The sequence below is a fragment of the Onychomys torridus genome, chromosome 1 (genome assembly GCF_903995425.1).
Source record: "Onychomys torridus chromosome 1, mOncTor1.1, whole genome shotgun sequence".
NCBI classification, from domain to species: domain Eukaryota; kingdom Metazoa; phylum Chordata; class Mammalia; order Rodentia; family Cricetidae; genus Onychomys; species Onychomys torridus.
The window spans coordinates 131,718,353-131,790,441 of NC_050443.1; the positions used below are offsets into that span (position 1 = coordinate 131,718,353).

A 72,089-nucleotide genomic window follows, 5' to 3' on the forward strand; every position below is an offset into this window, starting at 1 on the left:
AGTTCTTGTCTTCTTTTTTCTTTTTGAGATTATAATATAATTATATCATTTATCTACCCTATTTCCTCATTCCAAACTCTTCAGTATACCCCTCTCTATTTTCCTTCAAATTGGTAGCCCATCTTTTTACTAATGGTTATTACATGCATATGGGTATACATATTTGCATAGATTCCTAAATATACTGGTTCAGTCCATATAATGTTACTTTTGTGTGTGTTTTCTGGGCTTATGGCTTGGTACTGGATATCTAATTGATATGGTCTTTTTTTGGGAAATTGGCTTATGCTCCTAGCTTTTCTCAGTTACCTATAGTTCTTTGTGAAGGCTTGAGGTATTATGGGCTTTTTCCTGTCTGCTTTGGCATGTCCATTAGTGCCATCCTTTTTAGCTTATATTTGGCCAATCGTGTGAGTGATGCATCATGGATGTAGTTTTTCATGTTACTAGGAGACAGAATCTCATAGCAAACTCCCTCATTCTCTGACTCTTACCATCATTCTATATTCTCTTCAGCAATGTTTTACAAGACTTATGTGCACGAATGTTTTGTAGATGTATCTATTGGGAAAGGGCTTCACAACTATGCCTTTTGATTGGTTATATATTTTGGTTTTCATGGGAGGAGAGTGGAGGGGATTAGCAGAATGCAAGTGAAATCATATGGAAGATGGTAGTAAGTGGCTTTTTAGGGAGAAGATGAGAGATAAATACAGAAGAAACAGAATAAAGAGGGAAGTGTATAAAATAACAATTAGGAAGTCTGAAAAATTCAGAAAGAATCATACTACTATCTATTTACCTAAACAAACCTTATACTACACATAATTAAGTGTATAAATATACATATATAGTTTAAATTCTCTTGGACTTCTACTGATTTATGCAGTCAACAGATTTGGTAAGTCAATTAAGGTATTTTACAGGGTGAAATTAGATAAAAGAGAATTTTTCCCACATTAAAAAATGGGAAATATTTTTATAAGGAAAGGAATTTTGTCTCTGTTTGATAACACATTATGCAGTCTGAAAATGGAACAATTAAATGAGAGGATAATTTATGTTGATAATATGTATGTAATATCAAGTGTGAATGTTATTTGTTTAATCACTTTTATTTTAGTATTAATAAAGTTGATTAATTTAAGTGCCAAGATAAATGCTTTAGCAAAAACCTGTTAGAATAAATCATAGAGAAATTCAGAGCCAGACCTATGAATTTAAAAGTGAACTTAGCCCAGGATTGCCTTTGAAAACCCTGTAAAAGTGACTTATAGAGAAATTCAGACCTTAAACTATCTGGTAACATTACAGGAACAACCTGCTCAAGGGCATGCACAAGTTAATTAGACTCCAGTAGAACTGTTAGATTTAAGGAGATTTAAAGAATCTATAATCTCAAATATATGCATTCTCCATTTGTAAAGCAGATGTTAAACTTGTGGTCAACTTGTAATAGAATTGCCCATCAGGACTGGAAAGAATTAGTTACAGCTGTCTTAGAGGCCAGGGCACAATTACAATGTAGAAGGTGGTTCAAAGAGGATGCTAAAACAATAAAGCAACAATATAGGACTAGAGGTGTGGAAATTTTTCAGGACCAGTTTCTTGGGGAAGGTGAATATGCTGATATACAGACAATGTTTATATTATAAACAAACCTTAATTCTATGCCACATGGCAGCCATGAATGCATGGGACTGAATTGAGGAAGCAGGAAAGAAAATTGAATCATTTACAAAAGTTATACAGGGCTTCAGAGAATCTTTCATGGATTTCTTACAAAGGCTGTCTTTAGCAGTGAATGGAATGATTTCAAACTTAGAGATATTAATATTGAGACTGCAGAGTTTATTGCTGATGAGTCAGAATTAACTTTATTATTTATTCAATTACAAGACATAATCAGGAATAGGTTGCATCCTTTATATATAACTCACATCTGATCCCATATGTATCTGCCAGGACCTCTACCACAAGGTAATGAAGAGATTGATAAACTATTTACAGGAAATGTGCTGGAGGCCTCAGAATTTCATAAAAACATCATTTCAATAGTAAAGGTTTAAGAAAAGATTTTTCCATAACCTAGCAACAAGCCAAGGAAATTATATGGAAATGTCCTACTTGTTCTTTTTACAATCAGAATCTTGCTACCAGCATGATGGAACCCAATGGCTACTCAAAGGAATGAAATCTGGCAGATGGTTGTGTTTCACTTTGCAGAATTTGGAAAATTGACATATGTACACCATACTATTCATACTTATTCAGGATTTCAATGGGCAACTGCTTTGAGTTCTCAAAAAGCTGATTCTGTAATCATGCATTTGCTAGAAGTTATGGCCATCATGAGTATACCTGCACAAATTAAAACTGACAATGCTCCAGCATATGTCTCTGATAAAATGAAACAGTTTTTTGCCTATTACAATATAAAGCATATTACAGGTATATTACATAATCCTACAGGCCAAGCAGTCATAGGAAGATCAAACTGAACTCTAAAGGATATGCTAAATAAACAGAAAGGGGTAATACCCCTCCCTCAGAAATAGATTACATAATGCTCTATTAACTTTGAATTTTCTCAATCCTAATGAGAAAAGAAAAACAGCTGTGGACAGACATTGGATAATAGAAAAAAATACAGAATTAAATCAGCCTATATACTTTAAAGATGTGCTGACCTCAGAATGGAAACCAGGATATGTGTTATGTTGGGGACGAGCTTTAGCTTTTGTTTTTACAGGAGAAGATAAGCTATGGATACCATCAAAATTAATAAAGGTTTGATTTGAACAAGACAGATCTCTTATTTAAGAGGTGATAGTTCATCAACTAGCATGACCATCCAATTTAAACTAACTTATACCACTAACAAATGCTTTTCATTTAATCAGATATAACTTGCCAAAGGGAACCTCCCCAAAGTTAAGCTTGGAGAAGGGTTTTTGTTTTTGTCTTTCAGGAGAATGTAGGCTAAGGAATCTGAAGAACACTGAACAAGTGAGACATCTGAAGATAAAGGACAAATCATCTAGAAAAAAATGTCCCAAGAAAAAGAGTAAATTGGCCTATTGGTATATCATATATAAAATTTCATAAGCATGTTTATTTATGCTATTCTGTAAGACACTTAACACAAATGGTCGTTTTGTAGTCCCAGTTCAATTAAAAATTAAAGCTGGATTTGGAGTTGGAGAATGGCTCTCTCCTTCTCTAAACCCAAGCATATTGTTAAAAGGAAGAAGCAAAATATCTGTATCATGTCAGAAGAAAGAGCCATCTTCTGATATGGGACAGAAGAAAACCAAAAAATTAAGGGACTCTTCTATTGCTATTAATCTTAATTCTTTGTTTTTATTTGAGTCTTTATACGTTTCTTAAGGTATTAATTTCATATCAAAATTTATGAGATTAAAATAAATGTATATTTTAAATTTTTGTTATGATATTAACAAATAGAGTTAATAGAGATATAGAGTACTAACTAATTCTAGAAAAAAGGCTTCATTTAGCTGCCTATACATGTTTTTGTGTTGGAGTCTTTAACAGTTTTCTTTTTCTTTTTTGCAAGGAATCATGACCAGGCCTAACAGTGAATTTGGAGCTTCCAGAAAGATGATGAGGCTTCACAATGATGATTCTGAGTGAACAATAATAATAACACTAAGCTGACAAACATCTCCAAAAGATCAGCTTTGGACTACAAACTGCTCAGGACAATTTCAAGATGGCTAGCTGAGATGATCCAGCCTCACTGACTATTTGAGTGAGGACTTCAGATAAGTCCAGCAATTTTGCATTATGCAGAGCATGAATAACAAATGATACAGCTACCTCTCCTAGAACTTGACAATTAACCTAAAAATTTTCTTTTCAGGATCCCCTAAAGATCCCTTCACCCACAAACAGCAGGAAGTAATTTTAAGAACACGATGCCGATACTGTCAAAAGGTGGGGCGGGTGGTTTTTGGTCTTCCAATGGGTTTTGGGTTTGGGATAGTTCTCATTGTTTAGGAGGGTTGGTTCCAAGTTGTTGCTGTTAATAGTCAGGAAAAGGAGATTAGATTTAAAGATCTAGTTTGAAAGCAAAACAAAAGAGGATATAAATAAACAGTAGATTATTGAATCTACTCTGAAAAAAAGATATGTAGGAATGATAGAATAAGGGTATGTTTTTGAATCTACTCTGAAAAGAAAAAATAGAGGATATAGATAAAAAGGTAGATTATTGAATCTACTTTTAAAAGAGCTACTAGTTTCAAATACTTTACATTGGATTGAATTTTTAAATATTGTATACAAATTAAATATATTGAGATTGATATTGTTAGAAAATACTGTACATATATTTCTAATCTTGTTCAGGATATTGTACTTATACAGTTCATTTAACAATGCAATTTGCTAATCTTTGAATGTTATTATTACCAACTATTAGGATAAAGTTAGTAGTTAGACATTACCATCAAACTTGTAGTTATATTAGGTATATTTTCAAGGTCAAGCAGAGATATATTTTAGATAGACATGTCATCTTTAGACCCTTCATAGATCTACAGAATATGCCATTTAAAATGTTATAATAATTTAGAATTTTTCTTTTTTTTTTATGACTATGACACATGTTGAATCCTGGCAGCACCAATCTACTTCAGAGAAGATATGGGCATAGAAGAAACTGCACATGGAGTTAACTTTCATTGTGGCAAAAGTTAGCCACTGGGCAACAAAGTGCCCTCGCATTGACTGCTGACAGTATGCTATCCAAAATGGACAAACAGGACACAAAAACAAATGACTACTCTGTACTTGGAGACCTTCTCTCCAGCCCCTGCCAAGCCCTGTTAATCCAACAACCCACTTGTAAAATAAACACACAGACATTTATATTATTTAAATTGCTTGGTCATTAGCTCAGGCCTATCATTGTCTAGCTCTTACTCTTATATTGAGCCCATTTTTATTAATCTATACTTTGCCACGTGGTTTTTGGCTTACTGGTGTCTTTACATGTTGCTTGTCATGGCGGCGGCTGGCAGTATCTCCCCAAGCCTTCCACTTCCCACCATTCTCCTTCTTGGCACAAAATGGCCTACTGGGCAAAGAACTACCCTTGCTTCAACTGCTGACAGTACAAATGCTGTCCTTTCTGGACAAGCGGGACACAAGGAAAGTGACCACTATACTTTGCCAAGACAGGGTAAGATGGTCTTTCAGAATTCCTGCTTCTGAAAATGGTCTGTCAGATACTCTAGGCTTGTAGCCAATTTGAATGCACCAATGATGCTGAGAAACATTAGGTGACTGTCCAGGCTTCCAGCTGTTTCTGTCTACTCTTGCAAGACTCCCCAAAGTTGCTTGCATCCTTCTCCCATTTCTCAGGTATTATTATAGTCCTTCTCAGGTCTTTGATGAGGTTGAAGACTAGCAGTTATAGTTACAACTTTACATATAAATATGTAAATATATATATGTATTATCTTAGATAGAATATATTAAGTATTAGACTCAGGTTCTTTAGGATAGGACACCTTGGAATGATCTTTGTAACATGTCACCTACCCATGCTTTAGACTTCCCTGGATTTTACTATGTGTTTTTTGCTTGATATTGTTTGCATTTATTGTAATTCCAACTTATCTAGGTCATTATCCCTCATTACTCCTGGACAATATTTGATAACCATCTCTTTGTATATAGTCTTGTATTAGGTTAGAACCTTCTTATTTAGACAAAAGGGGGAGATGTAGTGGATAGCCATCCCAGCATTGGCTTGGAAGTTCCAACCCCCATTGAGGCTACAGAAATGGTAATGCCCACAAGGCAGGGCTGAGGGAGGACGCTGAAGACCCAGGATTGAGAGGAGAGGCCTCTCTTGGTTCCAGGACCCTGGAAGCTGGAGGTAGACTGAGCAGAGTTCTCCAGAGAACACTGCCAGACTGCGCCATAGTTTTCCCAGACCCTGCAACCTATGCCTTCATTTGTAAGTTACCCCACTAAATAAACCTCCATTTTAACTATGTGGAGTGGCCTTAATAATTTCACCAATATTACCGAGCCTTGCCAAGACAAGTGTCATTGTAGCTTTGGCAACAGGTGTCCTCTGATGCCAGGACAATACAGCATCATCACTGAAGTGGCTTTGCAATCCAGAAAAGGTACAGTGCCCCCTTTTTTGAAGGCAGCTGAATAGGTAGTGGCCCAATGGCTTCTTGTGTACAGTGGAACAGTAACCAAAAAATTATTCTTGAAGAAATAACTAGACTGATGCAGTCTAACCTTTCAATGGTAGACTGGCATTTAATAAAGAAGATAAAGCTACCCACAAGCTGAGAAGAATGGGAAGCTGAATTCCAAAAACACCAGTAATTTCCAGAATTTAAAACCCTGAAACATGACAGGATACTGGCACAATTCACGTTTATCTGGTACATGAAATACTCACACCAAATGTGAGATTGAACTGTAGGCCTTGTGTACATCCTACTTCACAAATTAGTATGTCAGATACACTAAGGCTGTAAGCCAAAGATGATGCCCAAATGTGCAGAGAAACCTTGGGTGACTGTCCAGGTTTCTGTCATAACACAATTTTTGGAAGTTACTTGTTTGTACTTCCTGTTTTACTAGGTAATATTATTTCCTTCTTGAGTCTCTGAGGGAGTTGAAGATTAGATAGTTGTAGTAACAATTTTCCTTGTTAAGAAATTCAGAAAAGAAACTTATTAAGAGGTGTAAAGTGTGTGAATTTAAAAGATATCATAAGATAATTTTCTCTTGGTAATAAAAGATAGGATAGAAAATGAATTAGGTACATTTTGAACTCACCAAAATAGGATAGATAATGGAATATTTTCTCTGAATTTGTCAAATGCAAATTGACTACACACTGTTGATATATTTATTGCTTGTATATATTGTATATAGTTATTATACTTATTGTATATAGTTTTCCTTATGTTATAACTTTTAAAAATTATTTTATAAGACAAAAGGTGAAATGTAGTGATATTTTATTTGTGCTGAAATGTGGTAATATTTCATTTGTGCTTTAAGAAATAAGGTTTTCCTGGAGATCAGAGGAAATTACAAACCATTTTAAGAAAACAAAGAAGTCAGGCAGCGGCAGTACATGCACTTAATCCCATCACTTAGCAGGCAGGATCTCTGTGTGTTCAAGGCCACACTAAGGAACAGAACCAAGCATGGTGACACATGCCTTTAATCCCAGTACCAACCATAGAGACCTGGAGGTCTATACAGAAAGACAGAAATTGACAGAGCTGTGTAGGAAGAGGAAGTAGCTGGGCTAATAGAGACAATGAGAGGGCAGAACAGCAAGGCAATAAAGGTAGGGTAGACAGGATCCAACTCCATTTGGAAGTTCCCAGGTTGGTGAGGTAAGGTTAACTGTGACTTTCCCTATTTGCCTGATATTTCTCTAAGGCTTTCACCCATATATTTGCTTCTATGTTTTTCATTTAATAAGACCATTTAGAAATTAATCTACATCTGAGGGAAGGAATTTGATGGATCATGTTTAGAGATATGTGTTCTAAGGTCTGTCTCTCTGCCTAATGTCTGGCTGTGGGGGTCTCTGTAATTATTTCCACTGTTGAAGGAAGAAGCTTCTATGATGTGGCTCAATAAGGCAGAATATCATTAGGAGTTATTTATCACTCACTACCTTTTGTTTGTTTGAAAGACCAGTAGTATTTGGCTTTACTCTAGATTTCTGGACTGTATAGTCTCTGGTTCTTGACAACCCAAGCAGTGTAATACACTGACTCCATCTTGTGAAGTGAACCTTAAGTCAAATAAGAGATTGGTTGCTTACTCCCATAAGCTTTGTTCCACCATTGTCCTAGAATATTTTGCAGGCAGGACTGCATAGTAGAATAAATGTTTCATGGCTGGGTTCATGATTACATTTCTCTTTTGGTAGCCTTCAGAGTACCTTCCTGTATCAAAGACGCTAGAACATGGAGGTGAAGGATTATATGTAGGCATCAGTTTGACCTCTCCATTTTCGGTGTGTTGTGTGAGTGTGGTCCTCAGCAATGGGGCCTTGCTGTCAGTTTGTGGAGAGCAATTTAGTGTCTTTGCAATGAGTTGGATTGTTTGGGAATTTCCGTGGTACCCCTTTAGCCAACAGCTCAACTGGATGTAACTTGTCCTGGTACTGTAAATTTCATTTGTTGAAAAGAGATGGCAAGCTGTGACTCTGTCTCTGCTCATTATTTGGGGAATCCATTAAGGTTACCTACATATATTTTAGGAGGCTTCTACTGCATTAGTTTTCCATACCACCCCTCAAATGTCTCTCAATTCTAGCTGTCCCTCCGTGCAATCTTTCCCTCAACCCCTACTCCCCTCACCATTCCCACCTGATCTTTGCTTTTGTTTCCTATTCCTCTACCATATGTACATTCATAAAATCTATCCAGTTTCTCTCTGTCAGGGAAACCCATGTGTTTTGCATTCCTAAACTCATTGAGTTATCATTCACAACTTGGGTATGATTTTTTAGTGGCTAATATCCACCTATGAATGACTACATACCATATACATTTTTTTTTGGTTCTTAGTTACCTCACTCTGGATATATTTTTTTTCTGGTTATATACATTTGCCAGAAAATTTTGTGATGTTGTTTTTTCAACAGCTGAGTAATACTCTATTTTATAAATGTATCACATTTTCTTTACCCATTCTTCTGTTGAGGGACATCCAGTTTCTGGCTATTATTAATAGAGCATCAATGAACATTGTTGAACACGTGTCCTTGTGGTAGGATGAAGCATGTTTTGGGTATATTGCCAAGATTGATACAGCTAGGTCTTGAGATAGATCAATTCCTATCTTTCTGAGGAACTGCCACACATAGTGGCTATACTTTGCACTCCTACCAGCAAGGGGTGAGTTTCCCCCTTATTCCACATTCTCAATGGCATGAGCTGTCATTTGTGATATTGGTCTTAGCCATTCTGTCAGTTGTAAGATGAAATCTTAGATTAGTTTTGATTTGCATTTCCCTGATGGCAAAGGATGCTAAATGTCTTTTTGTTTCTCAGGCATTTGGGTGTCCTCTATTGAGAATTCTTTGTTTAGGTCTGTACTCCATTTTTTAGTTTGGTTATTTGGTTTTTTTTTTTTTTGATATCTAGTTCTTGAGTTGTTTATATATTTTAGATATTAGTCCTCTAGCAGATGTGGGAATGGTAAAAATATTTTCCCATTCTGCAGACTCCTGCTTTGTCAGTAAGAAGTTAGCATTTGCCATGCAGAACCTTTTCAATTACATGAGGTCCCATTTATTAATTGCCAGTCTTAGTGCTTGCAATATTGGTATTCCTGTTCAGGAAGTCATTTTCTCTGCCGATGACCCCAGGTTCTTATCTTTCAAGTTCAATGTGTCTGTTTTTTATGTTAAGGTGTTTGATCCATTTGGAGTTGAGTTATATCAGAAGGTTCATAGATAGGACAGAAAAATGTGAGTTTATTACAATTATATTTTAATTAATTTCACTGTTTCTACTTTCAACATGCTTAAATTTTTTTATTTAAAAACTATAGATGGGGAAGAAATTCTGTCAAAAACATTCTACACAACTAGCTTTATCTTGATACCAAAGTCAGATAAGGAAATTTAATAGTTTTGTCAACAACAAAATCTAGAGTCATCTGGGAAGAAGGTCTCAGTGAAGGATTGTCTAGAATAGACTGACATGTGAATGTTTGTGGGGAATTTTCTTGATTTATTGGAAGTCCTGGACACTGTGGGCAGAGAATCCTGAATTTTGAAAGAGTGAAAGTGAGTTGATCATTAGCATGCATCATTAATTCATTGTTATCTGCTCTTGATTGTGATTAATGTGAGAACCTCTTTCAGGTTTCTGCAGCTTTGAATTCCCTGTAATGATGGACTGTAACCTGGAAATGTAACCCAAATTAATTACCTAACCTTTAAGTTGCTTTTATCAGATATTTTATTATAGCAATAGGAAATGAAGCTAAGACAGAGCACAATGAATGGAAGACAGGGTACAATGAGTGGAAGAGAGGGCACAGTGAGTGAAAGACAGGGCAGAATGAATGGAATACAGAGCAGAATGAATGGAATACAGGGCAAAATGAATGGAAGACAGGGCAGAATGAATGGACAATGGTACAATGAATGGAAGACAGGGCATAATGAATGGAGGGTGGCAGAATGAATGGAAGACATGGCACAATGAATGGAAGACAGGGCACAATGAGTGGAAGACAGGGCACAATGAGTGGAAGACAGGGCATAATGAATGGAAGACAGGGCACAATAAATGAGGAAGCAGAAGCTCACTATCTCTCATGAGTATAGCTGAAAATTCCTCAACATGGTACTTAGAAACTAAGACAAGAAGTGTATTAGAAAAAGTTTTTCTGTTATCAAATGGGACCTGTCCCAAAGATTAATAAAACATAGATTCTAGAATTAAAGCCTTATATCCATAGCCAAATGATGCTTGAAAATGTCACAAAAAAACATACTGAGACAAGGGTCTGTTTTCAATAAATGAGATCAGGGGACCAAGATATCCATATGAAAAAGAAAAATACATACACCTCAATTTGTCAGCTACAAGAATATCTTTAAAATAAGTGTCTTAAATGAAAGACACAAACTATGACAATAATAGAGGAAAATATAGGGGGGACACTTTAGGACATGCATTGCAATGTATTGAGTGTTTTCATTTTTTCTTGTTTTGTTTCACAGATGACCACATGGAAAACACAAACAAATAGAAACAAACAAAATATATGATTTTCTCAAGGAAGAAAGATTCTGTTTGGCAAAAAATTGTCTATAGAATAAAAAGAAAAATGTACAAAATAGGGAAAAAACAAGCTAAAATTGTGCATCTGTAAAGCTATTTCTGATTTCTAGAGTAGAAAAAATTGCAAAAACTCCACAGTGAATAATTATTGAATGGAGACTGGTGAGATGGCTCAGTTGGTAAAGGAGCTCGTTTCCAAGCCTGAGGGTCTTTGTTCAAATTCTGAGACCTACATGCAGGAAGGAGAGAACTGACTTCTACAAGCTATTCTCAGAAGTCTATACACAAACACCATAGATGAGTAAATAAAGACATAAATAAAAACAAAAATGTGTTAAAATTTAAGAATTAATTTGTGGTCAATAGAAATTAGCAGACATTTTTGTAAAAAGAAGCACAAAATATTCTTTAGAGTACTATAAGTGTTGTCACATAAAAGAATGATCAAGGATCATTACCTATTATGACAAGTTACACTTGGCTACGAACAAGAAGTTGAGATGTGCTATTGGTTACAAGGGTTTCTATTGATAAGAATAACATATTATGTTTTTGGAAAGACTAGAAGAATTGAAAATTCTATAAGGAAGGACTTTAAAAGTTTTTTCTACAGAGAAATAGTGCTTGAGAAGACAGGCACTCTTTACTTAACTTTATCTTTTACAGTAGACGTTATATATAGAAACATTCATGGTATCTCAGTAATACTCAGTAACGAGGTTTGTGTTTTCATTTATCCACTAAAATGGAAATTTGACTTCTAAGCTACAGAAACTAGTTTGTTCCCAAGGCTCATTAATTGCTTTTCTCTTAAGAAGACAGGATGAGGATCTTCAGATACACTCTTGGGGAACTCTCCAGAGCTCTCTGAGTGTCTATAATTCTCTCTGCATCTCTGTGCAGTAGTATCTCAAATCCCAATGTGGCACACCAGGAGGCACACTGCTTGCCATTACCCATTAGATGCTGTTTATTTTCTGAATGGCAGTCATTGCTAACACATGCAGGTCTTCTGCCTGACCTGAAAATCAGCTATGGGCATTCAACAAATTGAAGAAAAACACTCAAAGATAAAAGTCCCACTGATTGACTCTTATATCGCAAATTCTTTATGTGTTTCCTTCTTCTGTTTTTATATACAGACACAACCTGTAAACTGGGAGAGAGGAGTAATTTTATCTGGTTTGCCTATAGTATGTATTCCTAATAAAGAGGTAAGTGACCTTTAAAGAGAAGTAATGCATGGTGAACTCAGACCTTGGTCTAAGCAGAAGTTCTGTCTTCCTCTCTTCCTTTAGAAAAGATTAAACATTGATCACCTTCTATGACAAAGCTCCTGGAAGGGGATTTGTGAAGTATTGCATAATGGACTTTTAATATTTTAGAGTGACCATTCCATGTAAAACATTCCACTACTAAAAACTGGCTACCTACATTTCATTAACATCATAGTGAGAAGTATAATTCCTGAAAAAGAAATGGGCTATGAATAACTACTATGAATTACTTGAAAACAGTTGTTTAAAAATAGTTTTGAGGACTAAAATAGTTTAAAGGCTAAGGATATTCTTTTAAAACTAGTTTTGAAATGCTGAGTCTAGGAATAGTTGTCAAAATAGTACAGGAGATTTAATGATTCATATAATAAGTTATTCTCAGAAAAAATATAAAATGTAATTTGGTTGATGTAATTTTATTTTGTTCACTATTTGTTTGATTTACTTGGAGATTAAAAACAGTCATAAAAGACACAAATCCAGAAAATAAAATAATCTTTCTGTACACTGATGACAGGCTAGGAATAAATGCATATTCTTTCAACCATATTTCTGCCCTATACTATGAGGTCAAGCTCATTGTTGGATGGGACCTTAACTCGTATACCTTGAGAGTTTTTCACACTGCTTACAAAAATTTGCAGTTACCATGTAACTTCTTAGATATTAAGTTTTCCTATAAATACAGTAAGAAATAATACTTTCAATTCTGTTTTACACACACACACTCCAACACACACTCAATTTTTAGATAATATAGTAAATGTTAAAAGTTGTAATATGGCATATGATGGGCAAATAAATGTTTTCTAGATAGATGTACATAATTAAAGTGGCCAAAGGCTTAAGAAACTAATGATAGGAAATAACAGAGTGGATATACTTCCAAATAGTCCAAACCAAACAAGAAAGTTTAAGTATTATTAGACTATAAGAACACTATGTGTATGAGATAAACAAAGCCCATAAACTTGGATCTAGTGCTCCTGGGCTTCTGTTCTTACTGTGGTATGATATCCTGAGAAAAGTAAAACTAATAATTCAAAAAGAGGAACACATTATCTAAAATTATGTATTACAGGAATGGAACTTTTGAAAAGGGTGGTTCAGGTGAGATTGCATGTCAAACGTTGGTATTCTTAGTGTAAAAACAAACAGAATAATGAGAAGGCACAGGCCCAAATGCAGAATGGACAATTTTGAAAGAGCATTTTCAATACTTAAACTTACCCAGAACTAAAGCCGTGGATGCTATTATCACATAGTAATGACAACATGATTGTAGTACTTACTAAACCATGCTAAACAACCAGCATTTTCTTGCCTATGATATGCTACTTTATTTTCCCAATAATACCCCAAGTATGCCTCATTATAGTCTTCATTTTGTAGGTAGATATCATGTGTAGAGGAGTTAGTTGTTTTCTAGGTAGTCAGCAGGTGATCTGGTATGTATTTCTTCCAAGAACTTGAACTCTCTGTATTTTAGTTAATGATATATCTTCATTCCAAGCTGCTTCTGAGACTGAACACTCTCCCAACATACCTGTGAGCTCCACAAATCCAGTATGTACAGCATTTAGCAATATTGATTCAAAACAAAGCCTTCTTTGAGCTAATCATAATTTTATGCTTCTGGATATATCTGTATCAATGGATCTAGAAGTGATGTTTTAAAAGCAAGAGAATATGTGTGCTAAGAAGAGTTAAAATGCAATTCAAGCTCAATACTTCATTCAGAACTTTTAGTATTTAGAAGAAACATTTTAAAGTTGGGAGTATTCACTTGCTTGATCTTTAATGAGAGCAAATCTATAGTGACCAAGATGAAATTAACATATAGTGTGCCACTAAATTCACTGTTACTAAATAAAGGAAAACAATTATTCATTATAATTAAGTTAAATTATTTTATATCATTAGTTTGCAATGGGTGAAAAGTTTACCTGGACTTAAAGCAGAAGTTGGTAACTATATTATTTAAATATACAGACAATTTATATCTCTTGTGCTTCACAATTTAGATGGATATAACAATTTATCAAAGTCATTATGTTATTGACAGAGAACAGGATGTTTGTATAGTATCTCTTGCCAGGGAAGCACAGTAGTGTTAGTTCTACAGAGTCCAAGAAAAGTGAACAGGCATGCAGATACATTAATATAAACCATTTTCACACAGTTACTAAACTATCCGTCTGGTTAACAAATATATGTAATTTTTTTTTACTTCATTTTTTAAGGCCTTCTGTTGACTAAGTGATAACATTGATGGAGAATAGGACAGAAATGACATGGTTCATCCTGTTGGGACTGACCAATAACCCACGTCTGCAGATTCCCCTCTTCTTCACCTTCCTCCTCATCTACACCATCACCCTGGTGGGGAACCTGGGGATGTGTCTGTTGATTCTCTTGGACTCTCGGCTTCACACCCCCATGTACATTTTCCTCTGTAACTTGTCCCTAGTGGACTTTTGTTACTCGTCAACAGTCACTCCAAAAGTCATAGCTGGATTCCTTACAGGAGACAAGATCATGTCCTACAATGCATGTGCTGCTCAAATGTTCTTTTTTGCAACCTTTGCCAATGTGGAGAACTACCTTTTGGTCTCAATGGCTTATGATCGCTATGTAGCAGTGTGTAAGCCCCTACACTATGCCACCACCATGACAACCAGTGTGTGTGCATTTCTAGCCATTGGCTGTTATATATGTGGATTCCTGAATGCTTCCATCTATACTGTAAATGCATTAAGTCTCTCCTTCTGTGAGTTTAATGTGATCCATCATTTTTTCTGTGACATTCCAGCAGTCATGATTGTATCTTGCTCTGATAGACATGTCAATGAACTCATTCTTATTTATGTAGCCAGCTTCAATATCTTTTTTGCTCTTATACTTATCTTAATATCCTACATGTTCATTTTCATCAATATACTAAAGATGCATTCAGTGGGAGGATATCGCAAAGCTCTGTCCACTTGTGCCTCCCACTTCACAGCTGTCTCCATTTTCTATGGGACAGTCATATTCATGTACTTGCAGCCCAGCTCCAGTCACTCCATGGACACCGACAAAATCGCATCTGTCTTCTATACCATGGCCATCCCCATGTTGAACCCTCTGGTCTACAGCCTAAGGAATAAGGAGGTGAAGAATGCATTCACAAAGATTGTATTGAGGTCAAAATAATATTACAGCTTTCAATTTAACTTTTTGGAATGCACACTATCTGGAATCACTCCTCTTGTCTTAACCCTATACTGAGTCATATTTTCTGATGCAACACTGAATTCAAGAACTTGAGTTGATGTCTTTACCTGTGTAATAGTCCAAACATCAGTGTCTTATTTGGAAGTGTGAAACCTAAATCAAAGGTGTATGATATATATAAGGTAGCTGGTGAAAAACATAAATGACCAAATAATCATATTCAATCGTTTTTCATGTAATACTTTTTCCGTCATATAAATACAAATATCTGTGTACAGGCACATCTAGAAGCCAGTTAAAGGGAAGACACACACATATGTTTCTTGTGAAGACTTCTTCAAATGGATGCCAGAAAATTTCCAGAATAAAATTTAACATGGATTTCTGTCATATGGCTACTTTTGTGTTCATTTAATTGTGCTTTTTGTTTTGTTTTGATTTTTCGAGACAGGATTTCTCTGTGTAGCTTTGCACCTTTCCTGGATCTCGCTCTGTAGACCAGGCTGCCCTCAAACTCACAAAGATCCACCTGGCTCTGCCTCCCAAGTGCTGGGATTAAAGGCGTACGCCACCACCGCCCGGCTTTAATTGTGCTCATTTCATAGGGATATCCAAATGTTTGTTTAATTACTAGAATATGAGGTTGTATTTAAAAAGTGATACTGGTAATCAGCAGACTTATTTAAATAATGTCAGTCATCCTCCCCATCTAACCCGTGGATGGCTCCTCTGGATAAAGTTGAAAGTGAATATCATCCCGAGTGAGGTAACCCAGACTCAGAAAGACGAACATTGTATATACTCACTCATAAGTAGATACTAGATGTAAAGCAAAGGATAATGAGACTGCAACCCACAGCTCCATAGAAGCTAGGAAACAAGGAGGACCCTAAGAGGGATGTAAGGATCACTTCTGGAAAAAGAAACAGATGAAATCCTGATGAGTAAACTGGTGATGAGAGGGAGAAATAGAGGGTGGAGGATGGGGGATGCGAACATGAGGGAACTGCATGGTTGAGCTTGGGGAGGGATAGAGTGGGAGAGCAATAAATGAGATATCTTGATAGAGAGAGACATTATGGGGTAAGGGAGAAACCTGGTGCTAGGGGAATTCCCAGGAATCCACAAGGATAACCCCAGATTAGACTATTAGCAACAGTGGTGAGGGTGCCTGAACTGGCTTACCCTGGTAATCAAATTGGTGCATACCCTAACTGTCATCATAGAGCCTTCATCCAGTAACTGATGGTAGCAGATGTAAAGATCCACAACCATGCACCAGGTGGACCTCCGGGAATCCAATGGAAAGTGGGAAGAGGGATTACATGAACAAGGTGGGGTGTCAAGATCATGATGGGAAAATCTACAAACAACTGAACCAAACTCAAAGGAACTCACAAATTTTAGATTGACAGCTGTGGAATGTGCATGGGACCATACTAGACCATCTGGATAGGGGGAGACAATTTTATAGCTGGGTCTGTTTGAAAGGCCCCTGTCAGTGTGGTCAGGATATATCTCTGGTGCATGAGCAGGCTTTCTGGATCCCATTACCTATGGTCAGACACCTAATTCACCCCTGATAAAGTGGATTGATTTAATATATAAGAACAGTTAGCAAGAAGCCTGCCACAGCCATACAGTCTGTAAGCAATAAACGTCTCTGTATGTTTACTTGGTTGAGTCTGAGTAGCTGCGGGACTGGTGGGTGAGAGAGATTTGTCCTGAATGTGGGCCAGGCAGGACTGGAGAAAACTTCAGCTACAAATCTGGTGTCAGGTATTGGAGTGAATGCTGAAGATCAGAGAGACAGAACAAACCACAGCCAACCTCACCTTGACAACTCCTCAGCCAATTCTGTTTCCATGAATCCTTAGACTCAAAGCCTCTGGGTCCTTACCACAATGGATCTCAGCTGAACTGCTCAATAGCTTCTAGTTCCTGGTCCTCACACCTTATATACCTTTCTGCTTCCTGCCATCACTTCCTGGGATTAAAAGCATGTGTCCTTCCCAAGCAAAGGCATGAGATCTCAAGTGCTGGAATTAAAGGAGTGTGGCATCATGCCTGGCTCTGTTCCTAGTGTGGCCTTGAACTCACAGAGATACAGACAATCTCTGCCTCCCAAGTGATAGGAGTAAAGGTGTGTGTGCTACCACTGTCTGGCTTCTATGTCTAATCTAGTGGCTGTTCTGTTCTCTGACTCCCAGTTAAGTTTATTAGGGCACACAGTATATCAACTGTTTTGCTATGAATGGTGGAGAATAAGGAGATGCTTGGCTGCTCAAGTTGCTAAGAACAAATGATGTTGGGTTTTCAGCTCTCAAGAGGGAATTTATGTCACTCACTCAAAGGCACAGAGAACATCACAGAGGAGGAGGCAGGAAGTATGTGAGTGCCATAAAATATAGAGAAGAGCTACAAAATGTCTTCAGTGTGTGACAGAACAATTACAATTATGATCTTACAGCAGCTGCCACTTCCTGAACTTTCTTGCACTGAACTGGGCCTATCAAAGCCAATATGGATAGAGGAGGGGCTCATAGAACTGTACACTTCCCTAACTATTGGCTGGATTCTAGAGGAGAGGTAATCTTGTTATTCAGTTGTGAACCTACTGGTGTCCACCAGGCACTAATGGATAGTTCCAATTCTAAGGCTACTTACATAGTTCTTGTTAAACTCAATGAGTCTCCAAAGCCATGAGTGTGAGAAAGGGACTTTTTGGGGGGCAGAAGGTACAGGAAGACAAGCTAGGATGGGGTGAGAGTAATAAGAATGTATAATATATGTTTTTAGAACAAATTTAATAAAACATATAAAAAAGAGAAAAGAAAATTAGTGACTCCTCACTAATTTACATATTTCATTTAACAATTAAAAACGTTAATTTTAAAAATATAACACCCCTTTAGGTCCCCGCAGGCAGGTTAATTGTCTCTTCTCTAGGAAAACTAGATGAAAATTCTTCAAGTATTCTCACAGGGGAACTCTCCAGAGCTCACCCAACCTGTACCATTCTCTCAAGTTCCCCATACATTGGCCTCTAAATCCCAACCTGACTCCAAATCACATTTTTTAGAAAGGACATCCTGCAGGGCATGATTCATTGGACATCATTAATCATCTGAATGATATTCATTGTGAATACAAAAATGCCTTCTACTTACCTGAAGACTTGCTGTGAACTTTTAGTCAGTATCAAAGAGATTTCCAAATATAAAGAATACATTGATGGACTTTTCTACTATCAGTGTATATTGATTGTGCAAAATAATGAGCATTAAAACATTTTCTATATGTATGTAATGTATGTTGCTCATATACACTGCTAGGTAATTTATTTTTGAATTATACCTTCTTTTAAAGATAGCTATCTGCTCTTTATTATTTACAGAAATGCTGAGTTGTATAAGAAAAGGAATTGTATCATATCCATTTTACCAGAAAGGAGGAGGTAAGTAATTTTTCTCAGGGCAACAAAGTCTAAGGAATTCTTGTCAATTAGAAACTTGATCCATGCTTGTGGTTTTTTTTTTCTGCCAGTTTTCATCATATTAAAGAAGTTGGGGCTCCTATGACAGAATTTTGGCAATATTCTATAGGAGATTTTATGACTTCAATATTATTCTGTATTGAATGTTCTTTTGAGTCTCTCAGAATATTTTGCTTCTACATCATGTTTGCACTTATGAGAAGTAAAATTCATAAATCAACCATAGGTTGTCTGTATCTGATATGATTTATTTGAAAACAAAATGAGATTTTCAAAATTATTTTTTTAAATGAGGTGAGAGTAGGCCATAAGTGCCATAATGTATATAATGGCGACTTTATTAGTTTGTTTTATAAATCATGCTTCTTATGTTCACTAAATACAGACAAATACAGGCAGTCTGATTAATGATTTTATGTTACATATAGCCTTCCACCTCACTGGGAGTTATAACAGATAAAAATGAGAAAGGTGGAATGGGACTTTGCTAAGCTGAAAAAGGTCATAATGAATTATAAATTAATAAATTCCTAATTTCACATTAAAGCTATTTTAATCTCATGTTTACTCATGGGCAATTGTTAAGTTTTTATATCTGGATCCTATCTTATAGTTCCTGTGTAACTTCTCAAAATTCTCAGTTTCCTTACCAATGTTTAACAGCACTATCTAACACACACACACACACACACACATGCACACACACAATTATAAATTCCTTCATTATTGTTTGTAGCAAATGCTGAAAGTGATCATGTGTGTTGAAATTGGGAACCATGACATCTTTGAGGGCAGGCTTGAGCTGAACTTGGCAAAGACTGGAGAGTAAGTTGGCAGACAGTAGTAATTTTAGGTGGATACCCTTCCCAAGTTTTCAGAGCTGAAAGAATATTTGAAATAATATTGTTACTGTACAAGAACAGATTCAAATAACTTTTTTAAAAAATATGAAGCTTTGGAATAAACAGATCTGATATAAATATGATAAGATAAAAGGGTAGATTATTGAACCTGCTTTTAAAGAGCAACTTGTTTAAAAATGTATTACATTGCTATGGATTTCAGTTTATTGATACAAATTTAAAGTTAATTTTGTTCTACTATATACATATATTTCTGTTCTTGTTTAAGGTATTATGTTTATGTAAGTCATTTAGATTGTAATAGATAATTAAAAAATACAGATTAATAAATAGTCATCTATGAAAATCATACTTGTAGTCATGTTAGTTAAGTACTCTAGGTATACATAGATATATTTGAGATAGATAATCTTCAAACACTTCAAATACCTACAGAATATGGCATTTAAAATGTTCTAAAAATTTTGACTTTCTGGACAGTGAGATATGTCTGCTCCTAACAGCACTAATTTACTTCAGAGAGGAGGATGGGCATCAAAGACACTCTATATGAAGTTTATCTTCACCTTGGCAAAAATAGCCATTTGGGCAAAAAACTGTTTTTGCCTGGACTGCTTGATCGACTGAACGTGCAGGACCCATAGGATGTTGACCACTGGACTTTGCTAGGCAAAATGGTCCTTCAGGTTCCTGCTTCACAGAGGAAACTGCCAGACATTCTACAGGACACACACACACACAGAGTCACTGAGAGACTCCAGATCTGTGGGCTAAAGACAGATGCCCCAACTTTACAAAGGAACTTTGGATAACTATCCAGGCTGCCAGCTGTCTCTGTCTACTCTTGCAAGACTCCTGAGAGTTGCTTGCATCCATCTCCCATTTCTCAGGTAATATTATATCTTTCTGAGGTCTTTGATGTAGTTAAAGACTAGATAGTTATAATTTTCCTTAATTATGATAAGAGATAAATTAGATATAAAACCTTCAACTCACAAATATAAGATAGATAGGATATCTTCTTTAATTTTGCCAAATACAAATAGACTAGATATTGTAACTGTAATTCTTGCTAAATAACTGTTTTTGTTATATGTAATTTTACTATGTAAAAGTTAAACCCTTCCTTTTTTTTAAAAGGAAAAGTGCTGTGGATATCGCTCTGTATAAATAAAATGCTGATTGGCCAGTAGCCAGGCAGAAAGAATAGGTGAGACAAAAAAAAATTCTGGGAGGTAAAAGGCTAAGACAGAGAGATGCTGCCAGCCACCATGATGAAAAACAGATGTTAAGACACTGGTAAGCCATGAGCTACATGGCAACTTATAGACTAATAAAAATGGGTTAAGATATAAGAACAGTTAGTAAGAAGCCTGTCACAGCCATACAGTTTGTAAGCAATATAAGTCTCTGTATGTTTACTTGGATGGGTCTGAGCAGCTGCAGGACTGGTGGGTGAGAGAGATTTGTCCTGAATGTGGGCCAGGCAGGACTGGAGAAAACTCCAGCTACACAGATCTGTGGTAAAGACAATCAACCACTGACCTGTGATTAGCCTGTTTTACAACACTAACAAGACAAAGAGTGGATTTTTAGAAGTCATGGCTTTTACTAAACAGAAATACAGACTTCAAGGAAAAAATTAACAGTAGTCTATATGAAAATGTAGAAAGACAATGTTATTTGTTGAGTAAAGACAGAGAAACCCTAGTCAGCATAGAAATGATTGCTGTCTGGAAATGGGGGAAAAATGGAGAGAAAAGCTTCAAGGCTTACTGAATTCAACTTGGGTTTTGTGACTGTCCTTATTCTGTGGATGGAAAAAATGACTCTTACCTGGTCAGCAATTGCTTCAGTATTGGCTCTTTCCAGTAGTGTAAATCCGGTCTCTGCCAAATCACTGTACTCACTCATTCACTCACTCACTCACTCATTCACTCACTCACTCACTTAGAAGATTGTATTTTCATGTTGAATTCATTCCTATAACTTCACTATCCCTCCAAAACTACTGTGCTCAAGAGTTAAACACCTCAATCAATTCAGAGGTTTATGATTTAACTATGAATTTTCAACATGTATGGATGTTGGTGACGGTGAAAATCTGTCTGAGATGGTGAAGATGAGACATCATCATGAAATTAAGAACTTCTTTTTTTTGAATTTTGTTATGAAACTATTTTATGTATCCCAGGCTTGTGTAATTAACTAATGGAAACACATGAACTATGAACCAAAAGTTGTGGAGCTCCCAACTGGATCAGGCCCTCTGGATAAGTGAGACAGTTGATTAGCTTGAACTGTTCGGGAGGCACCCAGGCAGTGGGACTGAGACCTGTCCTTAGTGCATGAGCTGACTGTTTGGAACCTGGGGCCTATGCAGGGACACTTTGCTCAGCCTGGAAGGAGGGGACTGGACCTGCCTGTACTGAATCCACCAGGTTGAGATGAATCCCCAGGGGGGGTCTTTGCCCTGGAGGAGATGGAAATGCAGAGGTGGGCTGGGGGAAGGCAGGGGGGGGGGCAGGAGGGAGGAGGAAAGGGGAATCCATGGCTGATATGTAAAATTATATTAAATTATAAAATAAAAAAATAAGAAAGCAAAAAAGAGAAAATTTAAATTCATTAAGGACAATTTTGCTTTTAAGAGAAGAATCATTTTCATCTGGATTTTTGTTTTTTGTATTTATAATGAAAAGAAACAGTGTTGTGAAAAATATGAAATTAGTGTTTGACCAGTTACATTATTTATTCTCTGTGAAAATGTAAATACTGAGTTACACGAAAGGTGACAAAATTACAATTATAAATTCAGGTGATTAGATTTGATATAAATTCACTTAAAACTGAGAATTAACAGACACTTAGAAACATTTAAATGTTGGCATGAGTCCAAAGCAGATAGTGTCCATTAATAGTTTAGAAACAAGAATAAACTACTTAATCTCTTGTTCTTTATAATTTACATAAAAGTGGCAACATATCAAATGATATGTTCCTAAGATGAGGCAGTAAACACACTTCAAAAATGCCCATAAACATTGCTTAGGCAGGTGAGCAATATGGAAGAATCAACCGTTCTGAGTTCGGGAGAGATTATATGGGAAAAGATTCAGCCAAACAAGCAATTTCTATTAAATTATCAAATTGTTAACATCTCTGTTTATAAAGAAAGTTTTAAAATTGTGTACATTATCTATTAGGACTCTCACTCCATAGAATAGATAACACTATGTAATTAATGAACTTAACTTGATTCTGAAGCCCAGGCTTTCTTTGAAGAAGCTCAAGGCATAAGTCATACCTCAGTGGTTTCTATGCACAATTTACATGTTTTATAACATTCTCTTTTGTTGTCTTTTCCCTCTTGTTCTTATGGCCACAGGGTGTCCACTGATCTCAAATTACCTGAATGGAGAACAGGACAGAAGTGTCATACTTCCTCTTGCTGGGACTCACCAATGACCCAGATCTGCAGCTTCCTCTATTCATCACCTTCCTTCTCATCTACACCATCACCCTGGTGGGTAACCTGGGCATGATTCTGCTGATTTTCCTGGACTCTCGGCTTCATACTCCCATGTACTTTTTTCTAGGTAACCTATCTCTGGTGGATTTTTGTTATTCTTCTGCTGTTACTCCAACAGTGATGGCTGGACTTCTTATAGGAAACAAGGTCATATCTTACAATGACTGTGCTACACAGATGTTCTGTTTCACTGCCTTTGCCAGTGTGGAAAACTACCTGTTAGCCTCAATGGCATATGATCGCTATGCAGCAGTGTGTAAGCCTCTACACTATGCCACCACCATGACTACAAGTGTGTGTGCATGGCTGGTCATAGGCTGCTATGTCCTAGGTTTCCTAAATGCTTCCATCTATACTGGAGATGCATTCAGTCTCTCCTTCTGTGAGTCCAATGTGGTCCATCATTTTTTTTGTGATATTCCTGCACTCATGGTTCTTTCTTGCTCTGATAGGCATATTAATGAGCTGCTTCTTGTTTATGTAGTGAGCTTCAATATCTTTTTTTCTATAATAGTCATCTGGATATCTTACATATTCATTTTTATTACCATTCTAAAAATGCGCACGGCTTCAGGACATCGCAAGGCTGTATCCACCTGTGCCTCCCATTTCACTGCAGTCTCTATTTTCTATGGGACTGTCATCTTCATGTATTTACAGCCCAGCTCCAGTCACTCCATGGATACAGACAAAATTTCATCTGTGTTCTACACCATGATTATTCCCATGCTGAACCCTGTGGTCTACAGTCTAAGGAACAAGGAGGTCAAGTGTGCATTACTAAAGATAAAGAGTACATTCACTTTCTGGAGAGAAAGCAATCTTTAGGAATTTTTCATTTCTACACTACTTGGGGTGCCCAATCATGGATTTATTCCTTGCAGATCTTCTCTATGTATTGGATTTCATTTGTGGTTCACACCAAAGTTCTCAAGGTGATTTGTTTATATATGCAATGGCTGATGTCTGCTAAAACAGGACATAATATACCTAGAAATATATAGCTAAATTAGAATAGCTACTGTGGGATAATGCTGTTGTATACTGGTTTAATAAGACACTGATTGGCCAGTAGCCAGTCAGGAAGTATAGGTAGGGTGAGCAGACTAAAGGAATGCTGGGAAGAGGAAGAGGCTGAGTCAGGAGATGCTAGCCCACCTTCCAGAGAGCAGCATATAATGGCACACAGGTAAAGCTATGGAACATGTGGCAACATCTAGATTAACAGAAATGGGCTGAGTTTAAGTGTAAGAGCTAGTAAGTAGTAGTACTGAGCTAAGGGCTGAGCAGTTTTAATTAATATAAGCTTCTGAGTGATTATTTTATAAGTGGCTATGGGACCATGGGCTGGGCAGGACTGGAGAGAAACTTTCTGGCTACAAATAGCTAACATTTTTGGAGGTCAAGATCCCAAAACAATTATTCAACATTGATAGATTCATTCATTTTGCTGGTATATTTGTCACATGTCAATGAAAATGAGTGTAAAACAAATAGTTGAAGAAGTCCATGAAATGAACAAATTTACACAGTTCTCCCATCATGACAGTAACACAGGGATGTGCTAAATTTGTTGTAGTTAAATATAATGTGACTACTGTAGAGGTTATTTCATGTGTTGATTTGACTGTAGTACTGGATGCCCAGATAGACAGCATGATACTTTTCTGTGACAGTAACCCCTCAGAAGTCTAATATTGATAAAGAAAATTGTGAAAAAAAAATTCAGATGAGTGGCCATAACCCAATCCACTGAGGTCTCAATTGAATAGAAAAATTATAGAAAGGAAAAAAAATCTCCCTTCATCACTTACCTAGATTCCTTCCTTCCTTCTTTTCCCTTCCTTCTTTCCCCTTCCTTCCTTCCTTCCTTCCTTCCTTCCTTCCTTCCTTCCTTCCTTCCTTCCTTCTTTCCTTCCTCCCTTTCTTCTGCCCCCTTTTCTCCTTTCTCTGTGTATTCCCCTCATTTAACTGGGACAGCATCTTCTCCTATTCTTGACTTAGGCAAATTAGATAACAAGGGACTTTCATCCTCCATAATTACATGAGACCATACCCATAACCAAACTCCTCTTATGTATCTATATGTAGGAAATCTCAATTTTTGTTTCATTAGAGGACCTCAACTAATAAAATAAGAGTTGGTAATACTAACAATACTTGAATTAGGGTTTTGAGGAAAAAAAACATTGTCTGTTTAAAAAAAACTTATCATTACTTGAATATTACTAATTAAGTAAATATGATATACTATTAAGTGAAAGTGCTCTTTTTGGAATTATTTTGATAAGATACACAAGTCTAGTATATCATATAAATTGCTAATTTCTGTTTGGCTGAGACATTTCATTCAATAAATGCATTTATATTTTATTTTTGGAAGGATAATTTATAAAAACATGTTAAAGAATAAAAACTAATTTAAACCTATGAGAATATTACTATAAATATTCAAGCTTAGATCAACAATGATCACCTGAAATTCTTGACACTGCCAGCCTTATGAGTTTCATAATAGCCTCTTTGTAAATAAGTGTTAAATGGTTGAGAAAAACAAGCAAACAATGAAATAAATTGTGCAAATATGCTGAAGGTTTGCATCACTATCTATGAGAGTTAATTGTGCATAATATGACCTTCTAGGTCAATATAGCATGCATTAAGAGGACACACACACACACACACACACACACACACACAGAGTGTGTGTGTGTGTGTGTGTGTGTGTGTGTGTGTGTGTGTGTGTGTGTCTTCTACTTTGCTAAGCATTTTTATTCAATATACTTATTTAGTTCCCATTCTTTGCTTTTAGACAAAGTGATTTCCTGGAATTCTCTTAATATAGTAGATCATTTCAAACCCTATAATTTTTCTAGTAATGTGTCATAAGTGGCAATGCATACCTTGACCAAAAACCACTTCCAAAGCATAAAAACATTAGATATGACCATATAAAAGATTTATATTTGGTTATATCTTACCAAGTATTTTTACATATAAACCATAAAATTAATGATGATTATTCACTGTATACAGAATGCATATACTACCATATTTGTCAAAGGAAACAGAGTACTTTCAATATATTAGTATTAAGATAATGGTCAGGGTTGTAAAGGTGGCTCATTAGTTAAAGAGTGTGCACTATTTTTGCAGAGGACTTGAGTTTGACTCCTGGAACCGCTACTGGGTAGTTCACAGTCTCCTGTAACTTCACCTCTAAAGATCTGTTACTCTCTTCTGGTCTCATAGGTATGTGCATGCACACATGTGCATAGGCTTTCACACAGATAATACACATACATATATAATTAAAAATATAATGCTCATAATTTTATTTTTAGTAGCATATAAAATCTAACCAAAAGATTTTGTCTCCATGTGTGATTTGTTAGTCTGTCCATGAAATAATAGTTCTTAACATTCCAGGATGTTATGGAGGTACCAGTTAGTGCTGGGTACCCCACTAACTAACTAATTGTAAAGTGTGAATCTGTGTAGTAGCTTCCATTTTCTACAAAAATAAGCATCTTTGATGAGGGATACAGTTATCTTTGGTTATAAGGATACATATTTAGAATAGAGTTGGAAGCTACATTGACGTAGAAAAATAGAAGTAATAAGTTTGTCTTTGGTCTATAATCTTTCCAACCACAAATTCTTGACTGACCTTATATTATCATTTATAAATTCCCTCCTATTGAGTAAGTCTTAAGTCTATTTAGACATTGTTGGTTGCTCCCAAGATATGAGTGCCACTATAACAACACTATAGATATCTTCCAGATTTGTCTTCCTTGGTAGCTTACATAGTATTTTCCAATACTGTGAAGGCTTGTCCTTATGGAGGAGACTTCCAGGTCACTACCATATTGATTTCTTCAAGTTCTGAGTCTGAAGTATATGGTGTCTTCATCAATATAGGAAACAATAATAGGTTATTGTGTTTGGGTGAATCTCATGGAATCCCTAATGGATTCCCATGCCCAGCCCTGGTGTTTTGTTAAATCATCCAATCTGGATAGAGCATTTTCACCCATGTGGGGTAACTCCATTTAAACTGCCCCCCCCGACAGAGCCAGAGCCATGCGACTTCTTCTGGGAATAATGTTTAAGAATAGCACTAATGGCTCTCCTTGTGGCAAGACCCCTGGAGACCATGACTCACTTGGCAAGAACCTGTGAACAGTTCACTACATAATTATGGGCATGACCCTGGGAACATGTGTGCTATGTGTTCCTGTTGCTTTCATGATTCTAGTCATACTGCTGGCCTGAACTAGTCATAGGAGGTTATGAAGTTTAATATTATATATTTGCATAACTTTCCTGGAAAGAATGATTTTAACCATAAGAGCTTTAGAGAAATGCTTTTAGATTGATGGTATGAAGAGTTAATGGGAACATTCAAGGATCTGGAAATGAAGTAGAATCATAGAAACCCACTGTCCTCATTTTTAATAGCTGTGCCAATATCCCAAGAAGTTAAGGGAGATAGACATAAGGAGAAATGACAAGCAATGCCAACTATTAGGACAAATGGAAAAACTTGGGATGTCCACAGAAAGGATAGAGCAGTACAAAACATAGAATTCATCAGTCCATCACTGGCTGGTGAGTCTATTGGGAGAATCCAGACCCTACCAGACAGAAATATTAACCAAAAGACACAAAATTATCTCCCAATTTGCATGATGCTGTAACTACATATGCTGCCAAATGGGCACACTGTTCTACCTGTAGGTGTACCTAGTTAGAAAAGTTCCTTTGTAGCTCGAAAAACTGTTTATGCTTCTTACAATAGAGATATAGATTAAAAAAGGCAATGACTACCCATGAGAGAGTTGGGAGACAGAAAAGAGGTTGATTATTATAACCATTTTTAGAATCTTAAGAAGTAAAAACTGTAAAACTGTTCATGTATAAATAAAGAAAGTTCAAGTTTTGGGGGCCACTTATTTGAATGATAACAGGTGGTCACACTCTCTTCTTGGTGCCAACTCAACACATCCATCCTAGGGTCTTGAACCTGTCTGGACCAAGGCCTCCAACACACACACACACACACACACACACACACACACACACACACACACACACACACACACTTGTTTGTAAGTTAACTTACAAAATAACATTCTCTAAATCCTTTTCAAACATCCTTAGTGCTATTTCTCTTTTCTCTTCATCTTCATCTCTGTTAACCTCCTCTCCCTCTCTAGTTAAGTTCCTACTGTGATTTCCTCATTTACCCATTCATAGCACCTATTTTCTATTATCCACCTCTCAAGAACACCTCCCAGTAGGCCCTTTTCTACTTTCTTGGATTCTTAAGTTATTCTAGATCATATGCCCAAATCTAAAGATTCAGAGTTGGGGTCAACAAATAAGAGAAAACATATAATGTTGGCCTTTCTGGACCTGAGTTACCTCACTCAGTATATTTTCCAGTTCAATCCATTTATCTTTAAATTTCATAATCTCAGTTTTATTTGGCACTGAATAGAATCTCACTGTGTATGTGTACCACATTTTCATTACTAACTCATCAGTTGATGAACATCTGAGCTGCTTCCATTTTCTAGTTTATTGTGGATAGAGCTGCAAAGAACATAGCCTAAGCAAATATCTCTGTCCTGGGATTTCAAAACCTTTGGCCTCTTACTTTCAAGCAGTTGGAGGTTGAATATTTTAAATGGCATGCCACATTACCTTTTCTTCAAGTCATCATTTATTTCATTTCTTTCTTACTTATGCTGCTAGATATGTGATAACATAGTTGTGCAAGCAATTTGATTAAGATTTTTCTGTATCTTGTCATAATAAGACATAAGCTGTGGAGTTATCACTATCTTTGACTGCATTTTCTAGGCCATTAAATTCTGTAGCAGGAGAGAAGACAACTGAAGCATGGAATGTATGTTCTAACAAATAGAACAATATTGTAGCTGGAGAGTTTCTCTCCAGGTGCCACCAAGCCCCCTCAGTCCCACAACCCACGTATAAAATAATCACTCAGACGCTTATATTACTTATCAATTGTATGGCCGTGGCAGGCTTCTTGTTATCTACTTCTTCTATCTTAAATTAATCCATTGCTATTAATCTATAACTTGCCACTTGGCTCGTGGCTTACCTGTACCTTACATCTCCCTTGTCACCGGCGGTGGCTGGCAGCTCTCTCTGCCTCCACCTTCCACTTTTCAGAATTATCTTCTCTGCTTGTTCCACCTATACTTCCTGTCTGGCTACTGGCCAATCAGTGTTTTATTTTAACCAATCAGACCAACACATTTGACATACTTGAACATTCCACAGTGCAATATAACAATAATAGTAAGAATGTTCCAGTGTCCCATTACATAGATCAGTTATACATCATTCATGTATAGTTGGACCATGTTAGGAGGCAGATATATCATTTAAGTACCAGTAGTTTTATGGTCCACATTGTATCAAATTTACAAATAAAGGCATTATTGAATTCATGGAAGCTGATATATTGTAGTGTAATGATGTATTTGACATAAATGCCATTTTACATATTTCTGAAACCCTTGAGAGAATGGTAACACATCTTCTTTCTCACTACTGTGAAGGTCCTTGAGAAGAACAAGTTCATTACTTAAATGTGAAGAGAAGGAAGCTATAATTTCAGAACAATGTTTCACCATGAAACATTGCCATACTGATAAAACTGAGGAGTCCCACTGGAAAGACATTTTGAGATTTCAGTGTGATAGTTCAAGTATGAATATCTTTTTTGCAAGAGAAATAATTCATAAGACTGGGAAGTATTGGGAACATAGGTGTTTTCTGAAGAAAAAAATAGCTTGCTAAGGATACTTTTAGACATTCCTTAGTGAAAGAATGACTAAGGGGAAAAAAGAAGCAAAATATAAATAAGGAACATAAAATGTTAAATACTGAGTAGGGATAAAATGTCAAATACTATTGTATGATATTTTGCTTGTGTTCTGACAAATAAAGCTTGCTTGGAGATTAGAGGGCAAAGCTAGCCACTAGTTAACCATAGAGGTCAGCACTGGTGGCACATGTCTTTAATCTCAGCACTTGGAAGGTTCATGCCTTTGGTCCCAGCAATTGGGAGGCTCACACCTTTAATCCCAGCACTATCAGGAGGTGGAGATAGGAATATAAGGCAGGTGGAGACAGTATTTCTGGCCCCCATTTGGTCTGAGGATTTGTAAAGGTATGAAGTCTAGTAGCTGCTCTGCTTTTCTAATCTTTCAGGTTATTACCTTGATATCTGACTCCTGGTTTTAATTGATAAGACTAATTAGGATCACACTTCAAAATACTTTAATTGATTACTGGTAATAGTTTAAAATGAAAGACATGTTTAAAAAGTGTTTGGCTATGGTACCCAGACCTAGAAAGACAAACATTACATGTTTTCTCATATGTGGATATTAACTGTTAAACTTTAGATACATGTGTTTCATTCAGAATAGCCACAGAGGCTAGAGAGTTTATAAGGGCACAGGGAAAAGGAACAGATTTCCAAGGAAAGGGAAATAGATTATAGTATCATAAAAGGGATAAAGAGGCAATTAGAATGGGAGTATTTAATGAGGAAGGGGGTGGGAGGGCAGCATAAAGCAGGGAATGTAAATAGTAATAACACTACTAAACTTTTGAAAAAGCCATATAAAACCTACTATTGTTGAAGCTTCCTATAATATAAACACATATAAATGAGTTAAGAAAAGGCTCCTACTAGCTATCATGTGCCACAAAATAGAACCCCCACTATCAGGGGTCCAATAGACCCCCCAAACATTACAGGCTACTTCTGGTGTTCTTGTTCCCCCACATAACCTGAGAGTAAGATACTATTGCTGAAGACATCACACACATGCCATAAAACATAAAGAATTCAAACTGTTGTTTAATAAGAAGTTTACCCCTACTAAGTAGCATCTATAATGTTGGAAAATACTGAACATGTTATCAGAGTACAAAAGTAATCATCAATCTCACCAACCTATGAATTCTGAGAGCACAAGAATAATCTGTCTAGAAGATATACCTACTATATAATAATGGTACAAAATTATGGAAATAACCAACCACTTTGTGGTTAGACTTAAGCTCACTGAAAGAGTTGGATAGAAACCACATATGACATTGTTGAGAAGAGCAAGACCATGACAGTAGATAGGTCATTGACTATAGGGAAAAAGTTACTACCATCATTCTGCTAAATGTAATAAAATACTTCATAATGAAATTCTGCTATAACCACAGATTAGTTTGTTGCCCAGCTCTCATCAGAAAAGATCCTTTTGCAGTAGAATTACTGGTAACTAACAAAGGCCCACAACTGGACAGTGTGCATAAAGTGAGAGACTTCAGCATGCTCAGTTCTAAATAGAATGTCTTTACTAAAGCCTTCCCTCAAGCCTCAGAGATCTGTTCAGCAGAGCAGGCAGAAAGAGGGCATGAGCCAGAGCTGATTGTCTACAACAAAACAACATTTTTGAGATGCAATAGGGCTAATAATATGTAAATTCACTGTGACAGCATGCATAAATCCATGCAAGTTCAAGCCAAAAAAGTCTTAGCACATAGAAAGGGAAATGGGTACAAAGATCCACCCCTAGTCAAGAAAATGTTTGCAATTTATAACTTTTGAGAGAGAGAAAATTCATTTTCAACAGTGGAATGACATTAGGTATATCAATAAGACTCCAGGGCAGGCTTCACGAAGAAGAATATGCACATGCCCTTTGTGTGTTATTTCGTTGTTATTTATAAAGAGACAGAAAGGACATGTTAGGTAGATATGTAGGAGAAGATCTGGGTGGAGTTGAAGGAGGGATAATAATATGATCCAAATATATTGTATACAAATTTAAAAAATTAAAATGTGCTTGGAAAATTTCTTTTCTTTTCTTTTCTTTTCTTTTCTTTTCTTTCTTTCTTTCTTTCTTTCTTTCTTTCTTTCTTTCTTTCTTTCTTTCTCTCTCTCTCTCTCTCTCTCTCTCTCTTTCTTTCTCTCTTTCTTTCTTCATTTTTTATTTGGTTTTTCAAGACAGGGTTTCTCTGTGTAGTTTTGGTGCCTGTCCTGGATCTCACTTTGTAGATCCAGCTGGCCTTGAACTCACAGATATCTGCCTGGCTCTGCCTCCCAAGTGCTGGGATTAAAGGCATGCAACACGAGTGCCTGGCTGGAAAATTTCTTATTCAAATAAATACAATTTAACAAATCAAACTGACACTAATGTACATGGATCACATAAAACAGTTAGGTGTTCTAAATGATTTCATTAAAATTTTATCCTGGCATGATCAGACACCTGATGGCCTGGGAATTGAACTCAAGTCCTCCAGAACATCAGTCAGTGATCTTAATCACTGAGCCCTGTCTCTTCCCTTTTAATAAATATTTTAATCAGACATGTCTACCACTATGAACCAAACACTAAAATCAGCATGAATATTTGGTATCCTGCAGAATAGAAAAGTATCTTGTAGTGTGTTTGTCATAGCATCCCAGTCCCCAGTAAAAAGACTCCATCTTGACAAGAGTGACTATGGGGATCGATTTCAATGGTTATGTGAGATTTTTCAGGCTCACAGGTCACATGATTCAGAAGTGTAATCAGAGATACTCTAGCAATGGAAAAGTTACTTGAACACAAACAATTTAACTGGTGATGTGACCTCTAGATGGTAGGAACAGTTATCACAGAGTTCAGAGGAACTGGCCTTGTTGGCTGCCTTAATGTATACAAGACATTTGATAAAATTCTAACAAATATACACCAAATTATATGGGTATAACTTCATGGAAACTGCACATTAATTAGACTGCTTAAATAACAAATAACAATATTAATAATACAATTGATATGTGGATATTAAAATAGCCAACTTGACCCCTATAGGTCACTTACATGTTTCTTACCCCAAAAATAAGCTTAGAAGTTATAAGTTGGCTCAGGAGGGAAATCTCCAGAGTGCTGTCCAGGTGTATAATCACTTATCTGTCTCCATACAAAGGCTCTGCATAAATATGATTACATTTGATATTATGTTAGAGGCTATGCAATTCAGTCTTTCCTTCTATAAGTGCAATGTTGTTCATAATTTTTTTCTGTGATATGCCAGCAATCATGACTCTTTATTTCTCTGATAGATATGTGTAGCTGGAGATATCTCCAGTCCTGTCCAGGCCCACAGCCACTCAGACCCAAATAAACACACAGATGCTTATAATACTTATAAACTGTATGGCCATGGCAGGCTTCTTGCTATCTAGTTCTTATATCTTAAATTAACCCATTTTTATTAATCTATAAGTTGCCACATGGCTTGTGGCTAATCGGTACTTTACATTTTAATTCTCATGGTGGCAGCTGGCAGCATCTCCTGACACAGTCTTCCACTTACCAGAATTCTCCTCTCTCCTTATCCTGCCTATACTATACTTTCTGCTTGGCCACTGGCCAATTAGCATTTTATTTATCAATCAATCAGAGCAACACATTCACAGCATATAGAACTTTTCACAGCAGATATGTGAACAAACTGTATGTGTAGCCAACGTAAATCCCTTTCCCCACCCTATAATTATCTTAATGTCCTACATTATCATTTTCATCACAATCCTAAAGATGCCTTTAGGTTCTGGATATTGGAGGCTGTATCCACCTGTGCCTACCACTAAACAGTTGTCTGCATTTCCGGTGGGACTATCATCCTGCATCCAGGTTTTTGATTTGGTTTCTTTCAGTGATGTATTGTGACACAGGAACCAAACAAAACCTTTCTGCTCCAAGTTGTTTTTGGCCAATGTTTTATTGTAACAACAGAGAAGAAAGCAGGAATCTGTATATACTCACTCACATGCAATTTGAACACATGTACACAGACAGTGCACACATATATACACATGATAGAAAAAAACAAAGATGTCCCTGTCACAAATGGCATTGCAGATGGCCCTCAATTACTAAATGAAGCACAAACTCAAAAGACATATACTTCAGGGTTATGGTTAGGGACATACAATATCAAAATGACATCAAAAGTGAAATCAGTTGGATAATTTAATTGAAAGGGGGATGTAGATGGAAGAAACAGTCATCAAGGAACATTTCAGATGGTTTGCCTTACTTGATAATGGTAGTGGATATAGGGCTAGATATTTGACAGCATTCTTAGGACTATATGCTAAAAGTTCTGCATCTCGCATTAATTAGACCATTTTGAAAAACAAGAAGTAACAAATGATGCAAACAGGTTGGTGTACACTGATGTAGCCAACTTGATCCCACAGGTTGTTTAATTGCTTCCTTTTCACTATGTATCACAGAGCCTCCTGGGAAGAAGTCTCCAGAGCTCCCCAAGTCTGTATGATTCATTCTAAGTCTCTGAGCATTAGTCTCTGAGTTCTAATATGACTCCATATCTCATCATTTTAGAGGAAGCAGTCTTCAGGTCCTACTTTTTTGGTATCTACTTTTCATTTCAGTGACAATGGATTTATGATAGAAGACCTTCTGACCTGAGAGATTGTTGTGATGCTCAACCATGGTGAGGGAAAATATTCAAAGATAAATATTAGACTTACCGATTTTTAAAATTGTTAATCTTAAATCATGACTTGCACAAATGTCTCTATTTATTGATTGTAATTACATGCCTGAGTATTTATGTCTCTGTGTGTTTATGCATGAGTACAGGTGCTCCAGGACTAGATGAAAGGGATCTCCCTGAAGCTGGAGTAGTGTGGGTGCTGGGACCAGAATTTAGATGTTCTGCAAGAGCACTGTGCTCTCTTAACGTCTCAGGCAGTCCTCTAGCACCTCATATCCAGGCTTCACAGCTAGAATTTGTAAAATTGGGGCAGAAATGATATTATTGTGTTTGTTATGCCGATAAGGATGAGTTAAGAAACCTTTCCATGAAGAAAATATCATGTATAAGCAACTTGAAAATTGGTTCATTCTAATATTAAGTCTTCTGTTTTTCTCAGCTCAGTGAAGTTGAGAACTTTTGAGTACAATCAGAGAGATTGTACCTATAATCATATGTAACATGAATCTTAAAGGGTCTTATTAATAAAAACAAACATGGATCTAGGTATTGGGGTGAATGCTGAAAGATCAGAGAAACAGAACAAGCCACAGCTAATCTCACCTTGCCAGTTCCTCAGCTGATCTTGTTTTCTCAAACTGGAAGCCTCTGTGTCCTCATCTGAATGGATCTCAGCTGAACTGCTGCTCAAAGGCCTAAAATCTTAACAAGCCTAGTTCCAGGTCTTCATACTTTATGCTTCTTGCCATCATTTCTGAGATTAAAGGTGTGTGTCACCATGCCTGGCAGTTTCCACTGTGGCCTTGAACTCACAGAGATCCGAATGGATCTCTGCCTCTCAAGTGATAGGATTAAAGGTGTGTGTGCCACCATTTTCTGGCCTCTATGTCTCTCTATTGGATGTTCTGTTCTCTGAACCCAGATAAGTTTTTTAGGGTGCACAATATCACCACAATCATACCTGGCTTCACCACACTTCATCCCTTACTTAATGGTTGCATACTGACTACTAATAGATTTTTATTCACAATAACTAACAAACTTGAATAAGTATTTTAGCTAGAAGAGTAGTCATATAAAGGCATGGGAAGTTATACTGACTATGCATTATTTAAAGGTTAAAATTGATTTCAACCTTTTCCTAACATCTGGTGTCTAATTGAGGTATAAACATAAAATTCTCCAATATAGGGAATTTTTTGATTGTCATACATAGTACACTTGTTTCTGCAGAATTTTACAAAGTAAAAATGATAAATGTTCTATCATCACTGTAGTTTTACCTATTAGAGGAGGATGTTTGGAAAGAAACAAGTATTAAACTGTACAAAAAAATGGATCCTAGGAAATGGTTCTTGTTTATGTGATAAAACTGTCCTAAAAGAGTTAATGGGTGAGCCTGTGCTTTACTCTAATGTCCAATCAAGCACTATAATTTGGATGTAAAGTGTCTGCTCATATCACAGCAGATGAAGATTGTGGAAGTGACAAACATTACTGAGCTTACAAGGAAACAGCAAGATAGATCAATTCACATAGTGTTTTGTCAAATCATTAAACTGTTTAAAACTCTGTTGATATATAGACAAAATTTTAAATTCTATGTATGATTCATCAGCATTTTTCCAGACTCAACAGCACATGACTGTATATATAATTAGCACAGTGAATTGGGACAAAATGCTCAGGCTTTTGTAGAGTATCTTTTGATCATACTGCTCTTACCATGAATGTCTATATCTTGTGTCAATAATTTTCAATTTCATAATTATTATGATCCTACTCCTATTCTTATTGCCACAGAACATCTAGTGCTGTTAGGTGACAATGATGGAGAACAGGACAGAAGAGACACAGTTCATCCTCACGGGACTCACCAATGTCCCAGGCCTGCAGCTTCCCCTCTTCATCATCTTCCTCCTCATCTACACCATCACCCTGGTGGGGAACCTAGGGATGCTGCTGCTGATTCTTTTGGACTCTCGACTCCACACTCCCATGTACTTTTTCCTGGGGAATCTTTCCTTTGTTGATCTTGGTTACTCTTCAGCTATCACTCCTAAAGTCATGGCTGGGCTTCTAGTAGGAGACAAAGTCATTTCCTACAACAACTGTGCTGTTCAGATGTTCTTCTTTGCAGGTCTTGCTACTGTGGAAAATTACTTGTTGGCCTCAATGGCCTATGATCGCTATGCTGCAGTGTGTAAGCCCCTACACTATGCCAGCACCATGACGACAAGTGTCTGTGTCTGTCTTATCACAAGCTGTTATGTCTTTGGTTTCTTAAATGCATTTGTCTTCATTGGGGATACATTCAGTCTCTCCTACTGTAAATATAATGTGATCCATCATTTTTTCTGTGATATGCCAGCCATCATGTCTCTCTCTTGCTCTGATAGACATGTGAATGAGCTGGTTTCTGTTTGTCTAGCCAGCTTCAATATCTTGTGTGCTCTCATAATCATCATAGTGTCCTACACAGTAATTTTCACCACCATCTTAAAGATGCACTCAGGTACTGGATACCAGAAGGCTATATCCACCTGCACCTCCCACTTCACTGCTGTCATTATTTTCTATGGGACTCTTATCTTCATGTACTTACAGCCAAGTTCTAGTCATGCAATGGACACTGACAAAATTGTGTCTGTATTTTATACTATGTTCATCCCCATGTTGAATCCTCTGGTTTACAGTCTGAGGAACAAGGAGGTCAAGGGCGCTTTCAGAAAAATTGTTCTGCTGGAAAAGTAAGTTTTATGTTTATAACTTCAACATTTTGGTATACACACTGTCTAGATTTATTGTTGTAGGTTTGCATCCATATACTGGGTTACATTTAAAAATCAATGTTATTTTAAGTGCCTGAGATGTAACCCTTCCCTCTATTCTTTACTCAGAGAAAAGGAACATTACATTTAAAAGCATAGTCTGAGTGAGATGCTTTTGATATATTTGATTCTGTTTTGTCAAAAATGTCATTAATAATGTTGATATGTTTAATAACCTTCCTTGAATTTTTACTATGACATATCATGATGGTTAACCCTCATTGTCAACAGGACTGGATTTAGTATCTTTATGAATGCTTCTCTCAGTAATGTCATAAATAATTTTCCTCAAAGTTTGACTGTAGAGAATACCTATCCTCCCAAATGAGTAGGACCATTCCATGGACTGGGGACCTCTGATGGTTAAAAAGGGAAAAGAGAGTTTAGTACCAGAAACTCTTTCTGACTCTCCTGACTGCAGAGAAAAATGTGACCAGGTGCTTTAAGCTCCAGCCACCATGCTTTCTTCAACTTCATGGAATATATGTATGCATCTTCTTAAGTCTTGAGCCAAAATAAACCCCGTCTTTTCTAAAGTTACTTTTGTTGTGTACCTTGTCACAGAAACAGGAAAGGGAAAGGTAAGTGATACACCCGTCAGTCAAATAAATACATGCCAAAAATGAAAAAGCCCATGAGAAAGAGAAATGCACAAAGATGCTGAGTGAAGATTCATGAAAATACATTTGGAAAATCAAACAAAATGAAAAATTTTTGTGTGTGTTATCATGTGTTAACTGTACAAATAGAAAACCTCCATTGGTAAGAAATGGTTTCATTGTTGCTGTTGTTTGTGTTGTAGTGTGTGTACTGAGCATGTGCAACTGTGAATATCCTAGGCAGGTGGACTAGTATTTGACTCAGTGGAATTACTACCAACTTATTTGCTGGTCAGTAGGCAGATATCCTCAAGCCACTGCAGATACTGAACAGTACATTTTATAAGCAAGAAATTCTATTTAAATTTAAAAAATCTGTTTGTTCTCACTTTTAGACATTGGTTATCAAATCTCCTGTTTTTCACTCCCCCAGTTTCATATGAGTGACTAGTTATCTATTCCACACCACTGTTAACACCATGTCTTTAAAATCAGAATAAATTGCATCATAAGTCTTCCTGTTACACAGTTTTCAGATAGCATGTCATGACACTGCTTAGGATCCATATGCACTCTTGCATATCCTGTAACAAATCTCACATTGTTGTATTATGTCCTGTGGATTTGTTTACTGGAGAATTTTAATAAACTGGTGTTTAAGAATCATCATCTATTTTTAGTAGATGTATTAAAATATAAATTCTAAAAGCTTTAAAAATTTATTTCCATTCTATTCTGTCTTAATTTGAGAAAAATACTGAAAGATCAAATATGTTGTACTTCTCTGAATATTTTAACCATATATATATATATATATATATATATATATATATATAATAAGAATTTGTACCCCATTTTCAGTCATTTGCACAGCAGTTTATTCATGTCTACACTTTTAAGACAATAGATCAGAGGGAAATACTGTTTTTGAAGATTGAATGCATATTACTCCTACACTTTAGAACAAAAATCTGGCCAATCCTGATAGTTCAATGTTGAAGAATGACAATATATCCTTATCTACCATCCTGCACAAATCTGAACTCCAAATGAATCAAGGACCTCAACATAAGACCAGATATCATGAGTATGACAGAATTGAAAGTAGGTAATAGTTCTGAACTCATTGAAATAGGAAAGGACTTTATGAAGAGGACCCCAATGGTGCAGGCATTAAGACTTAAAATCAATAAGTAATACCTTATGAAGGTGAAAATCTTCTGAACAGTAAAGGGCAATAAAGACTAGCAAAGTGTCAGACTATAGAATGAGAAAAGAATCTTCACAAATTATATATATGAAAAGGGTTAGTAACTAGAATATAAAAATAACAATAGCAACAACAAACCCTTAGCATCAAAACACTCCCACCCATATTAAAAATGGGGTATAGAACTAAATGGTGTTCTCAAAAGATGAAACATTAGTGATTGTGAAATACTTTAAAAGAAGTGTTCAATGTCATTAGCCATCAGGAAAATAAAAACATAAACAACTTTAAGATTTTATTTTACACCTGTCAGAATGTTCAAGATAAATGAAACAAATAACAATGGGTGCCGGCAATGATGCAGGGAAAAAGGAACACTTACTCATTGGTGGTGGCAGTGCAAACTGGTACAGGCATTATAAAAATCAGTGTGGAATTTTCTCAACAAGCTGAGAATAGATCTAGCACAAGATCCAGCCACACTATTCTTGGGCATATGCCTAAAGGACTCCACACTTAATACAGGGATACTTACTTATCTATGTTTACCGATGTCATATTCATAATTGCTAGAACTTGGAAACATCCTAGATATCCATCAGCCAACAAACGGCTAATGAAAATGTGGTTCATTTATATAATAGAAAAATTGTTAAGAAAAATGAAATTTTGTAGGTAAGTAGATGAAGTTAGAAACAGTCATCATGAGTGAGGTAACCCAGATCCTGAGAGAGATAACCCAGATTCAGAAAGACAAGCAATGTCTGTAATATAGCATATAGCCTCCTTTAAGCTTTTGATATGTGTTTTTCATTTATTACAACCATAGATGTTAGGAAACTGGTAAATAAGCAGGATGGGGTGAGGGGATTGTCCAGGGAAGAGAAATAGAATGTAGTGTTATAAAATAATAAAGGGAAAACCAGAACAGAAGGATTAAATGGGAGATAGGAATGGGGGGGCAGGGAGGAAACATGTGAGGAACCACTGACACTGGAGGTATTTCTAAAGCCATATGTAGATGCACCAACTACTGTAGGTGCTTCCTAAAATATACACATATATGAAAGGGATTTAAATTGATTACAATATAGCAGAGTCAAGAAAAATGCCCCAACTAAGCTTATATGCTACTTAGTAAGACCCCTAGAGCCCAAAAGTGGCCAGAGCTTATGGAGTCATTGGCTGAAGAGGTCTCATAGACCCCTCTAAACTTCACAGTTTATTGCCAGTGCTATTGGTCATCTTTCTAACTTGACAGTAAGGCCCTGTTGCTGAAGACACCACTTATTTATGCCACCTAACATCTAATGGAACAAATGGAGAAATCAAGCTTCACCTCTAATGACTAGTGTTCATGGTGTTGCCAGGTACTATACATGCTACCAGAGGAAAAGAGTAATCATCAGTTTCACATAGCTACAAACTCTGAGATAGATAGATAGATAGATAGATAGATAGATAGATAGATAGATAGAGCGCATAGTGACTTGCCTGCAAGATATACTGGTGCAATAGTGGCCAACACTATTATGGGAGAAGCCAACAACAGTCTGATTGGATTTAAAGTCCTTTGAATGACATGGAACCTATACCTGAAAAATCTAAAGTGGCCAGGAACCTATGATTGGTAGGGCATAGGCCCTAGGGAAAACCTACTATTTTTATTTTGCTTAAAGAACAGAGCAATGAAATGGCCATGGTGAATTATGCTATAACTGTAGAACATTACATTGGTCAACCCTCATCAGATAAATTTCTTCATTCTGTAAAATCACCAATAATTAACTGAGACCCATAACTGGGCAATGTGCAGAATGTGAGAGACTTTGGAGCTCTCACCTCTAAGTAGAGTATCTTTATCAAATACTTCCCTTCAAGGCTCAGGGATCTCTGTGGAAGAAAAACAGAAAAATTGTAAAAGCCAGAGGTGATGAATGCTCCATAGTGGGGAGGATATTGGCAGAGATGGAGGGATTGAACTCTAATCAGTATATATTATACGAAAAAATCTATCTATCTTTTCAGATAAAAAATAGAAAAAAAAATCTTAAAATTGTATGAAAAATTTACATCAGTAAATACAATACAAAATAAAATAGTTTTCTTAAGGAAAATTGCTGACACTTTACTCTTTTTATGGTATTCTGTTCTAATTTTGTTGTGATAATGTTTCTGATTTAGAACCACTAGGTGCTGGTGGTGCTAGGTTCTGGTGGTGCTGTATTGCTCTTTATGTTGTTGAATGTATTCTTGCAATAGCATCTACCCATCTCTTCCTCCACTTGGTGTAAACGGTGTCTGTGTCTCAGGGAGCCACTCAGTCCATTTGGAACTCTTGGTCCAATTGAAGCTGCCACAGTCTGTGTCTCAGGGAGCAGCTGTGGTCTTGGTGGATGGGTGCGTTGTGGATTGTGGAGTGGGGCTTGTAGCTTACAGGGTCTGGTGGAGGCATGGTAGTCAGGCCTGCCTGCAGGAGTCCTGCCTAATGGTCTGCAACTGGGGCTCTTGGACCAATTGGAGATGTCAGAGTCTGTGTCTCAGGGAGAGGTTGCAGTCTTGGATGATGGGAGGGTTTAGGGGGTAGGTTTGGGAGTGCTATATCTTGTAGGCAACAGAATATCAACTGACTGTCACACTGAGAGAAGCTTGAGCAAAAGGAGACCTCAAATCCTACCCCACAGTTTTACATTTCCTCCAACAGGGCCTCACCTCCTAATAGTACCACACCCTTTAGGAGCTATTTCCTTTCAAACCACCTCATTCCACTCCCTGGCCCCCAAATGCTTAAGGCCATATCATAATGCAAAAAATGCATTCAGTCCAACTTCAAAAGTCCCCATAGTCTGTAACAATCTCAAATTTGTTTCAAACTCCAAAGTCTCTTCTAAGATGCACAGCAATCTCTTAACTGTAAGTCAAAATCCCCCTCTAAAAATCAAAAAGCAGATCACAAACTCCCAACATGTTATGAGACAGGATATATATTACCATTCCAAAACACAGGAAAGGGAGCATAGCAAAGAAGCACTGGACAAAAGCAAGACTGAAAACCAGCTGGGCAAACTCCAAACTGTAGCTACACGTCTAGTGTCAAAATGCTCTTTAGAACGTTCTTCAGATTTCTAACTCTGTTAAGCTTTGTTGACTGCAACACACTTCTTTCTTTTGGGCTGTTCCTACTCCCAGTTTGCAGCTCTCCTCAGCAGGTATCCCACAACTCTGGCATCTCTAACACCTTGGATTTTCCAAGACAATTCAGGCTTCAACTTTACAGCTTCACCCAATGGCCTCTCTACTAGGGACACCCCTGACACATGCCTGGCCTTAGAAGTTTCATTCTTTAACTCCTTTCTTCTATCCTTAACTATAAATTCAGAACCATGTGGCAGAAGCTGCCAAGTTCTGCTCTTTGTTGTGGCTGGAACATGGCCCCCTTCTTCAATTACATCTTCATAGCTTTCTGTTTTTTATTTCCTTCACTGCCTAAGCTTGACTGTCCTGAAACTTACTTGTAGACCAAGCTGGCTTCAGCTGAGCTTTAAGCTTTTCTTTAGTTTCTTTCTACAAGTTGGAACTTAGTTGGGTAGGATCTTGCCCTGAGATTATGACTCCCTTTATTCCATTTTTTCTTTTTTCTTTCTTTTTTTTGCCATAGAGCCATTTATTCCCTTTTTGAAAATCATTAAGTTACTCTTCTGTGTGACTGGTTATTAATTTGATAAACAAACATTTCCATACTTACCCTGTGCTGGTGTATACCCTTCCTTCTTGGTTTTGAACCTCTAGTCTCTCTCTCTCTCTCTCTCTCTCTCTCTCTCTCTCTCTCTCTCTCTCTCTCTCTTTCTGTTCTGCTACATCCTTTTGGCATCCAGTAAATAACTCATCTGAAGTCTGGTTCTTGCACCAGCCTTTACATCAGCTTCTGGAGCAGTAAGGACCACAGCTGAGGGCTGGACTTTTCTGCCTTGTTTGTGCTCATCCTACATTAGGTATCAAGGCTCAAAAATGGCAATATCCAATTTGTAGATGCTGCTGACAGAAAGGGGATTTATAAGGTATATACACTTGTCCTCTATGTAGTTTATTTTTAAGCACACTTGTTAAAAGCAAGTTTAATCATGTTGACAAACATTTTGGTTACCTTTTAAAAACAAGTCTCTTAAAAAGCTGACAGAGGACTCTTTGAGGATGGACTTTTACCTCCATCCTGTTCTAGTGGCGGAGATTAAAAACAGTTCCAGAGGCATTGAAGGTGTACTCAATGAGGCTTTGGAAGTGCTCTCAATGTGAACACTAAGTACTGGCTTACTTAAGTAGACTGTGTTGGCAGAGCTGAACCTCAGTACAGTTATGTGGAAATGCTGTAGATTTTTCTTTACTTGCTTCATGGATGTGGTCTGACATTTAGTCTTAAAGCTCATATGATTCAGAATCTTGTCTGTGAGGTAATGTAGCCACAGCACATTATTTTAAGGGTGATACTCCAGAAATTTTTGTTCTCCTTCTTCATGAGCCTGTAGATCTCAAACTGGTAGTCACTTTCACCTGTAAATAGGTACTCTTCAGTGGAGATATCACAGAAAACCACATCCCCATCCTACTCTAAGCAGGACAGGGTGTGGTCAATGATGTTGACTTGTAGTCCATGGATGGGAATGGTGTTTTTCTTCCTATTGAGGGTGTCGTGGAGCTCTTTGAGGTTGGTTTTAAGAGCATATTTCCCCAGTATAAGTCATGGTGCTTCCGCCATGGAGAGAGATGTGGGTGATTTGGTGTAGCATACTCTTTGCAGTAGCCACAGAGGACAGCTTTGTTTTCATTTGCTCTTAGTCAACCCTACCAAACACAATTCCAGTATAATAAAGAGCTGGCCTTCCTGGAAAAAATGAGGCTGGTCATTTGCAGCTTTTTTGTTTGAGTTATAACAATCTCAGGCTTTGAGCAGCAAGGGAGGGTAAGGCCCTTGAACACAGTGCACTGAGTTCAGCCCAATAAAGCCTTCTGTGCGGTTGTACACAGCATCAGACAAGAGGCTCAGCTCTTTGGAAATGATGATCTCTGGTAGGATCTCCTCAAGTTTTTTGATGGGATCCTTTGACTAAATCTGTTCCTTCAATAGCAATGGATTTTAGGGCTACAGGTGTTTGATCAGTAATTGTTCAAAACACTTCCCCAAACACTCCTTCCCCAATCTTCTCACAGTGTTCCAGTTTTCAGTGCAAAGGTAATCATCAAAGGGAACAGGCTCTTTGTGATCACACTCCCCATGAACATTTTCAGAATAAGATGGCTTTATGTCTGTGACCTGCAAGGTCTTTAAGGGGCTTAGCAAATACATAGCTGCTGAAAATTCAAGAATCATTTAATCTGATGTGACATACAGCTCAGGTGGCAGAGGTCCATACCTGGCACCTAGGTTCTATCTTATTTGGTTATGGTTTCTGATCCCCACTGAAGATTGAAGCTTATGAGGTTATTTGACATATGAGGTAAGATAACATGCTCTGATGAAGGTATCATACCATTACAGCCCTCAGAGGCAATGGTATACTATGCCTCTTTTCTATCAGAAGAAGGGCTCTTCATAACTAGAGCCCTTGGTTGTCTCATAACAACAAATTGCATACATGCCTTGTAGATGTATCCGGCTTGTTAAATAAGAAACACAGAACCGATTGCAGAGTTAAAAACCACGAGGTCAGAGCAAGAGCGGAAAACCTTACCCTTCACTGCTTCTGCTGTTCTTCCTCTCTGCAAGAGAGCTACTTCTGTGCGTCCTGTCTATTTAAAGACTTTCTGTTCTGTTTTCTCATTGGTTGTAAACCCAGCCACATGACCTCCTCATCACTGCCTGTTTGTACAGACCTCCAGGTATTCTATGGTTAGTATTGAGATTAAAGGCATGTGTCTGCCATGCTGGCTGTGTCCTTGAACACACAGAGATCCGCCTAGCTCTGCCTCCCAAGTGCTGGGATTAAAGGTGTGCCCCACTACTGCTCAGCTTCTGCTCTGGCTTGCTCTCACCTTAAGGCAACTTTATTGACATACAAATAAAACCACATTTCAATACAAATAAAATATCACTATAATGCCTTTTACACATTTGTGAATATTCAAGTTCCCTTATTAAAGATTCTTAGTTTAAAGGTTTTCTAAGTGAGGATGTTTTATGTAATTTCAACCTTTTAAGTCTATTTACTTATTCATTTATTGAAAACAGATTCTTCTCTCATATAATACATCCCAACCACAGTTACCTTCCTTCCACTCTTCCAGGCTTTCCCCCATCTCCCTTCTCCCCCTAGATCCACTCCTTCTCCATTTACCTTCAGAAAAAACAGGCCTCCTAGGGATATTAACTGAATGAAGGTATAGCACAATGTAGTAAGATTAGGCACAAACCCTCTTATCAAGGCTTGACTAGGCAAGCTAATAGAAGGAAAGGGATTACAACGGCAGGCAAAGGAGTCAGAGACACCCCTACTCCCATTATTAGGAGTCCCACAGAAACCCCAAGCAAAACAACCACAACATATATCTAGAGGACCTAGTGATGACCCATCCAGGATCTGTGGATTTCAGTCTCTGGGGGCCCCTACAAGCCCTTGCTTAGTTGATTCTTTGGGCCCTATTCTCTTGATATCCTTGACCTCCTCTGGCTCCTACAATAAATCTTTTCTGTCTCTATTCCAAGGGGTTCCCTGAGCACCACTTGATGTTTGTTGTGGGTCTCTTCTTGTGTTCCCATCAGCTGCTGGAGGAAGCCTGTCAAGTTAGGCATTGATCTGTGAGTCTAGCAGACTATAATTAATAATTTCACTGATATTTCTATGCTTAAGCACTTACAAGTTATATCCTGCCCATTCTGCCTTGGTTGTCTCATTCATCACATGAATTTTTCCATAAATTTTACAATATAGGTTGTTTTGAATTTATTGGAAAATTTGTGCTATTCACCTATTGAGTCATACCTCAGTTGCATACTAATCTTCTTGGTTATCTCAATTGCTGTCATTCCAGTATTACAGACATAAAAATTGTGTAGTTGTGTATGGTGTGTGTGTGTGTGTGTGTGTGTGTGTGTGTGTGTGTAGACAGATATCAGAAAGTAAGAAAGAAGGGGCATTTGTTGTTTGGAATTGACTCCGTGGATTTATGGAGGTAGAAAAATCCACTCCAAACTGATTTTCTATTGACATTTAACAGGAAAACAAAAAACAAACAAACAAAAAAATAAAATAAAACAAAACAAAACAAAACCCAGTATCAGTGTCACCTCTCAAGAATCATTCTCGTCATGTCTCTTTTCACTCATTTGTTCTCAAAGATGGTTGTTATCATTTTTTAAAGGTTCAAGTTCTTTTACTAATTATGGCTTCCAGGGTTCCTGATGAGAAATTCTTTATTATCTTGTCTATGAATACTTTCCCTATGGCTGTAAAAAGCTGTGTTTCTTGAGATTCTGTATATTTGACCTTAGTGGTTTCATTGTTGTGTGTGTGTGTGTGTGTGTGTGTGTGTGTGTGTGTGTGTGTGTGTGGCTGTTTATGTCTGTGTTTCTCTCTATATTATCTTTCTTAGCTTGTATGTGTTTTTGGATGGGTGAATATTATTCCTTTTACAAATTTGCATTTTGGGACATGTGTGAAAATTCCTTATGATTATGTGTAATTGAAAGTGTGAATCTATCTCTTGCTGGCAAAAATGCAATCCCAGGATTTACGTGTTATGGTAATACATGTAAGTGTTAAAGAAGAAAACTATTTTCTGAGGAAGGAGCATTTTTGGGGGAAGGAATGGTGCCAACATGAAGTGGTGTGAGGAGATGGAGTAATGGACTGACAGAGGCAGACCAACAAGAACCAAGGTGTAAAATGTTATAAGGAAAAACCCACTACTTTGCATACTTACTTAAAATACAGGAAAAACTTTGGTCAGGCTGTATTGTATGAGAGAAGAAGCTATTTTCAATAAAAATAAGCAAAATAAAAAACATTAAAACTATATCCTAAGAATATTTCTTGAAATATGTTATAGAATGTTCTCAAATGAAAGTAAAATAAAAAGAATCATTACTTATTTTAAATTTCAAAACAAATTCATAAAAGTAATACAAAATTATCTGTGCATATTAAAGTAACCGAGTGATTCTCATGGGTCATTTAATTGCTTCCTTTACATAACGTAGGGATAGAAGCTGTAGGTAGACTCTTGGGAGAAGTCTCCAGAAATTGCCAGGTCTGTATAATTTGCTCCAGATCTGCATATGAGAGACTATGAAACACAAATACAACTCCATACTACAGCTTTGAAGGAATGAACTTCATGTCATGCTTCATTGGTTAGTGTTTTGTTATTTCAGTGATAATAGCTAACCATAAAGCCTTCTGACCAGAGGATTAGCTAGGAGCCTCAACCACGGTGAGAGGAAAATATTGAAAGATAAACATTAGACTGGTATACTTTTAAATTGTTAGCTTAGTCTGAGATTTTCACTGACATCTCTTTATTCAGCCTTATAGCTAGAATTTGCAAAATATGTGGCAGATGTGACATTATCATGACATTACCTATAAAGCAGAAAGTAATTATGGTTAACTTGGACACTGGTCTGTCTATGTTAACACTCATTCTTCTGTTTTTTCTGCATAGAGATCTTAGAATCTTTTTTTTTTTTTGAGCTGAGGATTGAACCCAGGGCCTTGCACTTGCTAGGCAAGTGCTCTACCACTGAGCTAAATCCCCAACTTAGAACTTATAATCTTTTTGATACAACTAGGAGAGCATGTGCTTGTAATCACATTTAGGCCAAATTCAATTGCTGACTTTATATTGGACTGACTTATATCTGTGGATAAATTTTCCTCCTCAAGACAATTGGTAAGAGTGAATATACAGTAAAAAGTGTAATTCATGTCAATCCAGTGGCAAATGTACCCAGTGTGACTTATTGAAAAAGTGAAAATATTATTTTCAGTATAGTAGTTTCCAAAAACTAAGTTCTAAGTGAAGATAGATACAGACATTTTCATCATAGACAATTTACTGATTGCTGTCATGTGGTATGCAAAGCTAAGATTAAAAAACTGGGATGAATGACACTGACCAACTAGAGTTTTATATTTAGAATATGTTCATCTATTATATTTAGAATATGCTCATCTATCATAGGAGGTAATAAACAGGCAACAAAAAACATACAAAAAAAGCAAAGGAAATGATCCTTGTTTAAGTGATAAATTGCCCTGGATGAATTATCAGGGCCTGTGTTTTAGTGCTCTCTCTGAATTCATATCAGAGAGGAACAATAAATGTAATCTAACTGTTGAAATCAGTCACTAGCAGGTGACAAATGTGGAAGTATCAAACTTTATTTTCAGAAGTGAACTGGAAGTTATATTTATTTGTTGTTCATTGATTAATTTAAGAATTAATTAGCATATGGAAAAACACTTTTCCTTTCTTACTTAAATTTTTTCATGCAATGTATTTTGACTATGCTTTTTTCCTCCTCTAATTACTCTTAGATCCTCTCTACCCAACTGACTTTATGTCTTCTCCCTTTCTCTTCCTCTCAAAAATCCTCACTAAGTGGAAACCAAACCAATCAAACGAAAATCAATAGAACAAAAGTTTGAGAAATATCCCCAAACAAACAAAAATCATGGAGTTAATTTTGTATATGCCAACTACTCTTACGTACTGTACCTGCTCTGGAATGTGTTTGATATACCCACTGTAACTGCATTGGAGAAAAATGATTTTATCTTTTCCACTGTGTGTCATTTACAGATAGTTTCTTGATTACAAATTGGAACCTGTGTCTATTTTCCCCTGTCCATGTCGTGGCCATTCTGGCTGGAACTTCTGCATGCTGCCATAGTGTCTGTGAATCTATATGTATATCAGTCCTGTTGAATCTGGAAGACCCTGTTTCTTTGGAGTCACCTATCCCCTTTGGCTCTTATAATCTTTCCACATTATCTTCCACATAGTTCCTTCAGCCCTATGAGGAGATGTTTGATGGAGAAATCCCATTTGGGACAAGATTCTCCAAAGTGTCTGATTCACTTTTAAATTACATATATTACTTTTTATATTTAATAGCATGTGACATATATGTAGCAAACACATTAAATTGGCATTCAAAGTTCAGGCTTTGACAGAGCATCTTTACCAACAAGGTGTAAATACAATATCTATATCTTGTGTTTATGCTTCTCAATTTCAAGTTCATTATTATCATATTCCTTTTCTTTCTCATTGCCACAAAGCATCAAGCAACTGTCAGACGACAATGATGAACAGGACAGAAGTGACACAGTTTATCCTCATGGGACTGACCAATGACCCAGGCCTGCAGCTTCCCCTCTTCATCACCTTCCTCCTCATCTACATTATCACCCTGATTGGGAACCTGGGGATGATCCTGCTGATTCTCTTGGATTCTCAGCTCCATACCCCCATGTACTTCTTTCTTGGTAACTTGTCCCTGGTTGATTTTGGTTACTCTTCAGCTGTCACTCCCAAAGTCATGGCTGGGCTCCTAATAGGAGACAAGATCATGTCTTACAATGATTGTGCTGCTCAGATGTTCTTTTTTGCAGCCTTTGCTACTGTGGAAAATTTCTTGTTGGCTTCAATGGCTTACGATCGATATGCAGCAGTGTGTAAGCCCCTACACTATGCCTCCTCCATGAATACAAGTATGTGTGTGTGTCTGATCATTGGCTGTTATGTACTTGCTTTCTTGAATGTCTCAGTCTACACTGGGGATACATTCAGTCTCTCCTTCTGTAAGTCTAATGTGGTTCATCACTTTTTCTGTGATATGCCAGCAGTCATGGCTCTCTCTTGTTCTGATAGACATGTTAATGAACTAGTTCTTATTTGTCTAGCCAGCTTCAATATCTTTTTTGCTCTCATAATAATATTAGTATCCTATATTGTAATTTTCATAACCATCTTTAAGATGCACTCAAGAGCAGGGCATCAGAAGGCCATATCTACTTGTGCTTCCCACTTCACTGCAGTTTTTATTTTCTACGGAACAATAATCTTCATGTATTTGCAGCCCAGCTCTAGACATGCAATGGACAATGACAAAATCGTGTCTGTGTTCTACACCATGGTCATCCCCATGCTGAACCCTCTAGTTTACAGCCTGAGGAACAAAGAGGTCAAGAGAGCATTCATGAAAATGGTTCTGAAGAAAAAATAATTACTATAACATTAAATATAGATTATTAAAATTCATTCTTATCGGATCTTCTGCATAAACTTGTCTGTATTTCAACCATATTAGTTCAAGATCAGACTTCTTATTCATGTCTCTGCATACAATTTTCTTCCAAGAATCAATGAACTTTAGAAGCACAATGTATCACAAACAATATTTTTGATTTTTTGAGTTTGATTTGTAAAAAACATTTTTTAACCATTATTAATACATTCAAATATTTCTTTTCACTTTCTCCTTCTGATATATCGTGATAGTTAATCTTCATTGTCAAATTGACTGGAGTCTTAATTCCCATTGAAATATACTTCAGGGGATGTCCACTAGGATGTTTTTGTGTTTGCTGTATTTTATTGCAGCAGCCATAAAAATGATGCAAATTGACTATGGGGTATGTGTTGGAAAAAGTTGGAAATTAAAATTTCCTATCACTGGAATTGTCTTTATTTGAATATATTTTCATTGTTAACTTAATTTCAAATTTATATTTTTCTGTCATATAACCTGATGCTCTGCAGATTGTTTAGAATATTTTTTTATAGAGCTATCTCTTAATCTGGCCTCTACTCAGAATTACAAATTTCAGATAATTTGATAAATGGTTTCAGAGAATAAACCTAAATGATGAATATATTGCTTTCCCAACCTTCAGAGGACACATAGGTGTTATTTAACTTTTTTTTTGTAAGAAAGGCCTGATAGAACAATCTATCATATACCTTTAAAGAGCTCTGTCAACATATCTCATACTATTGTATTTCTAGAAAAATCATTGAGATAGAAGACCTTTTAATATTTCTTGAACTGACTTTATACAACCTGACACTCTATGCCTTACTATTAAGTCTACTGAAGTTTTTACATCTAGATCACTAAGTTCATTTAGCAAAGTGTCATGATATAATGGGCCTGTATAAAATTTTGTGCATGGGGAGAATGATAAAGTTCCCTGAGACATAATGTAAAGTTTTACATTCATGTGTAAAAGCTGATACTGAAGTTAAACACAGCATTGTGGGAGCATTGCCAGAAGAAATGAAAATAACATCTTTTAGTATTCATTGGCAGGGATGAATAAAATCATTTGCTGTCAATACAGCTGTGAACCAAATATCAGAATGTGTGTTAATTGATAGAGTATTGAAACCATAGGAGCTTTTAATTTGAGTCAACTACTAATTAAGTTAAGTTTAATAATTATCTGTTAAATTCCAAGAGTCTTTTTTTTTTTCAGAGGCTAAGAGGATGAGCTAAATAGTTGTTATTGGTTATGGAAAGGGAGGAAACTAAAAAAATGGATTGGTTTAAGTTATTTCTTTTTCCTTCCTCTATCCTTTCTTTCCTATCTAGTGAGAAAAGGGGGTGGTATAAGAATGATAGGATAAGGGGGTTGGGGATTTAGCTCAGTGGTAGAGCACTTGCCTAGCAAGCGCAAGGCCCTGGGTTCGGTCCTCAGCTCTGGAAAAAAATAAAAGAATGATAGGATAAAAGGGTAGATTATTGAATCTACTTTTAGACTAAAAAGCAATTACTATTCTCAAATATTCTACATTCATATGGATTTTTTCATATATTGATACAAATTTAAGGTTATTTTTGTTACAACGTACTGTAAATTATTGTACCTATACAACTCATTTAAAATGGTAATGCAAAGTTCTAGTTCTTGAAAGCTATTATTTCAAACTGTTTAAGGTAAATAGAAAACAATCAAATTTGTAGTCATTGTTAAACAGAGATATATATTAGATATATAGGTGGTCTTCCAATACTTTAGAGATCATAGATTATGTCATTTGAGACATTTTAATAACACAAGGCTTTTCATGACAGTGAGATATGTCTGCTCCTGGTACTAATCTATTTCAAAAACGGGTGATGACCATCAAAGAACCTCCATATGGATTTTGCTGTCAATGTGGCAAAGCTAGCCACTAGGCAGAAAACTGCCCTTGCCTCGACTGCTGACAGTATACACAGGGCACAAAATAATACAGCTGCTGAAGTTTGCCAAGACAAGGTAGGCCAGTCCTTCAAAATTCCTTATTCACAGAAAATCTGTCAGATATTCTGGCTTATAGGCAAAAGATGGATACCCAACATTGCAGAAGAACATTGGATGACAGTACAGGCAGTCAGCTCTCTCTGTCACTATAGTTTTGGAAGATGTTCTGCACTTCCTCTTTACTCAGGTACTGTTTTATCCTTCTCAGGTCTCTGATGGGGGTGGAGATTAAATTAGTTATAGTCTTGTAGTTTTCCTTGATACAAAATTTAGAAGAGAAACTCACAGAAGAGATAGATATAAAATTTGTAAATGTTGAGAGACATAAAAGTTCAAGTTGTTTAAGAAAATATTTTGTGGTCTAAAATGATATTTTTATGTTGATAATACAAGTTACAATATACAGTGGTTTATGTATAAAACTTTGGACTCATCAAGATAGGGTAGATAATAGAGTACTTTCAATGGCCAGCTCATGCACTAAGGACAGATCCTGGTCCCACAGACTGGGTGCCTCCCAAACAGATCAAGCTATTAATTGCCTCACTTATCTAGAGGGTCTGATCCAGCTAGGGGCTCCACAGCCTTTCAGTCTGGAAGGAGGTGACAGGACCTGCCTGTACTGAATCCACCAGGTTTAAATGAATCCCCAGGGGTGTCTTGATCCTGGAGGACATGGGAATGAAGGGGAGAGATTGGGGGGAAGGTGGGGGTGGGGCCAGGAGGGGGGAGGACAGAGGAACCCATGGCTGATGTATAAAATTTAAAACACATAATAATAAAGAAAAAAAATTAAAAAAGAATACTTTCTCTATTTGCCAAATACAAATGAAGTGGACCTTGTGAATATAATTCTTACTTAATAATTTTTCTTATTGCATATAGTTTCATTGTTTTAGAGTTAAAACCTTTTCTTTTTATTTAGACAAAAAGGAGAAAATGTGATGTGATAATCTTTTAGTAAATTGTGAAGATGTATCTTTGCTAAGGCACCTTCTGGTTGGATTAATAAAGAGCTGAATGGCCAAAATCTAGGCAAGAGAAGATAGGTGGGATTTCCAGGCATATATAGGAAATCTATATATGTGTATCCCTTTTTCTGTTTAATTAAAAAGGAAGGTTTTTAACTTTAACACAATAAAATTACATGTAACAAACAGTTATCAAGCAAGAATTACAGTTGCAATATCTAGTGTATTTTGTAAAATTAAAGAAAATATTTTATCTATCTTTTATTTTATCTAATTTATTTTTATTATAACCAAGGAAAACTATAATCATAACTATCTAGTCTTCAACTCAATCAAAGACCCCAGAAGGATATAATATTATCTGAGTAAAGAGGAAGTGCATTGCAAGCAACTTCCAAGATTCTAGAAATGACAGGGACATCTGGCTGCCTGGACAGTGATTCAAAGTTTTTCTGTAATATTGGGGCATCCATCTTCAGACCTAGAATATCTGGCAGATTGTTCAGTGAAGCAGGACATTTGAAGAACTGTTCACCTATTTTGGAAAAGTTCATCAGTTGCTTTCCTCTGTATTCTTCAGAATGTCTGGCAGTTTCTTCTGTGAATCAGGAACCTGAAGGGACATCACACCTTATTTTGGCAAAGTTCAGTGGTCATTTTCCTATGGGTGCTGCATGTCCAGTTTATATAACATACTGTCAACCAGTCCAGGCAAGAGCAGCTTCTTGCCCAACTGGCCAATTTTGCCAAGAAGACAATAAACTCCATATGGAGTGTCTTTAGTGCCCATCCTCCTTTTTGAATTAAATTGGTGCTTCCAGGAGTAGACATGTCTCACTGTTCAGAAAAATCTTAAGTTTTTAAAGTATTTTAAATGTCATATTCTATAGGTCTTTGAAGTGTTTGAAGATTATCTATCTGATTGAAATATATCTTTGCATATCTAGAAAATTTAACTAATATGACTATAAATTAGTTTATTATAGATTACTATTAATCTGTATTTCTTAATGATACTTTAAAATTTTAAATGAGTTGCATAAATATAATACCTTAAATCAGAGTAGAAATATACATACAATATAACAAAATTGACCTTAAATTTGTATCAATAAACCAAAATCCATACCAATGTAAAGTATTTTGAAATGAACAGTTGTTTTTTTGGATTAAAGTAGATTCAATAATCTACCTTTTTAAAAATCATTTCTATATCATCTCCCCATTTTTCTTTAGAAGGAAATTTACTATGACAATTAACCATTATAATCAACCCCCTTTAGATAAAAACAAACATTTATAAACAATATTTTGAAATTTGGGAATAGCTTTCTATACTACTTTCTGCTGATCGAGGGCATTGGCAATCTTATGGAGATCCTGAGAAAATTTAGAATTATGGTCAAGTCTTGACTGTAGTAGTCGGTGAGGCTGTGTCATCTCAGCCTGTCATGTTGAATCTGTTCTGGATATTGGAACATCTGGACCCTAGATCCCATTGGATACCTCTCATGAGGTCTTCCTTGATGGAACCATATTAACCTTTAAGGAATCCATAGTTTCTCATCCTCTGTGGAAACAAAAGTAGAACCTCTTTTCCAAAGTAACATATCATTAGATAGAAATTTTGAAGTCAAGATAGCTTTAAAATTTATATGTTGGTTTAACTTAGCAGCCTTTACAATCAAATGTCTTTCTGCAGTTGGCTCATTAACAGTCAAAAATTCAAAGAAAATGTAATAATATACATAATCCAGACTCTGTATATTTTCCATCTTTCTGTGGTTTATTTTTTATATAACTTTTCCTGTCTCTTTAAAGGCTTTATTTTAAAAACTATATCTTTATATAAATGCCTATACTCCTTTTCCTATCTCTTCCAAGCCTAAGTACAGTTTTAGACACACTGTGAACCATTTAGAGATTTTTTCTGTCTGAATCTGTCCTATTGTGTATCTGTAATCCCTTTCTGATCAGGAAAGTTTTTAAATTGTTAAGCTGTATGTCTAGGACCAAAGCTTCAGTTTTGGCTGATGGCTCCTCCCCACTTGGTTTTTTAACATGGTGGAGGTAAATTTACCATCAGCTTTGGGAGCTACTCTGGAACTACCACCAACTCTGGCAAGCAGTGGGTCTTTGTCTCCATCAAGCAGTGTGTAGCCCAGAAACCTTGTAGCAAAAGTCAAATATTCCACACAGCATGCTGCATAGCTTGGAGATGCCTCTGTATATCATGACAGGAATTTTCCATGCTGTGCTCAAGCTCAAATGCCACAGTGTCCCTGTTCTGTGGCTTGCATTAGAGAGAGACATGAACTAGGAAGCTGCTCTTAGCTCCATTTTAGAATCATTTTAAAGCTCTTTCAGGTTTTAGGTGGAAATTCTTGCTAGCACATTTGAGCACCATTTGTAGCCTGATGCCTTTCTTTATTCCACCTGGTCCTGTGGTCCTACAGCTGCTTATAAAATAATCACTCAGAGGTTTAATATTAATTATAAACTGTTTGGTCTATGGTTCAGGCTTTTTGCTAGCTAGCTCTTTCATCTGAAATTAATCTATGTATTGCCACATGACTGTGGCATTGATGGTCTACTGGCATGTTGCTCCTCGGGCAGTGGGCTGGTGTCTGCTCCAACTCCACCCTTCTTCATCTTCATCTTCAGTTTGGATGTACCACCTAACCTTATTCTGCCTTGCCATTGGCCAAACAGCTTTATTTATCAATCCATGAGGGCAACACATATCCATAGTGTACAGAAAGACATCCCATAGCTCCCAACTTTAAGTAATTTCTGAAAAAAGAAATGAAAAACAAACCTGATACAACACAGCCCACAAAACCAAAACCAAACCAAACCAAACCAAAACAAAAAAAGAAACAACACCCAAACAGGAAAAAAAAGCACCACCAAACTCTAACCAAATAAAGCACACACACACACACACACACACACACACACACACACACACACAATAATTGAGTATATGTTGTTCACCTACTCCTGAACATGAGGCCTGCCCTTGAGTGGTTGATAGGCCCAGTGACACTCCATTGTACAAAATATTTTCCCTCTCCCAGCAGGTATAGATAACAGTTTATTTGTTACCTTTCCCCCAGGGGGGCTATATTTTCATTCATTAATTCACTTTTTAAAAATATAACTAAACAAAATATTATAACATAAAACATAAACTATCACACCAGTGTCAGAGAAGACAAATCAAAGAGGCCAAGAGAAGGTACACAAGTCAAAGATCTGCTCCTTCACATACTCAGAGAGCCTACAATAACACCATTCTGGAAGCCATAACATAAACACAGATGACCTGGTGCAGACTTGTGTGACCTCTGCACATTATGCTTCAGTCTCTGTGAGTTCATACAGTCTATGCTCATGTTGATTTAGTGGGCTTAGTTTACTCGGGGTCAAAAAAAAAAAACCAAACCAACAACAACAACAACACTTTTTTTTGCCTCCTGTTCTACTGGGTTCCCTGAGCTGAGAGTAGGTTTCCATTTAGAGCTGAGTGTTTCAAGGTCTCCGTCTGTCTGTCTGTCTGAATGTGAGATTCTGTATTTGATCCCATCTGTTGCAGGAGGAAGCTCCTCTGATCATGGCTGAGCAAAGCACTGATCTGTAAGTATAGCAGAATATCACCATCACCAGGAGTCATTTTGTCACTACATTTTTTCTTTCTTTCTTTTTTCTTTCTCTTTTTCTCCTTTTCTTTCTCCTTTTTTCCTTCCTTCCTTCCTTCCTTCCTTCCTTCCTTCCTTCCTTCTTTCTTTCCTTCTTTTCTTCATTCATATTATTTGGTTTTACCCTAGGTCCCTGGGTTCTGGTTCTTTGTCACCCAAGAAGTGAAGGGTATGGGTTCCATCTCATGGAGTGGGCCTTAAGTAAAATAAGACATTGGTTGCTATTCCTACAAGCTTGTGCTACCATTATCCTAGCATATGTTGTAGATAGCACATCATTTAGATCACAATGTTTGTTTCTGGCTTAGTGTTTATTTCTATTTCAGTAGGGTACAGAGTACCTTCCTCTACCAAAGATCCTAGAATATAGGGGTAGAGGCTCTGTGTAGACAACAACTTGACATTTCCAGTGTTCAGTGAGTTGTGTAGGTGTTACCTTTAGTAAAGTAATGTGGCCTTGCCGTCAGTTTGTAGTGAGCAACCTAAATGCTTGGCAACTGCCTTTAGGTGGTTTGTGGATTCCCATGGGGCCCCATTGGACAACTGCTCCAAAGATGTAACCCAATCCTGGTACTGGAAGCTTTTTCTGTGACTAGAGATATCTGGGGTTTTGTTCTCCCATATTATTTGGCAATTTCATTTAGATCACACACACACACCACACACTTTAGGAAGTTTCTACTGTATTTCTTATTACCCCCCCCAAATGATCCTTAATTTTAGCTGTCTATTCAGGTATCTCCTCTCTCCCCCCACTCCCTACTTTATTCCCCCATTCCAGCCACCTCCCCTACTCTGTACATCCATAATTACCTATTCTACTTCCCTTTCCTAATAAGATTTATATGTTTCCTCTAATCCCTTACTCTTTACCTACCCTCTGGGTTTTTATGGAGTACAACTTGATTGTCATTGACTTAACAGCTATTATCAACATATAAGCAAATACATACCATATTTGTCTCTCTGGATCTGAGATCTCTCACTCAGGATAATTTTTTCTAGTTCCATCCACTTGCCTGCAAATTTGATGATATCATTTTTTATGTAGTCAGTGTATATTAAGTGGTTTTAACCTTGTAAAATAGAAATCTATAAAGTTTAGAGAGGTAGTTGATAAGGACTGACAGGTACAAGTTTTGTATTATGGAACATCTGTGACAGGAAAGCATTGTTCAGGCTTCAAATTTAGTTCTCTTGAGTATTCAAATTATCCATGAAAAAGTGAAAGATTTATTTATAAAAAGGAACAAATATTCTACTATGTGAATTGTTTTGTCAGAGGAGGGTCATAGTGAGCTTTTTTTTCAGACAGAACTATTTGAAGTCTGTAACTCTATGGCAAACCTTCACACAGGTGAACCTGACCTCTAGCCTTAGCTACTTACCTACTTTCTCCATGACAGACACTGGAGGAATGTGACTTGGCCTTCTCAATAGCTAGGTAGAAGTGTCTCTCTGAGTGCAAAGCCAGAGGTATGTTGCTGCAAACAGCAAGGGCAGGGCTTTGAACATTTTTAGGACAAAATTTTAAATGTATTTATTTACTTATTTTAGTTTTGAGATTATAATATAATTACAGTTTCCCCCTTTCTTTTCCTACATCAAAACCCTACTATGTAACTCCCTTTCCTCTTTCAAGTCCATGGTCTCTTTTTCTTTACTTCTCTCTCTCTCTCTCTCTCTCTCTCTCTCTCTCTCTGTGCACATGCACGTGCATGTGTTATGTGTGTGTTTGTATCCTGCTCAGTGTACAGAATGTTTTTTGGGTATATATGTTCTCCAGGTTGACCATTTGATACTTATGGAGCCTCCACATTTTATACAGATGCAAACAAACAAAGAAAGGCAGGTTACAAATCAGAAAATTTAATTAAAGTGGACAATGTCCTTATAACTCAGTTCAAAAAATCAGAATTATATGCTATTCTGATGGTATTAATGGATGTTTTGGAACCCCTCAATATAGTTACTGATTCTCAGTATGCTGCAAGAGTGGTCTTACATATTGAAACAGTGGAATTTATCCCTGATGAGTCAGAATTAACTTTGTTATTTATTCAGTTACAAGATATAATCAGGAATAGGAATCACCCCTTATATATAACTCATATCCAGTTGCAAAAAATTTCTTTTCAGGATCCCCTAAAGATGCTGTTGTCCCCAGACAGCCCAAAATAATTTTGAGAACATGACACCCATATTCTCAAGAGGTGGGGTAGGTGGTTTTTGGTCTTTCAATGGGTTATGGATAATTGTCATTGTTTAGGATGGTGGGTCACAATTTGTTATTGTTAAAGGTCAAGAAGAAGGCTAAACAAAGCATTTTAAATTTAAGGGTCTTATTTGAAAAAAAAAGAAAAAAGGAGGATATAGATAAGAGTTAGATTATTGAATCAACTCTGAAAAAAAGAGATAAAGAAATAATAGGATAAAAGGGTAGATTATTGAATCTACTCTGAAAAGGAAACAGGAGAAGATATAGATAGGATAAGATAAAAAAGTAGATTAATGAATCTACTTTTAAAAGATAACTACTAGTTTTAAATATTTTATATTGGATTGGATTTTTGTATATTGTATACAAATTATGTATATTGATACAAATTTGAGATTGATTTTCTTAGAAAATACTATACATATATTTCTAATCATGTTCAAATATTGTACCTATACAGTTCATTTAACAATGTAATACAAATTACTAGTGCTTGAAAGTTATTATTAACAACTAACTAGGATATAAAGAAATGAAAGTTAGTAGTTAGGCATTACAATCAAACTTGTAGTTATGTTAGGTATGTTTTCGAGGTAAACAGAGATGTATCTTAGATATACAGGTCACCTTCAAACACTTCAGAGATCTACAGAATATGGCTTTAAGATATTTTAATAACATATATATATTTTCTTTTTTATGACAATAAGACATGTCTGCTCCTGGAAGCACCTATTTACTTCAGAGAAGACGATGGGCATAGAAGAAACTTCTTATAGCTTTTACTTTCATTGTGGAAAAAGCTAGCCACTGGACAAGAAATTGCCCATCCCTCAACTGCTAAAAGTATTCTGTCCAAAATGGACAAGCAGAACACAAAAGAAAGAACTGCTGATCCTTGCCAACACACTGTAGGAAGGCTCTTTAGAAAATCTTGTTTCACAGATTAGTCTGTCAGATATGCTAGACCTATAGGCCAAAGATGGATGCTCCAATGTTACAGACGAACCTTTGGTGACTGTCTAGGCAGCCAGCCATTTCTGTCATTTCTCTCATTTTTGGAAGTCACTTGTTTGCACTTCCTGTTTACTCAGTTAATATTATTTCCTTCTCAGGTCTCCAAGGGAGTTGAAGATTAGATTGTTATAGTTGTAGTTTTCCCAGTTAACAAATTCAGAATAGAAACTCACTAAAGAGGTTAAGGTGTATAAGTTTGAAAGACATAAAAATTAATATAACTTAGGATGGAAAGTGAATGAGGTACACTTTGGACTCACCAAAATAGGATAAATAATGGAGTATTTTCTCTGAATTTGTCAAATGCAAATGGACTAAACATTGCTGATATATTTATTTCCTGAATATATTGTATATAGTTATTGTACTTATTATATATGGTTTTTCTTTTATTAGTTATTATCTTCTTTTATTAATTTAGACAAAAGGGGGAAATGTGGTGATATATTATGTACCTCAATAAAGCTTGCCTGGGGATCAGAGGATGAAGCCTGCCACTATATTAAACAGAGGCCATGCAGTGGTAGCACACACCTTTAATCCTATCACGCAGGAGGCAGGGATCTGTCTGTATCTCTGTGAGTTCAAGGGCACTGGGCTACATGAGAGAAACAGAGCCAGGCAGTGGTGACACATGTCTTCAATCCTAGGAAGTAATATGGCAGGGCATAGAAAGGTATATAAGGCATGAAGAAACAGGAACTCTCTCTTGGATTGAGAATTTCTTAGTGGTAAGAACTTATGGCTGGCTTGTTCTGTTTCTCTGATCTCTCAACTTTCGCCCCAATGTCTGTCTCTAGATCTTTTTGCATTAATGAGACCTTTTAAGATTCATTTTGTAGGTATTGGATAACCAATTGGTGTGCTCTTCCATGGGGAAGACTATTTCTCTTCCTTTCAGCGTTTCTGAGTTTCCAGTGGATTTTCTTCTCTAGGGTTGAGACTTCACGGGTGTTTCTGTTTTACAGTATGCTATTTCTAGATAGCGAATTCTTCCCCCATTTTTGTTATTGTTTGCTACTGTTATAGCTGCTTAGTAAGTTTATTTTTTAAAAAAATCGTATTTCTTTTCTTCTGTTTTAAAAACAGAATCATTGGTCATTCTTTTTTATTAATTAAATTTATTCATTTACTTCACACCTGACTCAAGTTTCTCCTCCTTTCTCTCCACCCATTTCCTCTCTCCAATTCCCCTCTACTCACATCCACTCACCCTCTGTTTCTGTTCAGAAAGGGTCAGGCATGCCATAGATATCAACAAAACATGGCATATCATTTCAAGTTAGGACTAAGCTCCTCCTGTTGTGTTAACACTTGGCAAGCCCAGTATGAAGAATAGATCCTCAAAAGCCAGCCAACGCCTTTAGTACAGCCTCTGTTCCCGCTGCTAGGAGTCCCACAAGTAGACCAAGCCACACAACTTTTCACATGTAGAGGGCCTAGGTTGGCCCCATGTAGACTCCTGGGATGTTTGTCCAGACTCTGTGAGCTCCTATGGGCTCAGTTTGGTTGTTTCTTTGGGTTCCTTTGTGTAGCTAGAGTTTTCTCTCCAGGTCCCGCCAAGACCCGGCAATCTGACAACCCACTTACAAAATAATCACTCAGATGCTTATATTATTTAAACTGTTTAGCCTAATGGCTCAGGCTTCCTGCTAGATGTTCTTATATCTTAAATTAACCCATTTTTATTAATCTATACTTTGCCATGTGGCTTGTGGCTTACTGGTTCTTTACATCTCACTTGTCATGGTGGTGGCTGGCAGTGTCTCTCTGCCTCAGCCTTTTACTTCCCAGAATTTTCTTTTCTGCTTGTCCCACCTCTACTTCCTGCCTGGCTACTAGCCAATCAGTGTTTTATTTATTAACCAATCAGAGCAACACATTTGACATACAGAATATCCCAGAGCACCTTTGTGATGTTCTTGACCTTCCTGACTCATACAACCCTTCCTGCCTCTCCTTAGCAGTATTCCCTGAACTTGGCCCAATGCTTGGCTGTGGGTATCTGCATCTGTTTACCTCAGTTACTAGTTGAAGGCTCTATGATGGCAATTGGGGTAGTTAACAGTTTGCCCAAGAATTAAGTCCTTCACAAGTAGAACTCCATAAAACTAAAAATTTTGCACTTCTAAGTGAAACACAACCCTAATTAGTCTTATTAAACAAAAATCCAGAGTCAGATGTTAGGATGAAAGCTGAAAGATCAGAGAAGCAGAGCAGCAGTCACTAGAGAGTTCTTACCTCTATGAATCCTTAGAATGAATGGGGCAGATCCTGTTTCTTCTTCCCTTATATTCCTGCCTCCATCTCCTGAATCTGGGATCAAAGGGGTAAGCCTGCCATGTGTTGTAATTAAAGGAGTGCACCGTCACCACCTGGCTCTGTTTCTCTTTCAGACTGGTTCAATCTCATATAGACCAAGGTTGCCTTGAACTTCTGATCTTCCTGCTTCCTTCTCCCAAGTGCTGGGATTAAAAGTATGTGCTACCATTGTGGCCTCTATGGTTAACTAGTGGCTAGCTCTGCCCTCTGATCTCCAGGCAAGCTTTATTTGTCAGAACACAAACAAAATATCACACATCTAAGGAAATAATCATCTGGGTGGAGTGGAAGACCACAGTATGGGAGACGATCTTTACCAGCCATATAGAGGATTAATATCCCAACTATATAATTAACTAAAAAAAAAGTAAAACACATGACCCATTGAGAAAATGGACCTGCAACCTAAACAGAAAGTTTTTAAAAGAAGCAAAAAATGAATAAGAAATGTAAAAAAGTATTCATTGTCTATTACAATAAGGGAAATGCAAATTAAAATAACATTCAGATTTTATCTTACCCCAGTCATAATGGCAAAGATCAACAAAACAATCAACAAGTGTTGTAGCAGGTTTGGAAAAATGTTGATTTCCATTCACTGTATTTAGGATAGCAAACTGGTATATCCACTATGAAAAGCAGTGTGAATAATTATCAAAAAGTTAAAAACAAATGTATCATATGACCCTGGTATACCACTCCTTGATATATGTCCAAAGGACTCAACATCCTAATCTACATACTTGCTCATCCATGTTCATTGCTGTTCTATTCACAATAGTTTAGGAAGTAGAAACAACCTAAAAGTCCCTCAAGTTATGCATGAGTAATGAATATGTGGTACATATACACTACGGAATACTATTATCTGTAAAGAAAAATTAAATCATGAACTATGCATGGCAATGGATAAAACTAGAAAAATAATATTGAGTGAAGTAACCTAGACTCTGAAAGACAAATACTTCTTGTACTTTCTTATTGGAAGCTTCTAGCTACAAATCTTCTGATGAGAATATATGTTCTGGAATAACTGCAGAAACCAACAAAGTAAAATGGGATCGTGGTCAGAGTAGATGGTTGGGTAACAATAGAGTGAGGAACAATAAGGTAGAAATGATATGTTCTGGGAATTGGAAAAGAGAGGAGCTTTAATTAGGAATGGAAGAAGTAAATACAGAAGATAGAAGGAGGAGATTAAGATAACACTAAGGATGCCTGAAAATCATAAGCAATTATACTAAAAATCTACAACATATGCAATGAACTTCTGTTTGTAACACACTCAATTACAGAAAACCACAACCAAATTTAGAGTAGTGGATCCCAGTTTGAAAGCATACCTCTACAATACAATTCACAAACAAAAGGCTTAAATATCACTTTGGAAGTGAAGGGGAAGGTCAGGAAGAGTATAAGAGCTGGGGAGCAGGAAGTTTTCTATTAAACTGTGTCTCCTAGAAATGTTGGCCATCTCATCCATACATTCTCACCAGCATGAATGACTAAACTTGAGCTGAACAATCACAACAACAAAAGACCTGCTAACATCAATGAACAATGAACAGAAGCCCAGGAAGCTTCAACCCTACTCAAAGAACTTCTAGCTAGGGTCACCCTCATAGGTTCCAGGAACTTTCCATTGTATAAGGTTTCTATACTGCCCCTAGATGCTCACCCATTGCAGTTGTCTCTCCCCATACTCTCTCCTAATCCCATCTCCACCAGTCCCCAGTGTATATGGAGACTGAACCAGCCATCTCCTGTAACCAGACTAGGTTTCCAGGTTTCCAGTGGTGATACTGGGACATGAACCAGCCACAAAAGCTGCCATGTACAATCTATCCTGCCTGTAAGATGCACTGGAGGCAATCAATGGTGGCTCAGAGCATGTGGAGTTACAAAACAATGACTGGTCTAACTTGATGCCCAGGCCATGATGGGGAGATCCTGCCCTATACTGCCTAGATGGCAAGGATCCTGAAGCTAGATGGCTCAGAGAACTAAGGTAGAACTAAACGCAATGAACTACAAAAAGTGAATGGATTAGTTCCTAAAGATATTTTGCTATACTTGCAGATCAGTGTTTAGTCCAATTGTTATCAGAGAGGTTTCCTCCAGCAGTTGATGGGATGACTGGAGCAGATACAGAGATCTACCACTTGGGAAACCCTAATGAAGAGGAGGAGGAAGAATTTCAGGAGAACATGGCCCATAGAATTAACTAAGGTGGGCTCATAGGGACTCACAGAGACTGAAGCTATAACCATGGAGCCTGCATGGGTTTTCACTAGGTCCTCTGCATACATGCTGTGGTTGTTTAGCCTGGGGTTTTTGTTTGAACCCTAACAAATGGAGCGGGGGTAACATGGACTCTTTTGCCTAATTGTGGGACCTTTTTCCTCCTACTGGGTTGCCTTGTCCAGCCTTGAAATGATGGTTTATGCCTACTCTTATTGTATCTTATGCCATATTTGGTTGATATAACTGGAAGGTCTGCATTTTTCCAAGAGAAATGGAGGAACAGTGGATCTGTGGAAGAGGAGAGGTGTGGGGAGGACTGGAAGAGAAGAGAGGAGAGACTATTGTCAATTTTACTATATGAGACAAGTCAATTTTACTGTATGAATAAAATAAAAACATAAAAAAGAAAGCCAAAACAAGTTATTTACTATTCCATGTTGAGGTTTCTCTACTAATAAAATATAGTATCTTATGTGGAAAAAGTTGAACTACAGGCAACTAAGTAATTCTGAGACTGGGAGAAAAAAGTTTTCTATAGGGAACAGTCTATGAATTAGTATCTAACATCACTTGGTCATACCTATAAATTTATATATAAGTAACATTCTAAAGAACTGAACAGAATATATAACAGGACATATATACACACACATATTCATGCAACAATAATCAATTAATTTCCTGAAACTCAGAGACCAGCCCCTAGCTCTCTTCAAGCCCAGAACTCCCATCTGGACCACAGGTGAGTGCCTGGGGTTATAGTCAGAGAGGCAACCGCCCCTGGGTCCCAGCCATGGGCACCATCCTGGGAGGACCGGCCCAACTTGGCCCCAGTTTCCACCCAATCGGCGGGCCCTGTGGGAAGGCTCCCCTTTTCCAAGACTGCAGGCAGACCCTGCAGTGTCCACACCCTGCCACCACACCCATTTGTGTGAGACCCCAGGCAATTCCTGAGACTCAGAGACCAGCCCCCAGCTCCCATCAGCCCCAGAACTCCAATCTGGACCAGAGACACCATCTGGTGGACACTACAACCTCAACGCCTTGCCCCCACACAAATCTGCAGGAGACCCCAGCCACTTCCAGACATTTAGAGACCAGTATCCAGCATTCTGTCTTGCCCCAGAACTCCCATCTGGACCAGAGAGCCCCCAGCTACCATCTGCCCCAAAACTCCCATCTGGACCAGAGCTTCCATCCTGTCCCAGAACTCCCATCTGGACAAGAGGAGCTCCCATCTGGACAAGTTAAGTAGACCCCAGGGACTTCCTGATATTCAGAGTCCAGCCCCCCAGCTCCTAGCCAGCCAGCACTCTAATCTGGACCAGAGCTCCCATATGGCCCAGAGCTTAGATCTGGACCAGAGAGAGGCTCCCTAAATCTGTCAGCTCTGCCTGGACCAAGTGCACTGATAAGACCAAGAACGAACACACAAGGAGATGGGCAGACATCAAGGCAGAAGTACATACAACAAAATAAAGAGTAATACAGCATAACCAGAACCTAGCCCTTCTCTAACAGCTATACCTGAACATCACAGAATGGAAGAAGAAGAAGAAAAAACCTTATAAGTAACATCATGAAGAGACTAGAGCCTTATATAGAAGAAATCAAAAATAAAGTGGAGGAACAGACAAACAAAAAATGGGAAGAACTCTATAAAAAACTAGAGGAAAGGACAAATAAAGCAGAAGGAAACAATAAGTCCCTGAAAGAAAATCATGAAAAGGCAACAAAAGAGACAAGGGGAACAGTCCAAGACCTGAAGAGGGAAATAGAAAAAATGAAGAAGACACTAGCAGAAGGAATGCTGGAAATAGAAATTCTGAGTAAATGAACAGGAACTTCAGATGCAGATGCAAGTAAAATCAACAGAATGCAAGAGATGGAAGAGAGGATCTCTGGTGTTGAAGGTACTTTAGAAGAAATAGATTCATCAGTCAAAGAAAACATTAAAACCAACAAAGTCATGACTCAAAATGTCCAAGAAATTTGGGGCACCATGAAAAAACCAAACCTATGAATAATAGTGATAGAGGAAGGAGAAGAATACCAACTCAAAGACACAGAAAATATATTTAACAAGATCATAGAAGAACACTTTCCCAACTTAAAGAAGGAAATGCCTATGAAGATACAAGAAGCCTATAGAACACCAAACAGACTAGACCCCCAAAATAGTCCTCTCACCAAAAATAATTATTAAACAACTAAACATACACAATAAAGAAAGAATATTAAGGGCAGTAAAGGAAAAAGGCCAAGTGACTTCTAAAGGCAAACCCATCAGAATAACACCCGATTTCTCAATGGACACTTTGAAAGCCAGAAGGACCTGGAAATATATAATGCAGACAATAAGAGACCATTGATGCCAGCCTAGACTAATATACACAGCGAAACTTTCAATCAACATAGATGGAGTGAACAAGACCTTCCAAGACAAAACCAGATTTAAACAATACTTATCCACAAACCCAAACCTACAAAAAGCACTAGAAGGAAAATTCCAAACTAAGGAAGTCAGATACACCCTCGAAACACAGGCAATAGATAACACCACAGCAGTAAACCCCAAGGAAGAGAAGTACACACACACTACCACCAAAAAATTTTCTGGATAGGTACTCCATACCAAAGTTAAATCAAAACCAGAAAAACTAAATAGACCAATAACCCCTAAGGAAATAGAAACGGTCATTAAAAGTCTCCCAATAAAAAAAAAGCCCAGGACCTGATGTTTTTCAACACAGAATTCTACAAGCTTTTCAAATAAGAGCTAATACCAATACTCTTCAAATTATTCTACACCATAGAAACAGAAGGAACATTATCAAATTCTTTTTATGAAGCTACAGTTACCCTGATACTCAAACCACACAATGATGCAACAAAGAAAGAGAATTACAGAGCAATTTCCCTCATGAACATTGATGCAAAAATACTCAATAAAATAATGGCTAACCAAATCCAGGAACACATAAAAAAATTATCCACCAAGACCAAGTAGGCTTCATCCCAGGCATGCAAGGATGGTTCAACATATGAAAATCTGTCAATGTAATACACCATATAAATAAACTCAAAGAAAAAAAAACCACATGATCATCTCATTGGATGCTGGAAAAGCCTTTGACAAAATCTAACACCCCTTCATGATAAAGGTTCTAGAGAGATGAGGAATACAAGGAACATGCCTAAACATAATAAAAGCAATTTATTGCAAGCCGACAGCCAACATCAAATTAAATGGAGAGAAACTCAAAACGATTCCACTAAAATCAGGAACAAAACAAAGCTGTCCACTCTCCTCATACTTAGTCAATATAGTACTTGAAGTTCTAGTTAGAACAATAAGACAGCAAAAGGAGATCAAGGGATTACAAATTTGAAAGAAAGAAGTAAAACTTTCATTATTTGCAGACAATATGATCATATACATAAGTGACCCCAAAAATTCTCCCAGTGAACTCTTACAGCTCCTTACTCCTTCAGTAAGATGGCAGGATACAAGATTAACTCAAAAAATCAGTAGCCCTCCTATATACAAATGAAAAAGGGGCTGAGCAAGAAATCAAAGAAACACCACCCTTTACAATAGCCACAAGTAATATAAAATACCTTGGGATAACTCTAACTAAGCAAATGAAAGACCTGTATGATAAGAACTTTAAGTCTCTGAAGAAAGAAGTCAAAGAAGATATCAGAAAATGGAACGATCTCACATGCTCATGGATGGGTAGAATCAGCATAGTAAAAATGGCAATCTTACCAAAAGCAATCTACAGATTCAATGCAATCTCCATCAAAATACCAACACAATTCTTCACAGACTAGGAAAGAATAATACTTAACTCTCTGTGGAAAAACAAAAACCTAGGACAGCTAAAAGAATCCTGTATAATAAAGTAACCTCCAGAGGCATCATGATCCCTCACCTCAAGCTCTACTATAGAGCTACCATAATAAAAACAGCTTGGTACTGGCATAAAATCCAACATATGGACCAATGGAATCTTATTGAAGACCCTGACATTAATCCACACACCTATGAACATATGAATTTTGACAAAGAAGCCAAAACTGTACCATGGAAAAAAGAAAGCATCTTCAACAAATGGTGTTGGCATAACTGGATGTCAACATGCAGAAGACTGAAAATAGATCCATATCTGTCACCATGCACAAAACTCAAGTCCAAGTGGATCAAAGACCCCAACATAAATCCAGTTACATTGAACTTGATAGAAGAGAAAGTAGGAAGTAGTCTGGAGCGAATTGGTACAGGAGACCACTTCCTAAATATAACACCAGTAGCATAGACACTGACAGCAACAATTAATAAATGGGAACCCGTGAAACTGACAAGCCTTTGTAGAGCAAAGGACATGGTCAATAAAACCAAATGACAGTCTACAGAATGGGAAAAGATCTTCATTAACCCCATATCTGACAGAGGGCTGATCTCCAAAATATATAAAAAACTCAAAAAGCTAGACATAAAAATACTGAATAATCAAATTAAAAAATGTGCTACAGAACCTAACAGAGAATTTTCAATAGAAGAAACTCAAATGGCTGAAAGGCATTTAAGGAATTGCTCAACATCCTTAGTGTTCAGGGGAATGCAAATCAAAATAACTCTGAGATACCATCTTAGACCCGTCAGAATGGCTAAGATCAAAAACACTGAAGACAGCTTATGTTGGAGAGGATGTGGAGCAAGGGGAACACTCCTCCACTGTTGGTGGGAATGCAAACTTGTACAGCCACTCTGGAAATCCATATGGTGGTTTCTCAGAAAATTGGGAATAAGTCTTCCTCAAGACCCAGTCATACTACTCTTGGGCATATACCCAAGGAATGCTCAATCTTACCACAAGGACACATGCTCAACTATGTTCATATCAGCATTATTCATAATAGCAACAATCTGGAAACAACCTAGATGCCCCTCAACTGAAGAATGGATAAAGAAAATATGTCACATATACACAATGGAGTACTACTCGGCAGTAAAAAACAATGATATCATGAAACTTGCAGGAAAATGGATGGAACTAGAAAATATCATCTTGAGTGGGGTAAGCCAGACTCAAAAGGACAAACATAGTATGTACTCACTCATAAGTGGATACTAAATGTGAGGGAAGGTTTGGCCAGACTGCAACCCCTAACTTCAGAGAGGCTAACTAACAGGGAAGGACCCTAGGAGGGACACAAGGATGATCCTGTGAAGGAGAAGTAGATGAGATCTACATGAGTGTACTAGGTTTGTTTGTGGGGTGGCAGAGGTCGAGGAGTGGGGGATGAGAACAGGGAAACGGGAGGGTCAAGCTGGAACAGGGACAGAGTGGGAAGGCAGGGAGGAAGATACCATAATAGATGATGACATCATGGGGATAGGAAGAGGCAGGGTGCTAGGGAGACTCTTAGGAATCCATAAGGTTGACCCCATCTTTGTCTGCTGGCAATGGTCCAGAGGGTGCCTGGACTGGTTTACTCTGGTGACCAGCCTAGCAAATAACCTAGCTGTCATCATAGAGCCTTTGTCCAGTGACTGATGGAGGCAGATACAGAGATCCATGGTCAGGCAACAGGTTGAGCTCTGGGAATCCAATCGATGAGAGAGAGAGGAAAGATACTGCAGGTGAGAAACATTGTGATCATGGTTACAGACGATGGTTGTTTGGCTCAAACTGTTTGGGGCCACCCAGGTAGGGGGATCGGGATCTGTCCCTGGTTTATGGGCAGGCTTCTGGAACCCGGTGCCTCTGGTGTGACACCTTGCACAGCCTTGGTGCAGTGGGAAGGGGCTTAGACTTGCCTAGGCCCAGTTTGCTGGGCTCTGCTGACTCCCCATGGAGGACCTCTATTTGGGGCATGTGGGGATGTGGGGTGGCTTGGGAAAGAGGGCTAGGGAGTGGGAGGATAGAGGAGAGGGGATCTGTGGATAGTATGTGAGGTGAGTAGAAAATGTCTTAATAAAGAAAAATGAAAAAAACCAAAACAACAACAAAATAACACCAAATGGATTGGCAGGTTGTACTTATATATTTAAGTATTTACATATATGTAACAAAAACAATTAAAAAGAGGCCACAAATTTGAGAGCGATAAAGGATTGCCCATGGGAGTGGTTGGAGGTTGAGAAAAGGGACAAGAAAGAATGATATAGTTATATTTAATTTAAAAATCCTCTGATCAATTAAATTCATTAATTTTTATCCCCATGGTTGTTTTAATTGCTGCTTTCCCAGAAAGTAGAACCAGGAATTGCTGACTATTTCAGAGGAGAAGTTTTCACAGCTGCAAACTATATGCAAACCTCCATAGACCTACATGGAAGAGTCTACATGACATTAGTTTAAAAAGAACTCACTATATGTCATGCTTTATTATTATTCCCTGATGTGGATGAGAAACATGTTAATATCCACAGGGCATCTTACTTCATGATTTGCTATAAGCTTTCAACCATGGTCAAGAAAAACACTCAGAGACCAAACGGGAATCTCAAGGATAAAGATTTTAAATAGCAGTCTTTTTGTGAGATGGTTTATAGACTTCTATATGTTGTTTTATAGACATAATCTCAGTTATGTGAGAGTTATAATCTTCCATTTTTTAGATAAGCAAGTCATAAGTGAATCCTCCAGAAGACTTAAGAATTCATGGTAGGTTCAGAAATTGATCAATATTAATATTTTCTTGCATTGCCTTTGAGAATCTGGAACCTATTGACTACAAACTGAGGGGAAGCCTTATAACAGGATTTATGTGATATTACACTGTGATTTTTGTGGCTTCAGGCAAATAGTCTTCATTGAACTTTTTTTCCTTCAATAAACAGGTGAGATTCTATATGTCTTCAGGGTTGTTACTGAGAGATGTGATTAACACAGAAGCAGGTACTTATGGTAAAAAGAGAAAGACAATTGCAGTTGTTTT

The 72,089-nt window shown here is 37.1% G+C and overlaps 4 protein-coding genes and 1 pseudogene across 4 annotated transcripts; 4 read left to right on the plus strand and 1 right to left on the minus strand.

Moving 5' to 3' along the window:
* The first annotated feature begins 14,374 nt into the window (after positions 1-14,374).
* On the plus strand, positions 14,375-15,301 carry LOC118592160 (olfactory receptor 5B3-like). The gene has a single exon (XM_036200918.1). The coding sequence runs from the start codon at positions 14,378-14,380 to the stop codon at positions 15,299-15,301; it is 924 nt and encodes a 307-aa protein (XP_036056811.1). The 5' UTR covers positions 14,375-14,377.
* A 7,789-nt stretch (positions 15,302-23,090) lies between these two features.
* On the plus strand, positions 23,091-27,600 carry LOC118592737 (olfactory receptor 5B3-like). Its single transcript, XM_036201769.1, has 2 exons — positions 23,091-23,980; positions 27,576-27,600. The coding sequence occupies exons 1-2, from the start codon at positions 23,094-23,096 to the stop codon at positions 27,598-27,600; spliced, it is 912 nt and encodes a 303-aa protein (XP_036057662.1). The 5' UTR covers positions 23,091-23,093.
* A 9,005-nt stretch (positions 27,601-36,605) lies between these two features.
* Positions 36,606-37,532, plus strand: LOC118592953 (olfactory receptor 5B2-like). The gene has a single exon (XM_036202065.1). It carries the CDS (start codon positions 36,606-36,608, stop codon positions 37,530-37,532), a length of 927 nt encoding a protein of 308 aa, XP_036057958.1.
* A 6,085-nt stretch (positions 37,533-43,617) lies between these two features.
* Positions 43,618-44,759, minus strand: LOC118577802 (annotated as a pseudogene).
* A 4,958-nt stretch (positions 44,760-49,717) lies between these two features.
* On the plus strand, positions 49,718-50,642 carry LOC118592390 (olfactory receptor 5B3-like). Its single transcript, XM_036201290.1, has one exon. It carries the CDS (start codon positions 49,719-49,721, stop codon positions 50,640-50,642), a length of 924 nt encoding a protein of 307 aa, XP_036057183.1. The 5' UTR covers position 49,718.
* The last annotated feature ends 21,447 nt before the right edge of the window (positions 50,643-72,089 follow it).

What these genes read in the sequence shown, in the direction of transcription:
- LOC118592737 (XM_036201769.1), top strand. Translation starts at nt 23,094, where the DNA reads ATGGAGAACAGGACAGAAGTGTCATACTTCCTCTTGCTGGGACTCACC. An exon ending in CTAAGGAACAAGGAGGTCAA is followed by an intron (nt 23,981 to 27,575) that starts GTGTGCATTACT and finishes AGAGCTTTAGAG; the next exon opens with AAATGCTTTTAGATTGATGG.
- LOC118592390 (XM_036201290.1), top strand. Translation starts at nt 49,719, where the DNA reads ATGATGAACAGGACAGAAGTGACACAGTTTATCCTCATGGGACTGACC.
- LOC118592160 (XM_036200918.1), top strand. Translation starts at nt 14,378, where the DNA reads ATGGAGAATAGGACAGAAATGACATGGTTCATCCTGTTGGGACTGACC.
- LOC118592953 (XM_036202065.1), top strand. Translation starts at nt 36,606, where the DNA reads ATGATGGAGAACAGGACAGAAGAGACACAGTTCATCCTCACGGGACTC.